This window comes from Rhinopithecus bieti, unplaced genomic scaffold, assembly GCF_001698545.2.
Source record: "Rhinopithecus bieti isolate Rb0 unplaced genomic scaffold, ASM169854v2 scaffold_5260, whole genome shotgun sequence".
NCBI classification, from domain to species: Eukaryota; Metazoa; Chordata; class Mammalia; order Primates; family Cercopithecidae; genus Rhinopithecus; species Rhinopithecus bieti.
Window position 1 is genome coordinate 1,929,797 of NW_016805896.1, and position 72,089 is coordinate 2,001,885.

General features: G+C 37.6%; 1 protein-coding gene across 1 annotated transcript; it reads left to right on the forward strand.

The window, feature by feature from the left end:
- The first annotated feature begins 18,985 nt into the window (after nt 1-18,985).
- NAF1 (nuclear assembly factor 1 ribonucleoprotein) lies at nt 18,986-59,556 on the forward strand. The gene is given in 9 exon segments (XM_017873956.1): nt 18,986-19,743; nt 21,702-21,876; nt 35,565-35,658; nt 38,094-38,176; nt 43,589-43,749; nt 46,693-46,744; nt 50,618-50,720; nt 54,813-55,092; nt 55,094-59,556. Coding segments are annotated over 9 exon segments (1,479 nt in total). The 5' UTR covers nt 18,986-19,375; the 3' UTR covers nt 55,257-59,556.
- The last annotated feature ends 12,533 nt before the right edge of the window (nt 59,557-72,089 follow it).

Sequence of the window (72,089 nt, forward strand, 5' to 3'; positions counted from 1 at the left end):
TTTTTGCCTAGAGTGTGCTGCAGCAGGGAACTTGGCAAGGTCTGACAGGAAGGTGTCTGGGAAAGCCTGGGGACTATGACTATATAATATAATATACCATATAATCTAAAAAACAGCTTTACTTTGGTCTTCTGCAGTCCTATTAAATCAGCCCAGTGGGAGTAATCCTACCCCTGTCTGTAGAAATTTAATTATTCTTACTTACTTTGGCAAGCAAAACATAATGCTGTTTTGAAAATAAAATTAAAGCCAGTGAAATATTAAAAGGAAAAGATAAATTGGTGATTTGGCCATTGGGTTTCCAATGAATCTGCCATTTTGTAAATTCACCGACTTCCACAAGACATATGCCCAAAACAGACTGACTATAAAATTTATTGTCCAACATGACATACTCTTGAGAATGAAAGGCAGAGCTATCCTTGATTGTACTGAGACCACAGACATAGTAATTGTACACCACAGAACTGTCCACAGCTGACTCTGAAGGGCACTTACCTTAATGGAAACATTTGACAGTGTTTGGATGAAACCCAGGTTTCATGACACCATCTGTCTCGTTACTCTTCTAAAAGAAAAATCTTCACATCTTTTATCTTATTTTATTTTTAAGTTTTAGCCCTTTAATTTTCTTTTCTTTTTTTCTATTTAAAAATGTGGGTCTCACAATGTTGACCAGGCTGGCCTCAAACTCCTGGGCTCACTTGATCCTCCCATCTCGGACTCTCTAAGTGTTAAGATTACAGGCATGAGCCACTGTGCCTGGGCAGTTCTCTGACCTTTTAAAGTGGCAAACAAATTCTTAAGCCAGTCATGTAATATGCCTTAGATAATAATCTCAGCTCGAAATTTGACTTCAACATAGAATCATCTCACCTCCATCAGTGGAAGCCTTCATCTAGCTGGCTACTGACGGAGGGAAGGGGAATGTGGGCTTCCTTTTCCTTTGCCCTGTTGTTTCCTGCTTTTCCAGCTTGTTATCATTCTGCGGTTTTCAGTCTTTCCTGTGTGCAGGGGAGAGGGCAGAGAAAGAGGTAAGGGAGATTGAGGGTAGGTGTGCGGGTCACCACAATCCACCAAATTGTCTCCCAAGAACTTCTTCACAAAATCCTCTGACTCTCCATTCTTCTACTTGTTCATAACCCTGATGTGAGTGTGGGAGTTTGAGGTTTTTATAAATGAGTTTTGGCTGTTTTCTATGCAATTCTGCATATGGTCTAGAACTTCCTTCACTGTAGCACCTCATGTATTCTGTTGCTTTGTTCAAAAGTTTCCATTTAATATCCTGCTACAACCATGCCCATGAGGTGTTGGTCATATATAAATTCTGGCCCCAGAGAAAGAAATAACTCTGTAATACTCCCTGGAGGATTTGTTTTCATGGACATATTCTTCAAGGATCTGGTTCATATGATGTATCTGGTTTTTGCTCTAGTAATTGTGGGGCAGTGGAAATAAATATCTGCCCTAAAAGAGCATTGAAGACTCCCTGAAAGACTGACACCAACTAGCTGACCACTTAATTCAGACTCGATGTGGCTAGAGGCTCCTTAAAATACCTGCCATAAAAACAGATTCTACCGGTAGGAACAGAGGATGATCTAAAACAATGGATAGATCTTAATGTTTAAGGGTCAGCATAACGTACATGGAGTTTTCGGGTCATTTTAAGATAAAGTCTATGACTCTACCCCTCAAGAGCCCACAGTATTAGATAACATCCCACATATTTGTTTTTTAACAAAAGCCCATAGTATTAGATAACATCCCATATATATGCATCTTAGCATACCTGAGAACAGTATGTTGAATGTAGAAATCACAATATTTCCAGCCCCAAAAAAGACAAATTAGCCCAACATTTTCCTGTCTCTATCCTTTGGCTAAAATCTTCTCTAACACAGAGATGAGAGAGAGAAGCAAATATGAGGAAGGTCTCTGAGAAGGCACAAAAAAATGAAATCCATAGCACAGCTGAAAAATTAGATTTAGACTAGAAAAGATCCCTCGGTTTTTGAGATCAAAGTGATGGTAGTAAAAATGGGTATGAATGAGGTTTATCAATCTCTAGGAAAAAAGATGAGGGAATTCTAATCTAATGTGTATTTGATGAGAGTAAAAGGATTATCAAAAGTAGTTTGAGAAATATGATGAAGGTACAAAATGGCACTGTTCAAATATAGTAGCACTGCAGCAAAATGAACTTTTGGGTCTAGACAGACTTGTTTATCCAGTCACTGTATTAGCTGGTATCTTCAGGCCCCTTCAGGAGGAACATTCACATTTAAAGTAATTAACATTGAATTGAAGTAAAAATTAGCTTCTCAATTGCCTTAACAACATTTTATGTGCTCAGTAGCTAAACGTGGCTAGTGGCTGCTGCATTAGACAGCACAGATGTAGAACATGTCTATTACTGCAGATATTTCAATGGGACATAACTGGTTTAAAATGTCCTCTTCGGAAAGTGAAACATTTCTGTGGGTCTTTTGTTTCTGGAGGGGTGAGGTGTTGCTACTCAGCACTGAAAACTCATTTTCTATGTGTGTTGCCCTTCCTGAGCTCTGGCCTCTAAATGTTTGACTTGGGTGGTCAATAAGCCTGGCTTATTGTGGCTGTGTACTTCCGAGTATAGAACAATTTAGGCATAAGTCTCAAGAGACAATTATTTGGAAAATAATAATATTGCTTTAGTGAGTGATAAAACCGATTAGACAACATATTAATAGTTTTAGATCTACAGCAAAATGGACTTTTAAAATGAGACAGACTTGACCACCCAGTCACTATGTTAGCTAGAATCTTCAGCCCTCCCCTGAAGGAGCATTTGGAAACATTTGTCAACTGTTTGACCTCAGGGAATTCACTAAATCTCTTTGAGTCTCAGTTTTCTTATCTGTAAAATGGGAATAATTATATCTACCTCAAGGTTTTGTGGAAAGAAGTAAATTTATGTATATGGTGCTTAGAACAGTCCCAGGGACACAGTAAATTCTACTTATATGTTTGGATTTATCATTATTATTGCATAATGGAAAATAGCTCAAAGTGCATCTTCTCTGCTGATAGGTAGAGCTTAAGGAGAACTCAAATAAAATGGCTTTGTTGTCTGGGAATAAATACCAAGGTTCTTGGCCTCATAGCTGAGGAAATCAAGGAAGTGGATCCACACACATGCTGAGATTGGAGTGGGAGTTTAATAGGCAAAAGGAAAGAACAGCTATCTGTCACGAAAGAGGTCCTGAATGGGTTGCCAAGTTGTAGTAAACGAATGTGCTTATTAGGGCCCACTCTTTTTACTGGGGCCCATTGTACATATGTGAATTTTGGTGATTACCCAGAAAACCCCGCTCTGTGCCCGAATTGCTTATCTGTGTTTTACAGCCTGATCGTCTAGGCTGTTCTGTGTTAGAAGAGAAGTGATTTCTTTGAACTGCTTGAGGTTAGAAAGGGAGCTATTTCTGACCTGCTTTTTGTTAGGAGGAAAGTTTTCTGCTGGGAACTCTCTCTACCCTATCTATCTGCCTAAATCATTTCTTTCTATCTCCTATAACATATTCCCTCCCCTCAGGAATGAAATCCCTAACTGCTGTTAGGGGGAATTGGGTGATGACTTCTTCTGGCTACTTCCTGCTGGAGAGGGGCATTGTATGGCAACAGCAGCCAGGGCTCCTTCTGGGTGGATCTAAGTGTTCCCTGTAGAAGGGTGGTTTCATTTTTGGCTCCATTTGCAGCACCATCTGAAACTTGATGGTTTCTAGGCAAGAAGAGATAAACTTTACAAGGAGGTTTAGAAGATAGGGTCCGAATATGAGTATTAAGACTACCATTATCAGTGGGGGCACTATAGGACATAACCTTGACAGCAGAGTTTGTCTGATACCTGTGAGCCATTTAGATGGGTTGTACTGCTGCAAATGGGTGATAATATTGGTTGCTTCTGCTAGATGTTGCTGTACTTTACCAGAAGCATTAATATAGAAGCAATACTCTTTCTTAAGAAAAATACTTTCATCCCTGACTTGCCATTAGGAGGTCCAGTCCTCTTCAATTTTGCAAGGTGACACCTGTGAGTGAGTCTATTTTCCGTTGTTGTTTCTGAGTGGCGGCCATAATTTCAACTAGCACCTTGGTTTGCTGAGAGGTTAAATGTAGAGAGATGGACCTGAGGGTGGTTCCCAGGAGTCCAGTCACAATGGTGCTAAAGGGAGTAGAATTACATGAGCTGCCCTTTTTGCTACAGCGTGGGTATGTTTTATAAGGAATGGGAAATATGTAGAGGCATTGGCATAGGATACTTTTGGAAGTATTACTGCAACACCACAGGCTCCCTCCATTGACTTAGCAAGCTCACATATCCCACGTTTCTTCATATGAAGTATAGTTCCTGTTTCGGATCTAAGGACACTTGATATCCCCAGAAGGCCAGCTCTAATTTCCGGGGAGGTTGGGGGTGTCCCATGCACTTAGGTAGTTTTCAGTGAGGTCCTCCCATATGGAGGCAAATTCTGCCCGAATGTTGGAGATGAACACATGATTGGGGTGGAATTTTAGTAACATTCTTTGTATTCCCCAGGCTAACGTTTGGGCTAAGGATAAAGGTGAGTTATCGATTAACACTAGTACCAAACCGTAGAAATGCAGGAAGTGTTGGTGTTACAGTAAACTGAGGTCACCTTGAAATTGGGTATATAAGGAGAAGGAACTAGTGTTGCTTTCTTACTTTAAGATATCATTTGCTTCTCTTTTTTGAAGAGCGGCATTACCTTTCCTGAGTTGTCCAACTAAGAAAGACTTCATATGAGCAGTTGGACAAGGTTCCCAGGTAAGTTCCTTTTGTTCTCAAGGACGTGAAACAAATGGGTAATGTGTGCCTCGGAAGTACAGTGCAAAAGACTCTTACAAGAGGTGCAGTTTCTGTGAAATTCAGGTCTGGGCCATCCTGTATAACTTGTGATATGATTGGGAGACATACATTTTTTACTTGCTCATCAGGATAAGTTGCATTGGACTGAGTGACTAGGGTAACTTCAGTGTTAACGTTGGCTAAATCTTCTAATGATAGTGGTAATACTTCAACTGATGGCGAATCTGAAGTACAGCTATAACATGAAGTTAGATTGACTGCTAAGGCTAGGCGCTAGATCTGTTGGGCTATCAGGTTCAGGAGATTAACCTGCACTATTAGGAGGAGGAAGAAAAGTTTGAGCAACTAGGCCCTCATATTTGTCTTTTTCCTGTAATTATTAGGCCTGCTATAAAGGTGATAATCAGGCACAATATTAGAGCAACTAGAATTATTTGTCTAGAATTCCATTGTGCAGGTGCCACAGTATATAGTCCCACTGCAAACCGTTGAGTGAGCATAGCAGTTCCTGCAATTGTAATACAGTAAATTATTTACAATTTTATTCACCAGGATATAGAATTTCCCCGTGAGTCTATGAAGCTACAAATGTAACCCCACAGATATTCTAAATCCCCCTGCAAGTATGCGTCAAAGAGGAGTTCTAATATCTGGTGGCAAATCTCAAAGGGAAAGGTGGATATAACTGAGAGTATCTGGTAGGATGAAGGTGGGACTAAGTAGAATGAGTAGTCGTCACTCATTTACTTATATTTCGTGATTCTCAGCTTGAGATTCTCTGTTTCTTCACAGTGATATTGAGGGTGTTCTGAGCTGTCAGGGACTTCTTCAGTTCTCCAAACCTTGACTCGATTGTGATGTATCCAGGAGTCGATTCCTGTAACTTTTACTGCCAAGGAGGTAGAGACAAGAACAGTGTGAGGTGCCTCCCAACTTGGGCTTAAAAATGGAGAGAGGAATTAGCCTTCACCAGTACTGAATCTCCTGGGTTAAATAAAGGTGGTCCTCTTTCCTGGTGCTGGGCCACCTGCACTAGTTGATTAATTCCTGTTGGAAGTGAGCTAGGGAGGTTACATGCTTAACCAATTCAGAGGTTTTATTGGTCTAAAAGGAAGTCATTTGTAAGGAAAGGCCGTCCATACAGCATTTCAAAAGGGCTCAAGCCTAACTTTGAAGGGATATTGCTTACCTGTAGTAAAGTTATGGGAAGAAGAGTGACTCAAGGAAGGGGAATTTCCTGGGACAGTTTTCTGAGTTATCTTTTGATAATTTTTTCTCTACCTTCCCTGAGGACTGGGGCATCCAAGCACTGTACTGTATGTATCAGTATACACTGATACTGTATGCCTAGAGCCTTTGGCCCCTCTGGGTGACAGCTGTTTTAAATGAGGGGTCGTTGTCAGTTTGGAGATGCTTAGGTAGGCCAAAGCAGGGAGTTATTTCATTAACTAGACCTTTTACTAACTCAGAGGTTTTTTCTGTACAGCATGGAAATGCTTCTACCCAATTAGTGAAAGAATAATTTACCCACACCAGGAGGTATCAGATGCCCTTTGCCTTTGGCATATGGGTGAAGTCTGTTTACCAGCCCTGTCCTTGATACTTTTCTATTCTTTGGGTTTCAGGAGGGAGGACCCGTTTCTTAATGGAGTTATTTTCAAGCCACACTATTTGACTGTTTTTAGTTAGTTGTTACCCTGTCCAGAATTGGTCGATTCTTGGTCTCACTGACTTCAAAAATGAAGCCGTGGACCCTCGCAGTGAGTGTTACAGTTCTGAAAGATGGTATGTCCAGAGTTTATTCTTTCAGATGTTCAGACACATCTGGAGTTTCTTCCTTCTGGTGGGTTTGTGGTCTGGCTGACTTGAGGAGTCAAGCTACAGACCTTCGCAGTGAGTGTTACAGCTCTCAAAGGCAGTATGTCAGGAGTTGCTCGTCTCTTCCAGTGGGTTTGTGGTCTCGCTGGCTTCACAAGTGAAGCTGCAGACCTTCGTGGTGAGTGTTACAGCTCTTAAAGGCAGCACACACACAGAGTGAAAAAGATTACAAAGAATGAAAGAACAAAGCTTCCACAGCATATAAGTGCGCCCAAGCTGCTTGCCACTGCTGGCTGGGGCAGCGTGCTTTTATTCCCTTATCTGACTCCACCCACATCCTGCTGGCTGGTCCATTTCACAGAGAGCTGATTGGTCCGTTTTATAGAGAGCTGATTGGTCCGTTTTGACAGAGTGCTGATTGGTGTGTTTACAATCCCTGAGCTAGACACAGAGTGCTGACTGGTGCATTAACAATCCTCTGGCTAGACATAAAAGTTCTCCAAGTCCCCGCCAGATTAGCTAGATACAGAGTGCTGATTGGTGCATCCACAAACACTGAGCTAGACACAGAGCGCTGATTGGTGCATATACAATCCTCCAGCTAGACATAAAAGTTCTCGAAGTCCCCACGGGACTCAGTAGCCCAGCTGGCTTCACCTAGTAGATCCTGCCCCAGGACTGCAGGTGGAACTGCCCATCAGTCCTGCGCTGCACCCCGGCACTTCTCAGCACTTGGAAAGTTGGTGAGACTGGGCGCTGCAGAGCAGGGCAAGGGGTGTTCGGGCATGGCGGGCTGGAGGTCCTGAGCCCTGCCTCGCGGGAGGCAGCTGAGGCCTGGGGAGAACTGGAGCACAGGACAGGCGGCTGGCAGTGCTGGGGGACCCAGCGCACCCTCTGCAGCTGCAGGCCTGGGTGCTAAGCCCCTCACTGCCTGGGGCTGGCGATGCTGGCTGGCCACTCCAAGTGCAGGGCTCCCCCACCAGCCCGCACCCACCTGGAACTCACACTGGCCCAGGAGCGCAGCAGGCAGCCCTGGTTCCCGCCCACACCTCTCCCTGCACACCTCCCGGCAAGCAGAGGGAGTCAGCTCCAGGTCTCGGCCAGCCCAGAGAGAGGCTCCCACAGTGCAGTGGCGGGCTGAAGGGCTCCTGAAGTGCATCCAGAGTGGACGCCAAGGCTGAGGAGGCACTGAGAGCCAGCGAGGGCTGCTAGCACGTTGTCACCTCTCATTATCTCCTGAAAGCAATCTCTGGGCACACTGATAAGTTTTATCCTTTACCAAGTGAAAAGTTTGGTGAAGAATTTTAAGGACTTTCCATTGTCTAGGAGGTGACAAGTGGAGTTTGCCATTCTCTCGCTGTAGCCATCCTGAAGGCTGGAAAATGTACCTCCCAGAAGTGGCCCACTCTGTCTCTTCAGAGGAGTACTGAGGCTTAATTGCTGTTATGGAGCCTTCTCAGACTAGGGGGCTTTAAGAGTGTTGATGCACTGAGGCTTTCTTGCTGCTGACTTGGCTGCCTGATCAGCTAACTTGTTTCCTTCAGCTGTTTCATCAGTTTCCTGCTAATGGCCTTTACAATGCATCACTGCTACCTCTGGAGAAAGGAAAACCGAGGATAATAACCTGTTAACTTCCTGATTGTATTTTATAGGGTACCTATTAGCAGTTAGAAAGTGCCTGTCCTTCCAGATGGCAGCATGAGCATGGAGAACTAAGAAAGGATACTTAGAATCAGTGTAAATCTTAGTTACATTTCCCTTGTTTAATTCAAGTGCTCTTGTAAGAGCTGTCAGCTCAGCTAGTTGAGCGCTTGTGCCTGGAGAGAGAGGTACACTTTCAATAACATTATTCAGAGTGACTACTGCATTTCCTGCAAGTCTCCTTGTTCCACAAAGAAACTCTCATCCATGAAGAGGGTCCAGTCTGGATTTTCTAGGGGAGTCTCCGTGAGATCCTCACTGGCTACACAGGTCTGTACCATAATTTGTTCACCATCATGTTCAGATTCCCCAGTTTCCTCGGGGAGGAAAATGGCTGGATTTAGGTGACAGCAGGTTCTTAGCTGAACTGCTGACCCTGCTAACAGCAGAGCCTGATATTTAAGGAGCCGGCTGTCCGTTACGCAAAGGTTTCCCCTAGAGGACAGCAATCCTTCTACAGTATGTGGGGTGTAAACTGTTAAGCCATTTCCCAGGGTTAATTTGGTGGCTTCTGCTACCAGTAGGGCCACTGCTGTGTCTGCTCAAAGACATGCTGGCCAGCCCTTGGCTATCAAATCAAGCTCCTTACTCAGGTAGTCCACTGGCTATTGCGCTGGTGGTCCCGGGCTGGAGTTAAATCTCCCAGGGTCATTCCCTTCCTCTCTGATACGTAAAGATTGAGGGCCCTCCTCAGGGAAGGCTGAGGGCTGGTGCCTTAAGTAGAGCTTGCTTCAATTGGTTAAAGCCCTTTGGGGCTTCCGTTTCCAAGGTCAGGAAGTGAGTTTTAGCTGCTTGAGTTTCTTTCATGAGCTGACATAGAGGTCGGGCTATCTCACCATACCCAGGTATCCATAGTCTGCAATATCATGTAATGCCTAAAAATCCCCTTAGTTGCCTGAGGGTCTTGGGGAGGGGAAAGGAAGGAATGGGTTTAACCCTTTCTTTCTCTAATGCCCTGGTTTCCTCAGACAGCACTAAACTCAGGTACTTTACTAAAGTCTGGCAAAGCTGGGCCTTAGATTTTGAAATCTTGTATCCTCTGTCAGCTAAGAAATTAAGGAGCGCTCCAGTGCCTTCCTGGGAATCTTCCTCACTTGGGGCACAGAGCAGAAGGCCATCTACATATTACAAGACCCTGGCCTGAGGACAGGAAAACTCAGAGAGGTGCTTTGACAGTGCTTGTCCAAACAAGTGAGGATTGTCTTGAAATTCCTGAGGCAGCACCAACCACGTTCACTGGGAAGTTTGGTCAGAGGGATCCTCAAAGGCAAACAGGTATTGAGAGTCAGGATGTAACAGTGTGCAGAAAAAGGCATCCTTTAAATCTAGGACTGTAAATCATTTTGTTCCCTCAGGTATTTGGGTTACCAAGGTGTAGGAATTAGGAATTACCAGATGAATCGGGACTATGGCTTCATTAATGAGGCAGAGGTTCTGAACTAGTCTCCATTCCCCATTGGGTTTTTGCACTCTTAGTATCGGGGAATTTCAAGGACTGTTATAGGCTTTGCCTTTTCATGTTATTATTATGATTTCTAGCCCTTTCCTAGTCTCTGGGGTTAGGGGATATTGTCTCTGGTTAGGAAAAGAAGTGGAATTTTTAAGGTGGATCTAAACTGGCCTAGCAGTTTTAGGTCGACCTATTCTTTCTTGAGTTGCCCACACTTCTGGATTAATATTGGCTTCCATTAGGGGAAGACAAAAAGTCTGTCCTGGGGCCATGAGGATGCTGGTCCCTATGCAGGCTAAAATGTCTCTACCTAATAAAGGAGTGTGACTTTCAGGCGTGATCAAAAAGCCATGTGTAAATAACACGCTCCCCCAACTACAACTAAGGGGTTGAGAGAAAAAATCGTGTTAGAGTCTTTCCTGTAACACCCACTATGGTTGTGCTATGGGAAGGGGGAGGCCTAGATTGGAGAGGAGAACAGAAAGACTGGCTCCAGTGTCTAGGAGGAGGTCCACCCTCCTCCCTTCAATTTCCAGAGTCACCCAGGGCTTCTGAGCAGTAATGGCAGCTTCTGTAGTTTTCTTCTAATATCAGGAGCTGCCTGGGTAATAAACTTGTGCTTTAGAATGAGTTGTCCCTCAATTGAATCAGGGGACAAAGAGGTGTGTTTTACTAGTGCCTCTCTCAGCCTTTCCATGAGGGCTGAGGGACTGTCATCTGGCTTGTGGTCTATTGTGGACAACTTAGAGTAATTCAGTGGTTTGGCCCTAGTTCTTCTAATGCCCTCTAATATGCACATTAAAAGGTGTTTCATTTTCCATTAATATATGGGGTCACAGGGATTCCAATCAGGATTGTCAAGAGGTATAGCCTCTCTTCATATTGGGAGTGGTTGTTCTGTTATTTCCTCCCCTTCTATATCTCCCCTTTTCCTTTTTGGGCTACTATAAGAGATATGCTGTTCATCTCCAAACTTCTCTGCTGCCTGCAGAGCTGCCTCTTTCTCAGCTGCAGTGAGGGTTTGTCTTAGAAACAGCATAACATCCTTCCATGTGAGGTCAAACACTTGAGTTAAATTTTGGAAGGCCTCTATATACCTATCAGGCTCATCAGAAAACTGGCCCAAGTCTCCCTTTATTTGCCTAACATCCTGTAATGAGAAGGGTGTTTTATTTTTCTAAGACCACCAGAGCGGGTACAAAAGAACCAGCGACTAGGCAAGGGTAGGAGCAAAACTGCAAGTTTATTTTGGTCACCTAGCTTCAAGGGAAGAAGGTGGGTAGGGAGAGGTCTGTTGGCCCCCAACAAAAGGGGCCCCCAGAGTCACCCGTACAGCTCTCGGACGGAGTTCCCACAGTCCTGACATCCCGACAGGAGTGGAGGACTGAGGAAGGCTGCGCCTGGCGTGCCTCCAGAGCGGCTTTTCTAGGAGTGGGAGGGCAATAGGCGGGGCATGGGCGTGTCAGGGGGCATTCCACAGGTGCGACCAGGTAAATCTTGGTCTCTTCAGATTGACATCACCTGGCGCATGCCTAGTTGGTCTGCACCTTCCCGGGTTGCTGGCTGGATTTTCGCGCGCGCGGGAAAAGTTGGGGGGATGAAGAACCCGGAAGTGCGCCATCTTGCCTCCGTTCATCCAAACAAAGGGAACTTGCACCCTACTGGTGCCCCTTCCATCTGGCACTTTTTTGTAGGTGTCAAAGTGCAGATGGGGTAGTGGAGAGCTTTGGAGATGGGGGAGCTGGAGGAGCCAGAGGAGCCAATGGCACAGTCACAGGGCACCCAGGATAAGGGGGACAGGAAGAACTGGTGGGGCACTTAGAAGTTGCCTCCAATGGATCCTTAAAAACTTGCTTTTTTAACTTAGGGGAACTACTTGCTACAGACTTGCCCAATATGGCTACCAAGAGGGCTTAGTCGATTATGCAATGCTTGCAAAGGTCTGAGTTGTCTCGCAGGGCAAAGAAAGCCTGTACATAGAGGAGCTTGGGCCACTTGCCCTCCCATCTACAAACAAGATCTAATTGTTGGATAAGATTAAAACCAAGGCTCCTTCAGCTGGCCAGGTCTGTTTATTTCCAAGATTTCCATCAAATGAGCCACTTTTTCTTCAAAGTCTCAAGGTCAAAGGAGTTCCAGTGCTTCAGAATGTACTCCAGAGAGGGCAGGCCAAAGATGGCTTGTTACCCATTTAGAAAAGAGACAAGAGAAGAGGCATCCCTTAGTCTCCTTGTTCTTTTCAGTGTGACCCAGGGTGGAGGGGAAAAGACAGTGGGAGCATCACCCCAACTGTTCTCCTTCCTTGGTTCCTGGGTCCTGGCACTGTATGTGCCACCCGTGGTTGCAGGTATGACCCTCAAACCATGGTACCAGAGGAGCTAAGCAATGGGGCTAGTCATGCTACTATCCCATGTGACCTTAGTCCTCTGCTTGGTGATTACCCTTTGACCTCCTAGACTTGTGTGGTCTGCCTGACTTCTTGATGGACGGGTCTTGAGGAGACTATGTAACAACTGCATTTGGGCAAAGCCCCTTAATGGAGGGAGTATACTGGATTGAGCTTTATAATCTGCTGTCAAGGACCAGATTAAAGAATTTGTTTTTAGGTAGTGGTTCCAGTTAACTTTGAGACACAAAATCCCCTTCCTATTTAGATGCCATTCTAATTGTAGGCAGAATAGGTGTCTTAAGAGAACATAAGCGTCAAATGGTGGCCCTCCTGCTAATGGAGAGAGTGTTGAGATTAAAATTTGGTTTTGGAGGACATTTTTCCCCTCACTACTGAAAGCAGAGTTCTTCCGCTTGCAGAGGGGGCATAAAGTTTGGTCTCCAGCAGAGGGACACAAAACGGAGAAGAACTGGAAAATCTTCCTGTCTGTAGAAAATCACGAAACCATCAATCCCTTGATCTACGTTCCTAGTTTCTAAGGTGGTTGCTAAGCCTGCCTAATTGAATTATTTTCCAGGGCTGTAAAAACTCCTGCTGCGTTGCATACAGAGAGGGAATGGGAGACATGGTGACAGCAGAAAGGAAAGGAGGAAAGTATGATTTGCAGTAGGAAAGCTTGGAGATCCTGTGGCCGACACCTGATTGGGCACTTGGGGGCTGGGGTCAGTCCAGAAGCCTTTAGATTGCACCAGGGTATAGCCCTGACCAGAAATTTTCAGTTGCTCCAGGACCTCTCCCAGCCCCACACGATGGCCAGGTTCTCCATGAAGGGAAACTGGTTTGGAACAAGGCCAACACTCCCAGCACCCAGAGGACACTGGGAGAATGACTATCTCCTCCCCAACAAGCCTCTCCTCGGAGTCTTCAAGACCAGCAACTTGCCCTGGTGGCTCCTTAATCAGCTGTCAAATGCGTGGGGTTTTGATAGTTGAGAGGATAAAAACTGAGGATGAGAAGCCTCGGAAATCAAAGTATAGAGTCCGCTCCTATATTCACCCTTCCAATAAATTTACCTTCAAATCCCGGACGGGTCCCCAAGTATAAAACGGCCTCATTGTCTGGGGTAAATACCAAGGTTCTTGGTCTCACAGCTAAGGAAATCAAGAGCATGGATGCATACACACAGAGAGTGAGACTGGAGTAGGAGTTTATTAGGCAATAGAGAAGAACAGCTCTCTGTCACAGAGAGGGATCCCAAACGGGTTGCCAAGTTGTAGTAAAAAATGTCAGTGATTTATAAATGGGCTAGTGAGGAGGGTGTGTTTTATCTTCCTAGGGTCCGAAGAACTGGTTAGGACCAGGTGTGCTATCTGCATAGAGGAGCAGGGTCTCTAACAGCCCCCACCCCATTCTTTGATCATGTAGGTACACTCTTAGTTTGTGCTGCTTTGTGCTGTTTGTCTGTGTGTGCTACAAGGGAGGGAACAGTGTCTGTTCCCCTATTCCCAGGCACCTTCTTGCAGCTGCAGGTATCTCCCCTGTGTATACTTCTAGCTTCCCTATCCTAGTATGCCTAAAGAAAGGGAAAGAGATATGAAGGCCCACTGTTTTTACTGGGGCCCATCGTATGTATGTGAAGTTTGATGATTACCCAGGAAACTCCCCACTCTGTGCCTGAGTTGCTTATATCTGTTTTACAGCCTGATCTTCCAGGCTGCTTTGTTAGAAAGGAAGTGATTTCTTTGAACTGCTTGAGGTTAAAAAGGGAGCTATTTCTGGGCTGCTTTTTGTTAGAAGGAAAGTTTTCTGCGAGGGACTCACCCTAACTCTCTACCTAAATAATTTCTATCTCCTATAACACAAAGATACTGGACCAAGTATGCTCAGTTCCTTTTCCCAAGATCACCAGTCAGATAAGACACTCTTATCTGATAAGTCACTCTCTTACAAGCTGAGTGTGAGAGGAGACTAGGTGGCAAGAGGTGCCTGGTCTCTAGTCTATAATTTCTGTCCATACTCTCAAATGAGTCCAGTACAATGTCAGTCCATTTTGGGCTAAAATAGCACTTATACCTCTCTTTTCCCTACTACATTAGTTTGCAATGCAAACATATGACCTTGACTTAAATTAGTGCTACAATATATAAATAGGAATAGCAACTCACCTAAACAGTCACATAACCTGCCTTTAATCATTTTGTGACATATATTAGAAAAATCTCATCATTTTTATCTAGCAAGTGCATTGTAGGTTTCTTGAAATGTAAATGTGTCTATTCATGTCTTTTTAAACATTGAAATAGACTAAGATCAATCAGTGACATTTATAGAAATAATGTAAGTTTTACATGCTCCCTTTGAAATGTAATATGCCATTTAAATTGTAATTTAATTCAAGGTAAATTCTCTTATACTGTTAATAGTGATGCTGTAAGCTACACAGTCTTCCAAGGAGTTTTTTTGGATTTAGTCTTAGGTTAAAGACTTCAGGCTAAGTTTAGCAGCTGTCAAAAATAATGCAGTTGAGAGGAAGGCTGTGGAAGTAGGCAAATTCAGGACATTCTGAAACAAGCACTTAGAAAAATTACCATCTGTGAAACACTGACCTACTTCGAAGCTAGGCATAGGTACCACTATCATTATGTTGAAACACAGAAATATTTCCACCACACAAACAAAAGATTTTTATTTAAAAACAGTAGCTTTTCTTAGATATCATCAGATTAATTTAAATTGAAAGAATAACAGATATTATCTGTTAAGTCATATTCCTTACTCTGATTGTCCCATTGAGCTTTATTCTTTCTTTCTTTCATTCATCCATTCAAAAATCCTTATAGGATTTATTATGTAAATCCTATTATGTAAATCTCTAAGTGCCTATTACGTATTTAGGCACTTAGAGAAACAGCTGTGAATCAGACAAAGAAGATCCTGGGCACCTGAGACTTAATTTTATGAAAAAACAGACAATAAAGTAGTAAATAAATATAATTTCATGTCAAGATAAATACTGTTTAAATAAAACCAGTAAGCAATAGGCTAGGAAGTGATTGGTATTGAGGGGTACACTTAGATTGGGTGATCTGGAAAGCTCTCTCTTAGGTGTAGTGAGTAGAAACATAAATGAGTAAAAAGGCCACCCTAATATGAAGAGAAGAGAGAACAGAAAAGTGAAAATGTCACACGTGAAGAATTAACTTGGTGAGTTGAAGGGAGATCAAGACCAGTGATCATGTGGCACAAGGGTGGGGAAGACAGTAGGAGATAGAAACTGGAGAGGTAAGTAGTGGCCAGATCAGGTAGGGTGTTGAAAGCCAAAGCAGGGAGTCTGAATTTTATTCTAAGTGTGCTTACAAATATTTAGAGTTTTAAGCAGGAAATTACAATGATCTTATTTATTATCCCCTGTGAAGGTCTCCTATTTTCTCAGATTAACAAATTCATGGTTCTCTTTTAAAAGTCCAGCTCAAGTATCACACGCATTTTAAAGCCTTCTGTTATCGTCAGTGGGGGTTGGGTGGTCGTGTTTAATCAGCTTTCCTAGAGGTGACTTCTCCCATTCAGTTCTATTCAAGTCAAAGATGGGTCTTAGAGATTGTCTCGTGCTTTTTTTTTTTTTTTTTTTTTTTTTTTTTTTTTTTGAGACGGAGTCTTGCTCTGTCGCCCAGGCTGGAGTGCAGTGGCCGGATCTCAGCTCACTGCAACCTCCGCCTCCCGGGTTCACGCCATTCTCCCGCCTCAGCCTTCTGAGTAGCTGGGACCACAGGCGCCCGCCACCTCGCCTGGCTAATTTTTTGTATTTTAGTAGAGAAGGGGTTTCACCGTGTTAGCCAGGATGGTCTCGATCTCCTGACCTCGTGATCCGCCCGTCTCGGCCTCCCAAAGTGCTGGGATTACAGGCTTGAGCCACCGCGCTCGTGCTTTTGTAGTTTATTCTGGCATCACTCTTAAAAGATAGTGGGAAGAGTCTGGGGGCATAAACCAGACAGTCAGGGCTCAGATGATCAAGAGAGACTGCAATTAGAGACTGTTCTCAGTGTTGGGGGTTTCTTCCCCCTTTATAAAACCTGTATTCAGCTGGTCAGTTATCAGATGTTTCTCTCATAAATGGAGTCGAAGCTATTCTTACAAGGGTAAGTTTTAAGGTTCATGAAAGTTGCATCTGTGCTGAAGAGGCCTTGTCTCCTGGAAATCACTGGAAATCTCCAGGGCCAGTTTGTATTACATTGATAAATACATTTAATATCAGCCCCTCAAGGCACCTGAGTGAGCCTTATGGCTATAATTAATCTTAAAGCCGTGATATATCTCTTATAATATATTTTCCGTAATTTTCCAAGTATCTTCTCTGTCTTTAGTTTTCCTATTTCATACATTCTTGCATTTACATGGTACATTTCTCTACTATAATACCTTCTGCTTGTTTTCAACTTGTCTTTTCTACTGAACTGTTAACTCCATAAGGGTAGGGACTGTGTTTAACTTCCTGAATGCATAGTTTATAATGCAGTGCACAGCATATGCTAATGTTAAGAAAATGATTACTGAATGAACAAATGAGTATTTCAGTTATCCCATAACTTATGCTTCTGGTCTTAACATTTCTGTCAAATTCCAGTTTCTTATTTTTAAATGCCTGCTGACATTTTTAATTGTCTAGTTTTCTTCAGACTCAACTTCACATACCCACATCTCTTTCCAGCTTCTCCATTTTATTTATTTGTTTATTTATTTATTTGAGAGGGAGTTTCCCTCTTGTTGCCTAGGCTGGAGTGCAACAGTGCAGTCTCGGCTCACTGCAGCGTTTGCCTCCTGAGTTTAAGCGATTCTCCTGCCTCAGCCTCCCAAGTAGCTGGGATTACAGGTGCCCGCCACCACGCCCAGCTAAGTTTTTGTATTTTTAGTAGAGATGGGGTTTCGCCATGTTGCCCAGACTGGTCTCAAACTCCTGGCCTCAGGTGATCTGCCCACCTCAGCCTCCCAAAGTGCTGGAAGTACAGGCGTGAGGCCCTGCACCTGGGCAACTTCTCCATTTTTATTGGTAATACCTACTTCTTTCTAATTTCCTTGACCAGAAATTTTAGAGTACTATTACTCTTCCCCTGACACTGGGGATTTCCTTTACTCTATTTCGTTGACTGTAACCCTAGTTCAGATTTTTATCACCTAATTCCTGGAAAAATGCAAAAAGTGGCTGGCTGGGGAAAATTCTGGCTCAAATGTCTTCCCTTCTCAAATCTGTACTGCATGTCTTTGCAAGATCATTGTTAACGAAATATTTTATTCATGAGTTCACGCATTGTTCCATTTTCCAAGTATTTTTGCACACTGAGTGTATGACATGCCATTCCCTTATACAAAACCTTACTTAATGCTCACGTGAACTAAATGAGAGAGTATTTTTATCTCCATTTTACAGATAAGGAAATTAGGATTTAGGTTAACTGCCCAAAGTCATAGTTACACCAATCACAAAATGGTAGTTCGTATTTTTATCTGTTTTACAGAAAAGGAAATTAAGATTTAAGTTACCTGCCCAAAGTCAGTTACACCAATCACACAATGGTGGAAGTGAGACCTGAACACAGGTCTTTTTAGTTGAAAACTCTGAACTCTGCTTAATCATTATGCTAGTAAGTTAGTATACCAAGTTTAAAGTCCTTCTTCACTTTGGAGGATTTCCATGATATAGCCTATCAATCCTACTTCCCATTTCCGCTACACTTGGATTTCCTATTTCATATTTCAAATATTTTTCTAGTTATCTCCTGTGCATTGCCTTTCTCTACTTCAAGTAGATTGTAAGCTTCTTAAAACCTTACTCTTATTACACTTGCCTTGCATTTCTATGAAGATCTACTGTTGTAGATGGTACACTAAATTCTCAGTGAATAATTTATAAAATCTTTAGCACAGTCCTTGGCACATATGCCTGTTTAACAAATGGTACCAATGATTATTATTATTACGGAGGGACTGATGCATCAAATTGAAGACCTAATAGGAAACCAGAAAATTCTGATCTCTTCCTCAGTCCTAAGAACTCTGCTGGCTATCTCCACAATTTAGGCTAGTGGTTTCCAATATTAAGTGAGTACATTTCAGTCTCATTGTCTCATCTCTTTACCACGAAACAGTGCCAAGTATGATATAGACATCACCGTAACATGAACAACACAGCAAAATTTTGACCATTACTGCTCTCTTTGAGGGTACCTTGGAGAAAGGAAAATGGAATAGTTGTAGTTACCTTTTCGAAAAAATGGTTAATGCCCTATCTATTGACAGATGGATCTATTGATGGATAAACTTCATTTAACTTTAATGAAGTTACTAGTGTCCTGTCAAGGCTTCCTGACTCAAGTTTCTGATGTACAGAACCTAGCACTCTTCAGGCATCTCCCCTGTTGTATAATCCCTGCTTTATTTTGGCGCTTCAAGCAGAACTGGTTCACGTGCAGCAATAGGAAAATCCGACATTCAGGCCTTGAATGGTTCACATGACGCAGTGAAAACGGTCGATTTAGAACCTCCCCAGTCCTGATTTTTTCTTTTCTTTCTTTCTTTTTTTTTTTTGAGACGGAGTCTCGCTTTGTTGCCAGGCTGGAGTGCAGTGGCGCGGTCTTGGCTCACTGCAACCTCCGCCTGCTGGGTTCAAGCGATTCTCCTGCCTCACCGTCCCAAGTAGCTGGGATTACAGGCACGCGCCACCATGCCCAGCTAATTTTTGTATTTTTAGTAGAGATGGGGTTTGACCACATTGGCCAGGTTGGTCTGTGAACTCCTGGTCTGTGATCCGCCCGCCTCGGCCTCCCAAAGTGCTGGGATTACAGGCGTCAGTCACCAAGCCCCACCTCCTAGTTCTGATTTTCAAAGGTATGACGCATGTGTCCTGCTCCTGCGGAGGGGCGTCGAGCCGTCGCGCCGTCGCGCCACATACGTCACACGCTATTCGGCAAGCGTTGCTGCGTAAACGGCGGGGGCGTGTCTTTTGGCTCCTCCGCGTGTAGTTACCTGAGAAACGCGGGAAGTTGGGCCCGGAGACTGTTGCTCTGGTTGTCCAAGTTGTTTTATTATTTCTGGAGAGAGCTGTAAGCTTGTGCGGGGTCTCAGATCCTGAGGCCGACTCGGTTTCTGGCGCGGTGTGATGGAGGTAGTGGAGGCCGCCGTCGCTCAGCTGGAAACTCTGAAATTCAATGGCACCGATTTCGGAGTTGGCGAAGGTCCGGCGGCGACGTCTCCGGGCGCTGCCCCTGCGCCAGGGACACAGCAGCGGCTACAGTCGTTTGAGGGGTCCCCGGACACTGGGCAGACCGTGGAGGTTAAGACTGCTGGTGAGCAGCCTCTGCAGCCCGTTCTGAACGCAGTCGCGGCCGGGACCGTAGCGTCGCAGCCGCAGCAGCAGCCGCCGCCAGCTGAATCGCCGGCCTGCGGAGACTGGGTCACCTCTCCAGGAGCCAGAGAGCGGGCCCCGAACTCCTTGGAGACCTCGGACTCGGATTCGGACTCGGACAGGTCGGGTGCCTAGGTGACCCGGAGCTGTGGGGAGAGGTCTTGTATGACGGGCGGGGTGGCCGGGGCCTAGGAGCCTAGAGGTTGCCCGTGTGGGCCCTGGAGGGTGGGCAGGTCGCTGGTGCTCCGGGCTCCTGTGTTGAAGTATTGGCTCCGACTGCCCTTTATTCGCTGCCTTTCACAGCAGGTCGCGTTGTGAATCTGAGCTTAGTACTCACTTCTTTCCTAAATTTGGTAGCCTGAAGAGTTCTATGTATAGATCGTATCATTTTTAGTTAGACTTTAGAAAACCCGAGGATCTTAGGTTGTTTCCGTAACTACTCAGTTCAGGCTGTACTTTTGTGGTTATAATTGAGTTTTGTGTCAGATCTGAATTTTTTTTCCCATTACATGTAGGCTTTGTTTTTTGAACCACATACATTGAGGATCAGGAAAAGGATTATTTTGTGTGTTTCAGAGCTGGCTCTTGACGATTACGTTAATTTGTAGAATCGTAGGGAACACGTGTTTGTGAAAGTAGCTAAACAGTGTTATTTAGTAGTATTTTATGCTTCTTACGTTTTGCGAGAGCTTTTCCCTCTTGCCCCCACTTCTGTCTTTTAAATACAAAACCTTTGGGCTGGAGAGGACTCCAGCATGTGGGATGTTACTAAACAACACTGAACATTGTCTACAAATAGTTGAGTGTGTTGAGTGGGGTACGGAACAGGTTAACAAGATAGACACGTGTTAAGTAGGTGAGTAGTTTAGTTTTTAGGGAAGTCGTCAGCAGAGTGGGAATGAAGAAGGCTGAAGGTAGGAGAGGGTATGAAATGGACTGGGAGGTGGAAGTAACAACTGTAGACAAGGTTGGATTTCTCGGCAGTACTAAGATTGCAGTATAATCATCTTGTGGGATTTCAGAGCTCATTGTACTAGCAAAGAAAAGTAAATGGCAGATAATTCGGGGATACGGTTTGAAAGCAGAAGGGATATGGCTTCCTAATAGGCCAACTTAGTGTGAGGATACTACTTCTGACTCTTTGTGGGTGATGGCAGAGGATACCAAATATTTGAAGAAGTCAAAAGGGATACAACTTTTTGCCAGTTAACAGCAGTGAAATCAAATGGAAACTGAAGGGGAGAAGCAGGTTCCGTTAGTATAATGCACTTTTTCTTGTTTTAACTTGCTGTGAGTGTGGGTGTATAGGCCGTTCGTACAAAGGTGGCCAATACGCTGTCAGAGATTGGACATGAAGTTTAGAGACGTCATAGCCGAAAATTTAGGCGTTAATGTCACATGGATGATGATTGAAATCATTAACATGTACGGGATTATCCATGAAAGTAGTACAGAAAGAAGAGAAAGTGAGGATGGAACCCTTAAAAATAATATATAAAAGGCTTGAAGTGAGGAGCCAACAAAACAGAATTTAAACTGAGACAGTGGTTGCTGTTAATGATAATTTCTGTGGAAGATAAGGACCAAATGAGTTTTCAGAAAGTAGAACGGTCTACATACTTTAGTAACTGAGGATTTCCCAAGTTGTCTGTAGACTGAGAAGAAACTCAAGCGATCTGGCAAGTAAGCGATCTGGTTATTGGTGTCTAAAAGAGGTGCCATGCCCAGAATTCCCTTTTTTTAGTGATTTGTCACATGCTTGCTTATACTCACGTGTATGATATGTGAGACTGTTGTAATAAGAGGATCTGGGTTATAGCAGAGGTTTGAAAATGTTACTGGTAAACTAAAGACTACTTTCCCAATACCATATCAGCTTTGAAGTGCTAGCTTTTGAATTAAAACAGCAGTAGTAAACATGTAGTAAAGTTGATATTTTTTAATTAAATAATCTTATTTTAATATTATTAGAATAAGCAATAATAAACATGTATTAAAGTTGATATTTCTTAATTGAATAATCTTAATTTAATATATAATAATACTGGACTATTTTTTTTAACTGTTTTCTTCCCTACAGTGAAACAGATTCAGATAGTTCAAGCTCATCGTCTTCTTCCTCATCCTCCTCATCGTCGTCCTCTTCCTCTTGTATATCACTTCCCCCAGTGCTGTCAGATGGAGATGATGACTTACAAGTTGAGAAGGAAAATAAGAATTTTCCTCTTAAAACAAAAGATGAATTACTTCTTAATGTAAGTACTTAGATTTATTAAGTTTAGTTGGCATGTTTTAAAACATATTCTGGTACCGATATTGATCGTATCTGCTCCATAAATTTGAAGTTCATTCTCAGCCTAACCGGCATGCTTTTGGCATGCCTTGGCTTTCTTATATAAAAGACTAGTGATCTGTATAATTTCTTAGGTAACCTCTAACTCTGCTGACATTTGATAATTTTTCCAATTGTGGCATCAACTTCAGCTTTGAACTTTACATTTTTTACATTTCCTAGAAAAAGATATTTCTTATGTCGATTTGCTTTCTGGTTGTTTTTTTTTTTTTTAGGATCTGCAAGTCAGAAAATTTTGCTCAATAGCAATTGAAATTTTCTTTTTAATTGACTGCATTTAGAGAAGTAGAAGGTGAAATTTGAAGGGTTGAGCTTGTTAGGATTCCTACTGAAGTTTTGGAGTGTTTTATTATTATAGTTGGAGAAAACTTGTTAATTGTAAAATGGTTATTTATTGGCACTTGATAGGTTTGGTTTGCAAAGTTAACTCTTGCAAGGTTATTTCCTCTTATGCTGTAAACATCCTTGTGAGGATGATGTTAGTCTGATTGAAACCTATAACCCAAGAGGAAAGTCTTCTCAGAATTTCAGAATGTAGGCTATATTACCACATTTTTTTTCCAGCTCTGCATATACTTTTAATTATTAATGCTTTAAAAATATTTAATGGTCACTAATCATTCTTATATAACATTTACATTGATAAGATAGTTTAATGCAAGATTTGAAAATATAAAGCCTACAGGCACTCAGGAACCTTTTCATGAATGGATTCTATCAGTCTTAATTATTTCTTTTTCTCTACTCATAACAAGAAATTCTCATCTCGCTTATCCTTTATACATTGAAAATCTTTGGATTTGTATGCAGCTTCATCAGTGGCTCGTATTTTCGTGCTACAGATATGTTAATATTTCTTAGTGGTCTTTGTACACAAAGGCTCCCAACATAACTATTTTCTGAAAGTAGGAGACTTGTTTCGTCTTTTTTGCTTGTCTCTTGATCACCTTTCTACATAAGTTCCTTTTAGACTATAATAACCAACAAAGAAAAGACCACAGTACTTCTGTAAATGCATATATATCGTTGTCTTATCTTACTAGATTTGGAATTCTTACCTTGGGAATTTCTTCAAATTTAGTGCAAAGTCTTAGCGTATTTGTTTAGGTATTTTTTCTGAACAGAATGTCCCTGTTTTCATCAGGAAATCACAAAGGATTTGTGGCCACAGGGAGTCTAGGAACAAATTATTTGAGGACTGAGTTCATATGTGATCCTTGTAACTCCCATAGTACCCAGTGGAGTGCTTTACAGATAATAAGTTCTCAGGCCAAAGTAATTTATGATTATAGAATGAGTGTGAGGCATTTTATATTTATTAATTCTTTAAGAAATTATTATGGCACACCTGCCATTTGCCGGGTGCTGGAAACAAGACCAATCCAATTTCTGCTCTTGTAGTGTCTAATGGAGGGACACAGACAGTAAATAAAGTGGAGACAAACAAATTTAATTGCTAAAAGTGCTATTGAATTGTGTGAATGTATGTTTGCCTCAAAAGACAAAATTCCATTTGAATGTTGTTAGATTTTCCAACTTGGAATGATGGGTTGGTCTGTTCCTTTCTGAGACCATTTCAATGGATCTTTGGGAATGATGAAAGAGGGAATTGTAGTCTTTATTTGGGAAACTTATTAGAAGTCCTTCAGACCACTGTGCTGCTAGAGATAGGTAGAGGAATTGATGCGTTTCCCAGTCTGCACTAAATCTCTGGCTTATAGGTCTGAAAGAAGGTACAAGGACTTCTTCAGGGTTTCAAATCTTAAGTTTGGGGGAAAAGAATGGCTTTGTCCTGAGTACAAAAGCTAGTGTATAGTTACAGGTATGTAGTATGTTTTAAGAGTCTGCCTCTTTCTCAGGGCTGGCATTTTGACCACTGACAGACTCTTGCATGAAAGTCATGGAGATGACTTTTGCTGGCCTATGGTCTGTTACACAGCCTTGAACAGATCATTGAGGCTAGTGGAATGGATTTTCAGATTGCTTGGCTGTGAGTCACGTAGTCACTCCTGTTTGTGTAGGCGAGTGTGTAGGAGAGAGTGAGGAGAGCATGTGTAGGAAAATGAACACTTGAAAGCACATGGGCTAGTGCGAGAGGGTGGGAATCTGTAAGAGCTAGTTGACAGAAAGAGAGTGTGAATGTGTATGTATTGTGAGGAGGGTGGGATGTTGGGTGTAATATCAGCCCCTATATAAACCACATGGAATGGTTTATCTTTCACAGGAAAGGGAGCTTATATCCATTCCAAAAGGGGATACTGGACAGACAGTAGTAATGGGTTATACTCTATGGAGGGCAATGGAAATACTTGGACGTGGTTATCATGTATGATTTATGTTGGACTCATTGTTAGGAGGAACAGAGACTCATATTACCTCAGGAGAACTGGAGGTTTATTAGAAAGCAGCTGGGAACGAAGGCAGCTATGAAGGCTAGTCACACTGTTTCTTTTACATGCCTCTGGATAGTCTCACAGTTATCTGTCATTTTATTCTTTCATTATTGACTGGCTTCCTCTGTTTATCTGTAGATTTTTTTTGTGGGGGGAGGGGATGGGAGGACAGACAGAGTTTTGCTCTTGTCGCCCAGGCTGGAGCCCAGTGGCTGATCTGGACTCACTGTAACCTTCACCTCCTGGGCTCAAGCGATTCTCCTGCCTCAGCCTCCCAAGTAACTGGAATTACAAGCGCCTACCACCACGTCCGGCTAATTTTTGTATTTTTAGTAGAAACAGGGTTTCACCATGTTGGCCAGGCTTGTCTTGAACTCCTGACCTCAGGTGATCCACCCACCTTGGCCTCCCAAAGTGCTGGGATTTCAGGCGTGAGCCACCGTGCCTGGCCAGATTTATCTTTTTAATTCTAGGTTATACATGAATTTCAGTATCTCTGGCTCTAAAAATGGCGTCTTTTGCTTTCAGTGTCCCATGAACTGGCTATTAGTGTTGTATTTCCTTGCTTACTTTTGGGACAATTCTGTTATTTAACTTAGTGTTTTTTTTTTTTTTAAATGATAATCCATTCTTTCTGGGAAGTGTCTCCTCTCCACAACTAGTACTAGCTGGTGTGGTATGTGCCATTTTGTTCAGGCCTCCTGATATGTCACTTAGACTTTTAGGCAGTGGAGGTTGTGTATCTTAGCTAGATGGAGCTTCAAGCTCTATGTGGTCTATTAATTTAACTAACAAAATTCTGAAGAAAATTAATGAACTTTTCTGCTAAAAGGTATACACAAATTAAAATGTGCCAAATAGTTAAAACCAATTTTAGAATTTGTGCTGGACCTTCAGGGATCTGGACATAGACATGCCCAATTTAGCCCAATTTAGCCTGATTTAACCCAATTTTACATCCAGCCACTTTCTAAAGTGTTTTCTAACAGTTTCCTGTTGTCACTTAGGCATGCTTAGCTTAATTTTTACCTCCATTTAGTCTGTGTCTCAAGCAGGAATGTCACCTCTCTGGATCTATCCCTTTAAATCTTTCCATTGTGGGTTGTTTGATCTCTGTGATCTAACTATGTACAATGCAGATCTTTAGGTATATGAGAACTACAGTGAAGTAACTTTATGATTGTTCTTAAACCTTAGAAAGATGTAATTTTTAAAATTAGGTCATAACCAAATCTTGCCATCCCAAGATGTGGTTATAACCCAGTTTTTTTTTTTTTTTTTTTTAATGTGAGGGTATGGTAAGGGGGAAGAGAGTAAAAGAGGAATTAGTGAGCTAGTGAGCTATAGTGGCAGTGAAAAAGAGTCTTAAGTGGCTCTCTTCATAATGTCGCAAATAATAAGTTTAGATAAAATTATTCTTTTAGACATAAATAATTCTTTAATGCTCAGAAGGTTTATATATAACCTACACAGTCACTGTAAGCAGCATACATATTACAGCTTTGGAACTACATTGAGCCGCATAGGATATATTTAGTGTTTCGATGAATTGGAAAATTGAGGTTCTTTTTAAACAATTTTCTCAGCCATTTATGCCCTGAATTCTTCATTCAAATGTATCAAGTGTAATTAAAAATGTAGGGTCATCAAAACGTTTGGGATTATAATTTTTAAAGTCTTAAACAGAAATGAGTTTTATAAATTAGTGCCCATTGTTTTCTGAAAACCTGAAAAGCTTCACGTAACATTTAAAAATTATAAGCACAATGTTTATGGAGATAAGAAATGGATAATACTTCAATAGGGATAATAATGTGTATTTAGGCGTATAATGTAGCATGACCAAGAAAAAAATTAATATTTCTTGGCAATTTTGGGGGAAATTTAGCTGTCATGCTTTGGTGACTGCTTATTTCATAAAATAAGTACATTTGGTAGTTAGGTTGAGTACACTCTACTCTCCTGATTGTGGCAGTGTGGACACATTCTAAAATGTCCTAACATGAGTGTATGGAAATATCTGGACCACCTCAAGCAGTTAGAAGTTGCAGTAGAATATTTCATGCCTGTTTGATCTCCCATCATATATGAAATTGTATTGCATCTTGGTCTACACTTAGTAATTATCAATTGAATATATTGTTTTCAAGACCTAACTTGGTTTATAAGTTTTGTCCTGAATGCAGGCCTCTTTTAACTTAGGCTTTTATTACTATATGTATATTTTGAACTATTAAATTCCATTTTGAATACACTTTGGTAGCACTTATTAACATTATTCCCAAAGTGCTTGTTATTTAAGCAATGGTTTATATACTTAAAGGAGATCATTTTTCATTAATATTCAATAGTGTTCTTCAAAAATAATTAATAGATTTTTTAAATTAAAGTTTTATATTTTACAGAATATTTCAGTAAAGCTTATGTGAGGCATGAATGATTCCATAAACATTAAATAAATACTGTCTCATTCAGTAGAGTATCCATTTATGTCCTGTGTATATACATATATAATTATCACATAAGAAGCTTTCAATTTTTTAGATTCCCCCATTCCTCAGTAGTTTCTAATAAGTGAATTCTACTGATTGCTTTAGAAGATAAAGACAAATGTCTGTTCAAGAACAATGAAACTAAAGAGTGAGCATACACACTTTAGCTGAAAGTAAAACGACACCAGGGAGTTAATGGCTGAATGTCAGATGAATGGTGTACTGCACATAAGAAGTGACAGGATTGAGTGGAAGGGGAGATAAGGATTTCTGAAAAATTTGGGCTGATACTCCGTGGCATTTTACAATTATTTGGCAGTCCTTTTATCTTAGTGATATATAAAATTAGTGTCTTAAAGTTGATGAACTATGGACTCAATTAACATAAAAGATAGGCTTAAAGTTATATTCATTGTTGGAGGTTTTTTCCTTGTTGAGATGGATTATAGTTTTATATTTAAACAAATTAAATTTTGAAGGTGTTCTTATGAATTTTGTTTCTCTTAACAGTAATTTTAGAGAAAAACAAGATAATAGTGTATTCGTTTAAAAAAGAAATATCTCAAGACACTTCAAAGAAATGTTGACCCTCATTTTTTAATTGACTTCTCTGTGTCTTAAGTTTAGTGTCATACACAATAGGGTAATTAATGAGGGGACTAATGCTTACTGGTGATAAATAGCTGAGTTTCATGGAAACTTGTAAAATTACTTCCACTGAATAAGTTAATGAATTAGACTACATGTTAAGTATGGTCATAGTTGACACAGAGTTTACAGACCTAATCCATTTTTTTTCCAATATGTTTTACCAGCTATAGAGAAAAAAAAATTCAGTCATGGCTCTCAGTACTCCAGTGATTGGATCCTACTTTCCAACCATATCTGAAAAGTGAAGGCTCACCTAATAGCATCAGGTAATTAATTGGCTGCCACGTGCATGTCCTGTGTTGGGTAATATGAGAAAAGTGGTTAGATAATTTCATTCCACCTTCGTCGCTTTTCTCGATTCTCCCCAAACTGACACCAAAAAGGTTTAGTTTTCATTTGGAATGTTTGATTCCTTCTCCCACCAACCTCTGCTGTCCTTTTCCCATATTTGTGAGTGAAAATCCTACTGAAGGTTCTTTATATAATTTTGCTTTAGAAAGTCATCAATTTACTGATACTGTTTTTTGCTCAATAAGCCTTCACAAATGCTAGAAAGGTCAATAGTGTTGTAAATTATAAATGTTACCTTCTCAGAGGGCCACTTTTGACGTATTAGCTCCTTCCATTTTTGCATTGGAAGTTCTAGGCACCCATCTTTTGACTGTTATGTCTATAACTTCATTTTTAATAGGATGGATTTTTAATGTTATGTGGTACTCTTTTGAATATTTTGCTTAACTGAGTAACCTTGTAGACCATACAGATGTTAGAAAATTGAAATATAATAATCTTACAACACAGACAATAATTGCTCTTTCATGGATATTCCAGAAGTGAGGTTAGGATCTTGAATTTCTTTAATGCCATCATTATGAATATCTGTTATCACAGAAGCACGGTAATTGTTTTGTTAGAATCTAGTCTATAATTTCTGTATTAATGTGTTACCTTTTTGATTACATGCAGTTGGATATTTAAATTGTTGTTAGCCATTTGTATAACTGTTTCAAACTTTTGTTCAGTTTCCTTACTATTTGTAGGTAAGAAAAATGAAACCAGAAAGAAAGAGATTTGTCTGAAGTCATATTAGTGGGGACGAACAGATTCTGAACTAGTAATAGATACATTCCAAACTTCTGTGTTTTTAGTATTTGTGGAGACCTGCATAGCAACATTGGAATCTGGTCATTTGGACTTTCGCATTATTTAGTTTCTGAATAATAATCATGTAGCATATTTTCTCAAAGTGAAGGATGAATGAATCATCTAATGTAAGCTTTTGAAAATTGCTTTTGCTTGGATTATATTGCCTCTCAGTAAAGCCTTTGACTTGGAACTGTGTAGTGTGTAGGAAATAAATGGTGGAGCTTCTTTAGTATGTTGAATTTTAGTAGTTCATTTGCCAAATGCTGTGATGTTTGGGAATGTTTATTTCCATGCAGGCTTTTCATTTGCTAATGATGTGAATGAAATAGTTTTCTTCCTTTCCTTTTCTACTCTTTGTTATGTATAGAAGTATTGAATAAATGGATCCAGAAAAACTTTTTCCTGTTCTTTGATTTTTTGTTAGTAAACATTTATAATAATTTTATTTGTATGATAAAGTAGTTACTTCTAATCGCAGATAATGTACATCCAGAACAGGTTTTTGTTGCATTTTAATTTTGGGAAACAATAAAATTTAAATATACATTTATCACACATCTTCATTTCCCAAGTAGAGTATTCAGGTTATCATTAAGACTTCATTAGTAATATGGTGCATGCTGTTAGAATGTGGTCTTAAAATTATACCTGTGTTAATGGCCAGAAATAAATTGATATTATTAATACCTGGGAATGTGTTTTGTAATGGAGGGCTTTTTTGATATGTGAGAATGTAAAGCAGTGCTGTGTAATAGAGCTACAGTGTTGGGGATGTCTATATTGTGCCGTCTTACTTGAAATGTGGCTAGTGTGACTGGAGACTGAATTTTAAATTTTATTTAATCTTAATTAAATTTAAATTTTTATCTAATATTGTGTAAATAAAATAAAAAGTCTTTCCTATCTACTCATCATTCTTCTAACAAGGGTTGTGGGGTATCCAGGCTGATACTTTAATCTTTCTAATCTGCAGTAAATCGCCTTCTCTTTTATTTTTAGTACCCTTGGTTGTTGCTTATGGGTGATGAAGAAGGTCTTTCTATCCCAGGCCTCTCCTATCACCTCTACCTTCAGTTTGCCTTTTACATCTGATTGTTTATACCTTTTATGCCTTTTACATCTGATTGTTTATACCTTTTGTGCACTGCCAGAATGGTCCCACAGTATGTTTTCTGGCCATATTTTCCCCTTTATTGGAGTGTGTCTGTGTTTCTCTTCTCTGTCACACATTTACACCCTTCCCTGAAATGTGGAAAAACAAAGTGATTGATTTTTATTTCCTTAAAGGAGATTTTGTATCTGAGGAGATTTATTCATTATCATAGGAGGGGCAGCAGCTGTGTTATCAGGGAGCCAAATGTTAATCTAATAATTGTAATAATGTTTGCTGCTGCAACCCAGAGGTACCTATGCATCAGTCCTAGGCAGTTAAGCTTCCTTGGAAGCCTGGCTTTTAAATTTTATTTTTGAGAAGGTTAAGTTCAAGCCTTTTTCGTTCTTTGAGGATTCTATATCGGGTTATATTTTCATTATCTGATTTCTGCTCAGACTAAGACTGACTTTTGAGATTTTTGTTAAGCTTGGGCTGAAGAGGTAGGTTAGTTCATTTAATATATATATATTAATACTAAATACCTACTATGCGCTAACCATCTTTTTGGGTGCTATAACAATGAACAAGACTGGGTCCTCGTTGTGAATGGGACTAAAAAAGTCCTTATTATGGTTGGATTTATTGTGTAGTTAGACAAATAGACATTAAGTAAATACAGAAATATTGGATGACAATGTGTTTAGAAAAAAGCAAAGCAGCAGGATAGTTTGATAAAGAATGACTAGGCTTGGTAGTGATACAGTAGATTCAATTTGCTAGTTGAGAAAGAGATGGTGACATTTGGCATTCATAGATCAAGACAAAAATCTTTGCTTTACCTTGTCTGACATGGCTGCCAAGGGAAATTGCTTTTTATACCTTGCAGGGATCTATCCCCTTCGAACCTTTTAAAGTTCTCTCTGAACCCGCCAGACATTTTCATGGAAAGCACATCTCTTGGGTGCCTTCTTGTTGGCATTTGGATTCTTTTTTCCTCTTTGTCCTCCTCTCGCTCTCTCTCTCTTTTTTTTTGAGACAGAGTCTTTCTCTCTGTCACCCAGGCTGGAGTGCAGTGGTGCGATCTCGGTGTCACCCAGGCTGGAGTGCAGTGGTGCCTCCCAGGTTCAAGTGATTCTCCTGCCTCAGCCTCCTGAGTAGCTGGTATTACAGGTGCCTACCACCATGCCCGGCTAATTTTTGTGTTTTTAGTAGAGATGGGGTTTCACCATGTTGGCCAGGCTGGTCTCTGACTCCTGACCTCAGGATCCGCCTGCCTCAGCCTCCCAAAGTGCTGGGATTACAGGCGTGAGCCACCGTGCCCAGCCTGTCCTCTTCTCTTAGCGTGCTCATTTAAAAGAAACAAATAGATCTGTTTTCCCTTAATTCAGACCTCCAAATATGTGCCTTTCTCAAAATTAATATATACTGCTTCATTTAACTGGACTTTCAAAGCAGACTCTGTAACAGGCTCTTAACCTGGAATTGTACAAGGATGGTTTCACTTATCTCTTACGTATTTTGTATATACTATTTAGTTTTTATATACCTTTTATGTTTTGTGGAGTATTTGGGGTGAGACTTCATGTGCATCACTTTTATAGGTAGATTCGTTACTATCAAGAGGCAACTTAATGCCATCATTGGCCTTTTTAGGAATGCCCATGAAACTGTACATTCCTATATTACAGAGTACTAGCATCACTGAACTGGTATTGGAAATATGGTGGTGATTTCAGATGACAGTGTCTGTGTCTGTTTTCCCCAAGTTTGGTTCTAAAATCAGAGAACCTTCACCTTTGTGGGCAAAACTTTTCATTCTTCTAGTACATAGGTTGGAAACATGGAACAGCAACAGGAACTAAGAGGGTCTGCCAGACTCTGTTTTTGACCAAAATTGTGAGTCCTTGACTGACTACAAATAATCTGACTTTATATATTTTTGCTTATCTTCCTCATACTGGATGTCTTCTGGTACTCTTTAGAGCAGAACATCAGGACTTCATCAGACCCTGTAGACTGAACTGCTCAACTTATAGAAAATTACGTTATAATAATCTCAAAATGATGAAAGAATATTTGATGAAACTCAATACTTATTTCTGATTTTAAAAATTTCATTAAAATTGGAATCGATGGATACTTTCTTAACCCATTAAAAGAAATTCCAATAAAATGCATCATTATGCTTAGGATTTGGAACATTCCTGTTAGCGATGTCCACTGTCATCACAATTGTTTCGTATTTGAGATTCTGGAATTGTCAACCAGTGTCATCTGAAAAATGAAAGCCGTGATGTACTAATATTGAAAAGAAGAACAACTTATTCTTTGAAAATATGGTTGTATAATAAATATACAAGAAAATTACTAAAAGTAAATTTCAGCATGATGCTTTCTTATTTTCGAGCAATACCCTATAAAGGGTCTATTTGTAATAGTAATAAAATATGTTAAATAGGAATTTATAATAGCGAGTAATATATAAAATAGCTTGGAATGAGCCTAAGCACTTATATAGGACCCTTTATGAAGGCAACTATAACTAAGTGTAATCTCAATCAATACCAATAACACTAATATGACAAAATAGTTCTGAAATGTAGTGAGATAAACATGTGAGAACAGTTAAAAAAATTCCAAGGGGAAAAATATTTATGGAGTGGGTAAAGGAACCAGCTCATCATCTCAAATATTGAATTGTTTTATGAAAACCACAGTTGTTAAAATATTTAGTACTGACACTGAACTAGATCAGTGAAATTGAATGGAGATTCAGTAAAAAACCCAAATATATAAGTGTACTTAGTATATGTTAAAGTTTGTTTTTCAAATCAGTGAGAGAAAAGATGGATTATTCTACAGCATGTCAGGATAACTGGCTAGTAGTTTGGATGAAGATAAAGCCAATCACTGCTGCACTTTTATACAAGAATAAAATTGTGAATGGACCAAATATGCAAATATTAAAAAAATGAAACTAGAGTAATCAAGAAAACAATAGTTAATTTTAAGTGATTTTGGGATACAGAGGACCTTTCTAAATGTGACACAAGTTTCAAAAGCCAAATATATATATACATACTTGACTACATAAAAATTAAAATGCCAAAGGTTGACTAAACAACTGAAATAGTTTAGTTTAAGTTCTTTAGCTACAAAACATGCTGTGGGGTAAGGGAGTAGATATTTGCTACATATTTGATAAAAGACAAATGTCCTTGAACATCCAAAGGTTTTTTTTTTTTTTTTTAATGAAGTAATAAAAGATAAGCCCTCAAAATATGTAAAGTTATACAAGAAGCAATTCATAACACACATAAAAATGGCCAGGATACATGCAAGGATGTTCACTCTTCCTTATGAAGAAATTCAAATTAAAGCAAGATACTATTTTATATTCATAAGACTGGCAAAGATTTAAAATTTACTTACTAGTAATGGCAAGGGTGTGGGGAAATCTCTCATACATTGTGGAAATGTGAATTGATGTCACTGTTTAAGAAGAAATTTAGCAGTAACTGTCAAAATTTTAAATATGCATGTTTTAGTCTTATCAGGACCACTCAAAATAATCTATCACAGGGGTTACACAAAGATATATGTAAAAGAATGTTGTATCACTGTGTGTAGTGGCAAAAGTTTTAAAAGGGCAGATATATGTTGTGTTAAGCGGCTAGTGTATTATAGTACCACTGATACAGTGGAATATCCTAAGTGTTTAAATAAAATTAGATATGTGTTTTTGTTTGGTATAGAAAGATGTGTAGGGTATGATCGGTAAAAAGGATACCTTGTATTAAAATATGGACATTTTATTTAAGTAAAAAATATTTTGAAGTTAGAATTCAAGTTTATATCTGCATTGTAAATGTATTTGAAAGATACATGTTAACATTCGCTATCTATGGGGCTTGGCATTGGGTGGTTGAAAGGAATAAAGTAGGGGGATTTTTGCTTTTTTACTTTGTATCCTTCCATACTGCTTGAGTTTTCCTTTTGTAAAATAGGAACATGTTTTACTTTTATACTTTAAACAAACAACAAAAGCAAAACAGTATCAGTTTAGATTTATATCAAAGCATAAATATTATATTACATGGACCTTTATTCCTCATAATAGAAAATATAAAACCAGGGGCCTTTCATGCTGGTTAAATAGCACTTATTTATTTGAGAATATTCAACCAGTAGGCTTTATCCCAATCCAAAAGTAATGAAATTTTTGTTTTAAATCTTATAATATGGCCAGGCAATGGGACAGATTTTATCACTGTACTTCTGAATTAGCAAATGACATTTGCCACTTACAAGAGGAGCAACTCCCAGAACCAGAGTCAATGTGAAACTCCTCTCACAGTTGTCCTCTGAAATATCATTAAAGTCCTCTTCTCTGCAATCCCCCAAAATTATTGTGAGATTTCTTTAGCTAAGAACTTCTGTAAAAAGGCTATTTAATGTCACAATTTGTTCTAACAACTAAGCTCCCTTCTCCATTCTGATACACACATGAACCACTTTCAAACCATGGTCTTCCATAAGGCTTTCCATGTTTAATATGATGAAAGGGTAAGTGGTTATTCTCTCTTTAAAAGTACTCATAAGAATTCTGATGGATAAAACAAATAATTTCCTCTAACACCAGGCAGACTAACCATACAAAGGCACGTTGCTGACTTCCTTCTGCATCAGTTGGTTGAGACCCGTAGTGTTGCTATCCATAAGTAATCCTTTATCAGAAAATAGCATATCCCAGAAACAAAATGTATTTTACATGTCTGCTTATCAACTCTGGTTGAATGATTTTAACGACCTAGTTTAAGTTTCCATAGGGTAATATGATTACTCAAGATGCATTCATCTGCAGTATACTTCGTGTTATGTAGGTTTTCACATCTTTTCCAACATTTCTTGAAAAGTTATCCTTCTCCCAGTTGAACTCCTAAAATGCCGTTGGTAGGGTCTTTGCACTTCAAGCCATCTTGAGGAAAAGCTTCCTTCTGAGAGTTATATCATTTGGCAAGGGTCAAGAACAGAAAGCTGTGTTTTTAATCTAAAGGCTAAGGTCAGATTTATTCTTAGATTTCTCTTCAGATTCATCTGTACTTCAATATCTAGTTTCCATAGCAACTGAGATGCACTTTGCAGCTGGGTAAGAAAAGAGAAATCTTTAGGTGTAAAGAAACTTACTTTTTAAACCTGGATAGAGAAGGTATCAGGCAACACCTTCATAGTTTTTATAGGCTAAAGCCTGCGTTCTTTTTTCAGGACTTCAATATTTCACTGATAGGTGTCATTTCCTTTTTCATGAAGGCCATTCAACTCTTTTTGACACAGTCCCAGAAAAGATTGCTGCTTCTGTGTTCTATTTAATCACAGTCAAACTAATTAATTAACCAATTTAACAAGACAGCTAAAAGAACTTCTGTGGAAAAATTATAGTTACCAGTAGAATTATTTCTTTTCAAATGGAATGTGTCTGGCTGATAATAGCCTTTTTTACAGGAAGTAGGTAGTCTCTTGTTCAAGTGTGACTGAAAGAATCTAGAATAGTACTTACGTCTATTCTTAGTCTAACTGAATTTGGGGTGTATACTTGAGACCTGTTGAGTCACTTAGGTGGAAAAATGTTGGAGGGAGAGAAGTACTATCACAAGTCTTTGCAACCACTAAAAGGATAACATTAAAGAGATGCTCTAAGCACTTAATGTTACATTTTCAGAGATGTGTAGCACTTTAAATGGAAATTTTATTTTTTTTAAGTTGTTGAAGCTGGAGGAAGTTTAATGTTTTGTTTTGTTTTGTTTTTTAATTATAGGAACTGCCTTCTGTTGAAGAACTCACTGTTATTCTGCCTGAAGATATTGAGTTAAAGCCTCTTGGGATGGTTTCAAGTATTATCGAACAACTAGGTATGTTAAGAATTTTATTAATAAAAATTATATCCAAACACACATTAATAATTGAATCAGTGACTTTTGACTAGCAAATTTTCTTAGACATACGTAATTAACACTTTATAGTCATTAAGTTTGAAGAGATAAAATTCTGTTTTCATATACTAAAATTATATATAAATACAGTTTCTTTATAAAAATTTAAATGTCTGCTTTTACTGACATACTTCCTCCGAAATTTCCTTTGATTTGGTTTATTAGTTTTCTAATGTTGCTATACCAAATGACTGCAGACCTAGTGACTTACGACAGCACAATTTTGTTATACAGTTCTCATGTGGGTCTCAGTGGGCTTAAAATCAAAGATGTTAACAGGGCTGAGTTATTTTCTGTAGGTACTAGGGGAGAATCTTATTTCCTCACTCTTTCTGGGTTCTAGAGCCTGCCCACATTCCTTGACTTTTGGCTCTCTTTCTTCATCCTGAAGGCCAGTAATGTAACGTCTGTCTCTGAGCCTTCTTCCATTATCTCACCTCACTCTAACCATACATGGAAAGGTTCTCTGCTTTTAAAGACTTTTTAGATTGAGTTTACCTGCATAATCCAGGATAATCTCCCCTATCTCATGGTCCTTAACTTTAATCACATCTGCAAAGGTTCTTAAACATGTAATGTATTTACAGATTAGGGTATTAGAGTGTGGATGTCTCTGGGGGAGCACCTTTGATTTTGTCTTAAAAACACATAAGAAAGTTTTGTGATTTAATACTGTTATTGGCATGAAATATGAAGCTGCTGAGTTATAAGAGAACTTAATATTTTAGATTTCTTTAGCCCCAACATGTGAGGTTGTTATGTGAGATTTTTGTTAATGCAGGTACTGTTAACTCATAGTAGGATATGCCGGAGAATAGAACTCAGGACTGACAAAGTAATAGGATTTTGGAACTGTGAAGAGGACCTAGATTGCCCACCAGCCTCCACAGGACCTAAGGAAACAGAAAAATTCAAGTCAGTTGCTCTTAGGACCAGTTGTATAGTTAGTCAGTGATAGAAATAGGACTTTTTCTTTTGACTTTTTTCTAACAGTGTCTATATTGATATTTTAAAAAATTAATACTTACCTGATTTTGTACTTTTTTAGTTTATTAATAAAATGTAGATTAAAATGAATCTTCTTTTCAAAATAATAATTAAAATTCTTTCCATGATTCTGGAATCATTACATTTACTAGTTTTAGAGTTATCTTATGGTATTTAATAATATGTATAGATAAACAGGCTAGTAATTTCTTGATTATTTAGTATGATTTAAACAAGTATTAGACTTGATGTATACAGAAAAATTTTAGGTCATAATGTTGATTCTCAAAAAAAAAAATGTAAACTATGACATACATGGAATAATGCATGTCATTTTTGCATTTTTAACAATACTATTTTGACTAACATAGACTAAAAAAATTCTCAACCTAATGGGAATAAAGAGTAAATGGATCAAAATCAGTACATGCTACTATTGCAGATTTAACTCAAAACATGTTGCCTCTTGATCTGTTGCTTATGTGTATATTTGGAATTCGGAAGTACTGTTTTTTTTAATAGAGATTAGGTCTTGCTATGTTGCCCAGGCTGGTCTCAAACTCCTGGGCTCAAGCCATCCTTCCTTGTCAACTTCCCAAAGTACCTTCAGTACTTCATATCTGTCTGTAAATTGGTTTACTACTGATTATTCCCTTAGTGTACATGGTGTTATCTGTGTAACGTAACAAAGTGTTCTTACTTGTGGCTCTGATTTTCTGAAAATTTATTGAGAGTGTGTTTGTGTGTGTGTGTGTGTGTTCTCTTTGTTATGGTAGATCAGTTCTTTAACATTTGTGTCATTTAAAAGAACTGGAGATTTGGAGATTATGCTTTTGCTTTTGAGGAGGGAATTTTCATGTAATGATAAAATTACTGTGAGCTCTAGCACTTTTACTTCTTCTTTTCATAGGAAGATGCTTTTGTGAAGCCTTTTATTTAACATTTTGTATACCATTAACTAAACAGTGCTTCGTAGAAAATAATTTTAAGAGTGAGAAAGAAGACTAATTTCTTTTAAAACAGTTTTACAACTAAACGTGATTACACTATTTTGGTAAAATTACTTGAGAATATGTGCATAGCTTGAATTTGTTGACTCTTTAATGGATGATTCAGATTTTCTGTAGGATTTGTATTTTAATTTTTTTCCCTTAGAGTTGTAGCTTTTATGTTAAAATAAGTATAAAACATTTCCCAGTGCTATTTGGTAATAAGTAGACTTTGTTTACTGAAGAGAATTGGTTAATGAGGTAATAATCCCACCTTCAATTTTATTTTAAATTATATTGGAATTAAAGCTTAGATTTTCATTGAAATTCTACATTCTCTTATAAGTAAATCTTGAAGTAATCTATTTTATTTTTCAGTAATAATTGAATCTATGACTAACCTACCTCCAGTTAATGAGGAGACTGTAATTTTTAAAAGTGATCGACAAGCAGCAGGAAAGGTTTGTAAAACATTTCAAATCTTACAAATTATTCTATTTATTGTTTTTTTCTGACTTTCCCCATCAGTTCTCAGAAGAGTTTATTTAGTTTAATTGATGGACAATCTAGAGCTCTCTAGTTTGAATACATTCTTGATTTCCTTCAGTACTTCATATCTGTCTGTAAATTGGTTTACTACTGATTATTACTCTTTGCCGCATGAGTTATTAAATACACATGTATAGAATTCTTTCCTAGTGTTTGTCAGATAACTTGCTAGGCAGTGAGTCTACGTAATGCATAGCACATCGTTTCCTACCCTCCATATACCCAGCTGAGTGAAGAAGACTTCCCATAGTATAATAGCTCTTAAGCATTTTTGTCTTGTGAGCTTCTTTGAATAGTGGCTCTCAGCCTTTTCAGACTTTGACTTCCTCAGGTGGAAGCTCAGTGTGGAATCTTTTCCAAATAGAAAAATATTTCACTGACAGCAGTGAATTGTCACTGTAAGAACATCTTGGGGAATTACAAATATGTGCACTTGAGTAATTACTGTAAGATTTGGTCCCTTTTAACATCTTTCTGATATAACAACCCTGCACATCCACCTTAATATAGAAAACTGCGCACTTTACCCAGCAAGTAGGCAATTCTGACTGGTCGGCAGAAGACATAATAACTTTCTAAAATCAAGAATATAAATACTAAGTAAGTATTTCCCGGCAATAGGGACAGTTTTATTCACCTTGATATTCCCCATTGTACCTAGTACAGTTCTTTGGAAATTATTTTTGCCAAGTAAATGTGTATTGAGTTGAATACAAACAAGAAAGGAGCTATTTGTGATTTTAATGACTGTTGTCTTTTTTTCTTAGTACCTAACTTAAGACAATTTTAATCTGAAAATACTCAACACTTTGCTAAATTAAAACCTCTAAACAGGCATTTTTTTGTATTTTCCACTACATTTGAATTTCTAGACCTGTAAATGTGACTAATAATATTAATATTCAGCTGTCATTTAACTTTGAAAGGAGTCAGTTAAAATATAACATTTACACCTCTAACTTTAGTTATATGGCATAAGCCTGTTGACAAAAATTAAATCTATTTCTAATTTTACACAGAATGCCTTATAAATGCTTTTGAAAGAGTATGTGACAAGTCTTTGAAAAATACTTGATTATAAATCTAAGTGCCTTGAAATGATTCCCCAAAATAGTAGTGGAAGTAGAGATTAGAAAGTATTTGTTAAACAAACCAGTAAGCACAATATGAAACTGAGTACCTTTTAGATTGTTAGCATGTCTTATCTAAATACTAAATTAGTTTTACCTTCAGTAGCAAGCCATTGAACATCTTTTCCCTCTTCAGTAACACAATAGTAATCAGCTACAGTGATATTTATGTTATCTTTTTAAATTCACTGAAACCCTGCAAGGAAGTAGAATTACCTGTATTTTAAAACTTGAGAAACCTTGCTAAAAAGTCACAAAGCTGAAATGGATGAGATTACAACCCAGGTTCATTTCCCTTCCACCTCCCTTTACCTTCCCCACTGATTAAGGGAGGACAGTCTCAGATTTGTATTCTTACCTTTGCCCTTTAATCCTAATAATTGCTAGGTCTCTTGATAACTAGTGAAATCTGTTTCCTTCTCATATATCAGTGGGTAGGAAATTTTTACTGATTCCTTTTTAAAAGATTGTATTACTGTCTTGTTTGGTAGGATATGATGATTTTCTAGAGGACTATTATATTGATGGAGTGTTGTTCCCCACCCCATCAGTTCTCATGACATATTTCAAGGTAACTTGTGATACAGTAATACACACAGTGATTGAAATGATCAGTTTACCTAATAGATTAGAATACTCTATCTGTATTTTCTTCATTTTTGTTAATGGGAATTGAAAAAAGCACAAAGTGATTGATAAAAGACAATGTTGAGTAAAGGTTCATTTCCTCATTTCCTTTCTCCTTTGGCAGTTTAGCCCAAAGCTGGCTTACCTGGAGAGACATTCTTTAAAGGCTGTTCCCAGGTGGCAGCATGCAAATCTTGGCCCTTCACAGGCACAGCCTGCCAGCATTGTTCCTAGTCCTGGAGATTCCTTGATGTAGTTACTGTTACTTAGAGAAACTGGGATTTACCTAGTCCCCTCCTAGGTAATAGAAAAACTGGGAGTTACCTAGCCCCCTCTAGATAACTTACAAGTTTGTGACATGGTGTGTGTGTGTGTGGAGAGGGGGAGGAGAGTACAGCTCATTCTCCCTTTTGCAGTATTGTCTGTGCATGTCCAGCCTGCTGGCTCAAACAGGCCTTCTACGCCACTGAAACTTTTGCCATGGTGCACACAGAACATTTAAGCCCATCCTATGCTGGGATGGAATTTGGGGAACTGCATGCACTCTATATCTTCTCTGCTTGTCAGTTACTTTTCCCAGCAGACCCTACATTATAGCTGTACCACGTTGTTGTTATGGTGTATATTAACCTCTGTGTGTGATAGGAATCGTTGGAGATCTTGTAGCAAAAATATGATGCCTTTGAGTAAAAAATGGCGAGTATTATCAGCTAGAGCCAAGTGAAAGGATACCTAAGAAACCACTTCTCAATGACAGGGCAAGTATAAAGCATCAATTGGATTAAATTTGTATATGAACACCTACAGAATATATACCATTTTTAAAGATATAAAGAAAGCTGCTTACCCACCTCATAGTAAAGGTCTCAGCTGCTACTTTTCCAAATTCAATTTCTTATACTCTCCTTACAATCTTTTACTTCCTTTGCTTTTGTCTTAAATCAGGTAGTATGGAAGTTACAAAATCCCCTCAGTTGGGTGGAATGACCGAGAAGGAATATGGAGCTGTATGAGGAGAAGTGGGCTAGCCTGAGCTTTGCTGTGTCCCAAGTTACTCTTTACAGTTTAGCTCTTAGGTATTAGTCAATCTAAGCTCTACACTCAGAAGCTAATGGTGATTTAAAATATTGTTAAATTCCTATTTTCTACTCTGGATTAGCTAAATTGCTTATGTGAACTTGGTCAAATTTTCCTGTAACATACCTATTAGTATTGGGTCATGTCACATACTGTCTATTGTATGGCTTCCTGTTATCTACTGCCTGTGATGTTATGTTACTTAAAACTTTATAATGATTTCATTATAGTTGTGGCTCGTAAACACTTCAGAACCTAGGAACAGTCAACTAAAATATTATGCTTTGCTTTTGTCCAAGAATTTTGAATGTCACTTATATTTTAGTTCAAACCATACTGCACAGACCTGAAGTTTGCAAGGAATTTTTCCATTGAAATCGTTTTTCACACTTAGGAAATGGATTCGTGCTATCTAGGAAACAAATCCCTGGGAAACAGTCTATGTACCAGGTTGCACACTGATTATTTTACCTTATATTAATGGATACACAGGAAACTTAAAAGGTATTTTTTAATCTCTGCCCAAACGAAGAATTGGGTTTGCCTATATTTGAGGGAATTAAACTTGTGAATTGTTTTTAAGACAATTTTAAGTGAAAGTAAGACTACAATAATTATGTCAGTAGACTACAATAAGACTACAATAAGACTACAATAGACTACAATAAGACAATAGACTACAGTAAGACTACAATAATTATGTCAGGCCAGTAAGAGTGGTGCTGAGTACACCTCTTCCGTCCTTCACAGTTCTTACTGGAGGAGGTCTACTGGATTTATCTAAACCTTTTCAAAGCAAATGTCTTGCTATTTTCTTAAAGTTTTTTGCTTTTACACTTTTTTAAAGCTTTAAATTTGTGATGCTGTTAGTGTTATTTCATAATACATTGGCATTTTAATAGTTTTTAATGTCACTACTTCTTTTTAGAGTACACATATCTTCAGAATGGTGGTGCCCTGATAGGTGAGCTGTTTTATGCCTTAGTGAAAAGGAATAAAAGATTCAGTGCTGTACTAAAGATCATAAAATGTGCAGAGGATGTGATAAAACAACCATGTTCAAGACAGTTGGTATAAATTGATCCAAGCTATTTAGAAAGCTATTTAGTAATTTCCATTAAAACTTTTATGCCTTAGTGTTAATTATCGTACTTTCAGCTTCAATACTTCCCCTCCTTACAAATCAATTTTTAGGAAATCTGAAGTATAGAGATTTATGTATACGATGTTTCTCATGGCATCATGTATTATGTTGAACAAATTGTAAGCTGCCTAAATGTCCTACAGAAAGAAAGAAGTTAAATAAGTTGTTCTGAATCTGTAAAGAGGTGTTTTATAATTGCTAAAATTATACTTACAAAGAATATAACATAGAACAACTTTAGGTTTTTAAAAAGGGACAGAATGCAAAACTACAGTATGGTCTTAAAGAAAAAACATATTAGAAAAAAGACTGGAAAAATCTGTACTGGCATTGGTCATGATCTTGTCTCTATAATATACATATATTATCTCGCTCTTGTCCCCCAGGCTGTAGTGTGATGGCACAATCTCAGTTCACTGCAGCCTCTGCCTCCTGGGGTGAAGCAATTCTCTTCCCTCAGCTCCCTGAGCAGCTGGGATTACAGGTGCCTGCTACCACACCCAGCTAATTTTTGTATTTTTAGTAGAGACGGGGTTTCACTATGTTGGCCAGGCTGGTCTTGAACCCCTGACCCCAGGTAATCCACCCACCTCCCCTCCTAAAGTTCTGGGATTACAGGCGTTAGCCACACCACACCCAGCCAGAAAATGTATTTTTTAATTCACGTATTTTGAGAAGAAAATACAGTTTGAAATCAAGAGGTTTCCTTTCATTATTCTTAAAGAGTTTTCAGAAGTAAAATATGTGGTTCTGCTAAAAGCAGTTCTTTTAGTTAAATGTTAAAGGCTGCACCATCTTTGTGTTTTTTAAACGTAAATAACTTCTACTTTATTATTGTTAAATTAGAAAAAGTCTTTAATTTTACAAAATTCCTGACACTATGGAAACAGCAAAAGTGATTTAACACCTATTGAAGTCAGAAGCTTGCTTTTATATTTCCCATCTGATGATTCCAAATGTATACATATGTCATTTCTCAAAAGTTACCAGTTATAATCCTTTTCTTTGTACCTTACAACTTAAATGAACAATAATTTAAAAAAACATAATTTGCGTCTAGTTGGTACCACCAAAAAGATTTGAATTTGGTGAGGAACAAATTTGTTACTGTTGTTTTTACATTCATAGAAGGGAAATCTGGAATGAGCGAGTGCATTTTAATCAATACATGAAGACTGAGTATGTAAAAATGACATAAATATAAATAAAAAATTATTTTATTGCCCTAACATTGACAAAATTACCTTGTTCTAGCAATTATCAGTGGGATTTTTAAAAGAAAACACTGCTAACTTTTCAAATAGTTATTTTACATGTTAAAAGAGGACTTGGTGTTTCTATTACAGATATTTGAGATATTTGGACCTGTTGCACATCCATTTTATGTGTTACGGTTTAATTCTTCAGATCACATTGAAAGTAAAGGTATTAAAATAAAGGAGACTATGTATTTTGCTCCATCAATGAAAGATTTCACCCAATATATATTCACAGAAAAACTTAAACAGTAAGTACTTTACTGCCATGTTGTTCTTCACTTACGTAACTTATATTTTAAGAATAATTCTCAGTGATGTAATTTCTTATAGTTATATTGTGTCTCTCTTGCAAAGAGTTCATTTATCTTCCTAAGAATATCTTCGAAGCCTACAATTTATTTTCAGATTTTGTACGTAGAACTCATATCTTTTGCAAAAACTGAAATGATCAGCCATTAAGAGCACATTTGAGCCTTGTATGCTGATTCTAGTTCAGTGTTTTTTCCGTTATATACTTTTTTTAATGTACTTGCTATTTTAGTATTAGTACTAATATTATTATCATTTCTTAATAACTTTTTTTTCAGTTAAGTAAAATTCTCTTTGGATTCTATTTAGAGACCTTGCTCTTCAATAAAACTTAATTTTCAAGAGGAAAAAAACATGAGTATATCTCTTTATTTTGCTTATAAATCGTAAGTTTGTAGAGAGACAACTAACACATGTCCCTGAAGAATTGTGTAGAAAGCCATGGTGTATGGAGTTGACCTAACCAACAAACCAGCGCTCTCCATTTTCTCTACAAATAATGCTAAGTGATTTCTGTGGCATGTGACCAGCAATTTTTGTATATTTTTGCTCCCATTGGTTGAATATTTTTCAAATGTTAGCTGGTGCCAGCTGTTAGTCATAGATCTGTTTGTATCAGTTGAACTTGTTATAATTATGTTATTTAATTTTTTATATCATCAAATAGCATATGAATTTAAGTAGAATAGATTTTTTTTAATAAAAATAACTTGAATGCTTTCGAATGATGTAATGAATATGAGCCACTAAAAATATTTTCAGATTGGGAGTGGAAGAAAAGACTGCCAAAGATTGGGGGAAGGTTAAATCCAGAAAGACTTTGCACTCAGTTTGACACAGAAGTTCCTTTTAGTTCTAGCACTTCTTTTATTGGAAACTTAAAACCTAGGCGATAGATTTTATAGATGCTGTTTTGCAGGAAAACAAAGGAGCTTTGGTCACTGAGTAACTTTGGTATTATGTCAAAGGTACCAGCCCCAGTTGCATGGCATAAGATTACTTATGCCACTTACATATTAAATAAAGTCTCAGGTCACCAAATTTCATTTATTTCAGAGATGAAAATTTTGGTCCTGGTAATTGATTTAACTCATGTTTAAGAATCTACATAAAGATCTGGAGGAATATTTTGCCTACGTTATTCTTCAGATTGCATAAGGTTATTTTCCTAAGTAACACAAGAAAGATGAATTAAATAGACACAAAGCCTTCAAGATATTAATATGTTCTAAAATGCTTTAAATATTTAGCATTTCATCCTGTTTTGAATATAAAGATACTGCTGTGGATATGCCATATATGCAGCTTTTTAACGAATAGAGTATTTTAGCTTAAAACAGATGAAGAGGTTTTCTGAAGATGGTTTTTAAATAGATTTTAAATAATAGATTCGGTCTTTGGTTTTGATTTGCAGTTCTTCTATTAAGAAGTAGTAGTAAATCAATGAATTGGGAAATTAGGCCTATATTTCAGAAACCTCCCTCCCCCAGGAAAACTGTTGTATTCTAGACTGCATTTTGGCATCTGTCATGGGAACTCGGTGCAGTACTTTGTCTTTGAGGTAGAGAAGTTCAGTTCCTTTCAAGCTTACTGTTCTCTGATGAGGTTATTTTGATCTTAGTTTCTCATGTACTTACTGTCTTGTTAAAAGTGCCTTTTGAAATGTTGCTTGATCTTTCCTTTAGTAGATTTTGATTTTTTGTAAGAGACGCAGTAGTTGGGGAATTTTTCCCATTTATGTCTGTGATTCCAGGCTAACAGCAGTCCAGATCATGAGATGTCATGCATGCAGAAAGGAATACCAGAGCTGTATTTAAGGCTCATGTGTGAAATGACAATTGAGGAAATGCTTTTTTTCTTTTAAGTGATGGAAAAGTCATTGATAATGGCTCATATATAATGTCAAAGTTCTGAATCAAAAATTTAAAGCAACTTAACAACTTTCATGTTGTACCAGCAAACTGACATCTGTACGTTGATTTTAATGGCCTTAATTCCTGGGAATCTTATTTTTGAGATCTAGTTTAAAACAATAAGGACATCTAGTCCTAATACTTTGTAATATTTTACTTTGTGATATTTTAACATAATGGAATAACAAAATAGTACCCGAAACTATGAAATTAACAAAATTAAAAAGATTAAAAATGAGCTTTCTCAAATTATACTGCTCATAATAGATGTCTGTACTTCTGTTGGTTGTAAAGTCTAAAACTCTCCACCAAAAATTGTTGATTTTCAGCTGCAATTACACATTTCACACATGCCAGTTGTTACATTGTCCTTCAGAATCTTTAAAGCAACTCCTCTTCCTCTTCCTCAAACTATTCATAGTTAGCCTTTATTTGACCCTCTCTGCTTTGAGAATCAGTGTTGGAATAAGCCTTGGTTACTCATAGAGGATTACTGACATTCCTCAGGTAAACTGAGGAGAAAATAATTCATATTGATATTTCTGCCATTAAACCTGTAAAATCTTTGAAAAGGGAATGTCTCATAGTCATTTTTGTATACTTCGCACATGGAACAACTTCCGATCTATGGTTGGCGTGAAATAAGCCTTTTTTAAAAAACTGAGTTTTGTGAAAACTGCAAATATCATGAAAACAAAAATCAAAAGCACTGTCCATCTGCTTTCCACTGCACACCGTAGCCTTGGCTTCTCATTCCAATTCCCTAATCCTAATATTTATATTTGCCCAACTTTTGTGTTTTTCTTAGGAGCTTCCCACATCTTTTGAAATAAGGTAAAAGACATATAAGTGTATTGCAAAATTAAAGGTTGAACTCATGTCCTTCATTATTTTCTGTACTTTTAAGTTATAAGCACTTAACAGAATTGTGATAAATACTTTTTTGACTCCCATCCCCACCCCACCCAGGGATAAGGGATCAGATGCATCGTGGAAGAATGATCAGGAACCACCACCAGAGGTAAGTATAAGTCTTTTTATGCAACATTTTATAAAGTAGGGCAGGACTTAGTCTTATACATTTTATCATTCTTGCTGTTAGGGAAGTCATTAATACTGGCTAGCAGCCATACTGCCTTCTCCTGTCCTAGCCCATGTATTCTCTCACCCTCCTAGATGACTATTTTATACCTTTCAATGAAAGGTTTTGATTGATCGTTTAGGAAAAAAACTTTTTTCAGTTACATTTAGTTGTATTTTAAAAATTATCACCTTATCATTTACAATGTAATTTGCTATTTTTGTTAACTTTGTTGATGTGTGATAAAGGCAGGCTGTCATTATTTTTAAAAAATTTAATTCAGTTTAGTAAATACACCCACTGTATGGGACATGAAGACATGGTGCTTTTAGTAGTAGTAAGCGGCCCTTCTTTTAGAAGTACAAGATCATTGGAAGCACAAGATCATTGGAAGGTACCTAACTCTCTACTTTTTAACGATATAACTACCTTTCTAAAAAGGGACCTTGATTTTCTTTTTGTGTCCACATCAGCAAAACAATAGTTTTATGCCCCAAGGTGACTTGATAATCTAGTCTTCCTAGAAATGTGTAGTAAATTTAGGAATAATATGTAAATGAGTTAATGATTTAATAGGATTACTTGGTTAACATTCCATGAAAGTGTTTAAGCAGATTATCTTGAGGGTTTTTTTTTTTGAATTACAACAATGAATATATTCATTTCTTAAAATAGCATGTATTTATACAGTATAAAATAAAATGTATATCATTATTTTATAAGTAAAATTATACAGGAGAGTTTTAAAAACTTTCTTGGCAGTTCTTATGAAGTTTTCTCAGTATTACAGTTTGGTTTTTTTTTTAACGAATATAGACATGGGGGTCTCACTATACCCAGGCTGGTCTCAAGCTCTTGGCCTCAAGTGATCCTCCTGCCCTCAAGCGATCTTCCTGCCTCCGCCCCCCAAAGTGCTGGGATTACAGGCATGAGCCACCTTGCCCAGCCAGTATTACAGATTTTTGATAGTTAGAGATTTAACCTTGGTCATTTTAGATGTTTAAAGCAATGCTAAATCATGATCTGTGTTAGTTTCTAATTTTACTGAGGTATGAATCAGGTTTATGCCCACTTAGAGGGTTTTGTACAGGTATTAATCACTTAACCAGTGAATGAGCCTTGCTTAGTATCTGAATTAAAATGGAATTATGTTTTCTAAGTCTGTGTATTTATGTGATTTCAGTTAAGGCTCTGAATATTCACTTAATGTTCTGAATTAAGTTTAGAGCATCTAGAGCATCTTATTACTGGAATTACATGTTTTAAAATGTTTAGAGATTCATAAACATCTCAAAACATATTTCTTGTAAAATCCAGATATTCTTTTTTTCTTTTTTTGGGTGGGGGTTGGAGTTTTGCTCTTTTTGCCCAGGCTGGAGTGCAGTGGCACAATCTCGGCTCACTCCAACCTCCGCCTCCGGGTTTAAGCTATTCTCCTGCCTCAGCCTCCCGTGTAGCTGGGATTACAGGCACATGCCACCACGCCCAGCTAATTTTGTATTTTTATTAGAGACGAGGTTTCACAATGTTGGTCCAGGCTAGTCTTGAACTCCTGACCTCCAGTAATCCACCCCCCTCTGCCTCCCAAAGTGCTGAGATTATAGGCATGAGCCACCGCACCCAACCAAAATCCAGATATTCTAATGAATCCCTGTTGTTTCTGACCTAACCATTGAAGTTACCAATTACAGCAATGTGAGTTATTCGTAAAATTGGTTTGACTAGGTTAATTGCCAAATTACATCTCACCTAGTTCATGGTGTTCGTTTTTTCCAAGTAGCTAGAACTGGATCATTAAGTATATTGGGATTTAATTATGTGATATTTGTTGGTGAAACTTTGTAGTATAGAATTATTGCCTGGTGTTGATCATAGATTGAAATTAGAAATTTGTGAGGTTTAAACTTAAAAAGAGAAAAAAGAGAAACATCATGTGATGTGAAAATAGAAAGCTTACATAAAGGAAAATAAGAGAAATTATGTGCTATGAAATATTGGACTGTGTAAATAAACTAAAAATTACCTAGGGTTGTATCATATTCATCTTCATAGCCATTTTTAATATGCCACCATATACTTTATGATTGAATAAATGTATTTAACGAATGGAAATATGAATTAATTTGCATTTAAGAGACGTGAATTTTTCTCTGATTTTAGGAGTGATAGCAAAATACTACCAAAGTAATCTCTGAAATAAACTATTCCCAATTAAAATCCTTAGTTCCTCCCTCCTGCTCTTAAGATGATGTTCAATTATTTAAAATGGCACAATAAGGTTCCTTATTAGCTTCTCCAATTTTATCTTTTCTGGTTTTGCTGTGTAAGAAGAAGCAGCTTTCACTTTACCTTTCAGAACCATTTTTCTTTTTTGTGTATACTATGTTCTGTCATGCCTCTGTGTGTATTGTTTCCATTCCCTGAAAATTCTCTTTATTTTCATAGCTAACTCATTCAGGTGTTTCTATTGGGTTATCCATATCAAGAAGCCTTCCTTTTCCTTTTTTCTCTTTTTCCAGCACTATAATAACATAGCATTAAGTCGTAGCACTCGTTCATTGTACATTTAATCTGTTTTCTCAGAAAAAGGAGTCTTCTATCTCATCTCCATACTTTCTAGTGTCTGTCAGATACCAGATTTAACCTGAGTTTTTAAATCTTATCCCATTAAGCTCAGTAATAAGAAATAGTGCATTAGAAGGCATACAATTATTTCATGTTTTCAAATTAGATTTCAGAATCTGAAGTGTATGGATTCCTGTTGATGGAGGATTTGATCTAGAATGTATTCCAGTGAAGCCATACTGAAAATTACATACAAAGACTTTCATATACATTTTATTTCTTCTTTTTAAATGTGTATCCATCCATACATAGTGGGCCTGCTTTCATATATTTTTTGTATGGAATATAATAAAAGTTTTCTGGCGTTAATAGAATAATAAAATGCCTGAACTGTAGATACCATAGCAGTCAAAGGTAAATAGCTCATAAATCTTGGTTTCCTTGGTGGATTATAAGAATGAATCCTAATTCTTAGTTGCATGTGAGTTTTACCACCTTTAATTTTTAAATAATTTCCTCTTAGGAGTTGGATCATTCATGTATCTGCTTATAAAAGCCTTTGCCATGTTGGTCAGGTTGGCGTGCATCTGTAACCCCAGCTACTCAGGAGACTGAGGCAGGAGAATCGCTTGAACTTGGGAGGCAGAGGTTGCAGTGAGCTGAGATCGTGCCACTGTACCAAAAAAACAGCGTCTTTGCCTATGGTCCTGTCTAAATAGCTTCCTCATGATTTGTATACCCTTATTTTCCCCTCATTTATTTATAGCTCTTGCTATATACTTAAAATTATATTTAAAAAATAAGATGGTAAACCTGTAAAGAATGAACCTGTGAAATGTTTAGAACAGTGCTTGGATGTGTATTTTGAATGAATGAATTATGGAACATTGTCTTCCATTTTTTATTGGCTCTGATAATGTATATAATTTGCTTAGTCCTTGATACTGTTACCTTTGGCACTCTTTTGCATCTGATACTATGATGAATCTTAAGTCTAAACTGGAAGTCAGACTCATATCTGAAGGTTGATTACTGACCTGTGTTAATTAAAGTGTCATTAAGCATTTATCAAAAAATACTTTATTTTTCTACCATGTCTACTTCAGATATAGAAAATATTAAGGATCAAAAAGGCAACTTTTTTTAGTCAGTGATTAATAATAGGCTTATTTTCTTCACCTCCAAGTATGTACTATTGAATTGGCAAATCCATGTAATATAAACCTATTATATACTTTTCTCTGCAAGGCCTTAGATTTCAGTGATGATGAAAAAGAAAAAGAAGCCAAACAGAGGAAAAAATCTCAGATTCAAGGCCGGAAAAAACTCAAATCTGAATTTAATGAGCCAGGTGAGTGAATACGATATATATAGTCATTTTTTATCTTCATTTACATCTATATAAGTTTATCAATAATAAAGCCAAGGGAAACATCTGGGTTTTCTCTGTTTACCTCCTAGCATCCTGCTAACATTTAGAGCCGTTACATAGCAGGAGGTGTGGTAGTTTTATGAACTTAAGCAGTAAAAATGGCTTCCTGGGGTAACAGACAGACTAAACATTGTTACTTGTGCTTGTCAGCACTTTTTTCTTAAGATACCTATTTGCTTCCGTGATCAAGTACTTGATGAACCCCTAAATCACAGTATCTTATTTATAAACATGCATTCCCTTTACCTTTTTTAAAAAGTTAAACTTTCTGAGATAACCGTAGATTCACATACAGTTGTAAAAATAATAGGAGAGGTGCTGTATGCCCTTTATTCAATTTCCCCCAGTTGCAACATCTTGCATAACTATATATGGAACACTGTCCCAGCCAGGATATTGACAGGATACAATGAAGCTATACAACATTTCCATCACCAGAGAGCTACCCAGTTGCCTTTTTATAGTCACAGCCATGTCCTTACCTCTCCGCCCCTCCTTCACTCATGGCAACCGTTAATCTGTTCTCCATTTTCATATATTTTGTCATATCCAGAAAATTATATAAGTGAAGTTATACAATATAGTATGATTAGGGAATGGCTTTTGCCACTGAGCATAATATCTGTGCGTCTGCTGGAAACCATCATTCTCAGCAAACTATCACAAGAACAGAAAACCAAATACCGCATGTTCTCACTCATAGTGAGAACAATGAGTAGGAATGGAACAATGAGATCACTTGGACACAGGAAGGGGAACATCACACACCAGGGCCTATTGTGGGGAGGGGACCAGGAGAGGGATAGCATTAGGAGACGTACCTAATGTAAATGAGGAGTTAATGGGTGTGCAGCACACCAACATGGCACATGTATACATATGTAACAAACCTGCACGTTATGCACATGTACCCTAGAACTTAAAGTATAATAATAAAAAAAATTTAAAAAAAATCTGTGCATCCACCCACATTACTGCATGTATCAATAGGTTTGTTCATCTTCATTACAGAGTAACGTTTCATGGCATGAATTTACCAGATTACCTAACCATTCATCCACTGAAGGACATCTAGGTTGTTTCCGTTTTGGGGTTATTAGGAATAAAGCAGCTATAAATATTTATGTACATTTTTTGTGTGTGTGAAAACAGATTTTTATTTTTCTGGAATAAATGCCCAAGAGTACAATAGCTTGGTTGTATAATGGTTGCATTGTATGTTTAGTTTCCTAAGAAATTGCCGTACTGTTTTTCAGCATGGCTGTGCCATTTTACATTTTTATCAGCAATGGATGAGTGACACTTTCTTTGCATTTTCTCCAGCATTTGGTGTTATCACTCTTTTTAATTTTGGGCATTCTGCTAGGTTTGTAGTGCAAATATAATTGTGGTTTTAATTTTCATTTTCCTAATGGCTCATGGCATTGAACATCTTTCCATGTGCTCATTTACTGTCTCTATCTTCAGTGATATGTCAGTTCATTATCTTTTGCCACTTTTAAATTGTATTTCTGAATTTTTACTGTTGAGTTACGAGAATTTAAAAATGTGTATTTTAGATGCTCGCTTTCTGTCAGATATGTGGTTTGTTCATGATTTGTCTAGTCTGTAGTCTTTTCCCTCTTTTAAGAGGGCCTTTTGCAAGACCAAAGTTTTTAGTTTTGAGGAAAACTATCAATTTTGTTTATGGAATCTGATAACTTCTTGCTTAGCTTTAGATCCTAATGATTTTCTTCTGTTTTTTTCCCTGAAAGTTTTGTAGTCTTCTGTTTTAAATTGTACACTTGTGATTCATTTTGAATTAAATTTTGTATGGAATGTGAGGTTAGTCTTGAAATTGCGTAGAGTGATAACTCCTACTTTATTTTTCTTTTTCAAAATTATAATCGGTATTCTAGGTCCTTTACCTTTCAGTGTAAATTTTGGAATCTTATCTACATCAACAAATGTCTTTCTGAGGGTTTTCTTTTTCTTTTTCTTTTTTTTGGTCTGTTTTTTGATCTTGCTCTGTTGCACAGGCTAGAATGCAGTGGTACAATCATAGCTCACTGTAACCTTGAACTTCTGAGCTTTTTTTCTTTCATTCTCCTGACAGTATCTTTCATGGAGCAGAAATGTTTAAGTTAATGAAATTCAGCATATTGATCATTTCTTTCATGGATCATGCCTTTGATGTCCTATCTAAAAAGTCATTATCTAAAAAGTCATTATTGGCCGAGCACAGTGGCTCATACTTGTAATCCCAGCACGTGGGGAGGCCCAGGTGGGCAGATCAGGAAGTCAGGAGTTCAAGACCAGCCTGGCCAACATGATGAAACCCCGTCTCTACTAAAAATACAAAAATTAGCTGGGCATGGTGGCGCATTCCTACTTGGGAGGCTGAGTCTGGATAATTGCTTGAGCCGGGACCCGGGCAGTGGAGGTTGCAGTGAGCTGAGAGCATGCCACTGCACTCCAACTGGGCCTACCGAGCGAGACTCCATCTCTAAAGAAAAGTCATTATCAACCCAAGGTCATCTAAATTTTCTTCTATGTTATCTTTTAGGAATTTTACAATTCCGCATTTTACATTGAGGTCTGTGATCCATTTTGAATTAATTCTTGTGAACGGTGTAAGATTATTGTCTATATTTATTTATTTCTTTTTCCTATGGATGTCCAGGTTTTCCAGCCCCATTTGTTAAAAATGCTACTTTTACTCTGTTGTATTGCCTTTGCTCCTTTGTTAAATATCAGTTTATTATGTTTATGGGGGTCTATTTTGTACCTTCTGTTTTGTCCCATTGATTTATTTGTCTGTTGTTTCACCAGTACCACACTGCTGTGATTACTTAAACTTTTTAATATGTCTTGAAGTTGGGTAGTTTCCGTCCTTTGTTCTTCTCCTTCAATATTGTTCCATTGAGTTTTTTATTTTGGTTATTGTAATGTTCAGTTCTAAAATTTCAATGTATTCTTTATTTTATATCCTTTTTTTGCTAAAACTTTGTAATTTTGATTTTTTAGAGTGTTCATAATATCTTGTTGAAGCATTTTTATGACTGCTTTAATACCTTTCATAATTCTAACATCTTTGTGACACCCTTGGTTAATTTTTTTTTTTCATTGAATTTTAAATCTTCCTGGTTCTTTTTGTGATGAGCAGTTTTCTTTTATTGAAACTTGGGATATTGAGTATTATATTACAAGACCATGGATCTTATGTAAATCTTCTGATTTAGCTGGGTTTGTTGTAATTGTTTCTTTGTCTTTTTAAAAATGCTTCTCTGGCAGCAAAAAGAATGGGGTAGATTGAAGTCTAGGTATTCCTCTTAGCCTCTGTTGACACCTTTGGCCAAGGGGTGCCTTGTTACTGCTGGATGAGGGTAGAAGTTCTGACACCCCACGAGGTATTTTCTTATGCCTGGTAGGGACAGGAGTACTTTGTCACTCCTCCCCATATGGCATGCACTGACATCAGTGGAGGATGGCCTTGTTATCACTGGATGGGGACAAAAATCCTAACTCTACTCAGTCTTCTCTGACATTGTCACAGTGTAAAAGAAGGAAGAACACTGTGTTGCTGCCAGTGGAGGTGGAAGTTCCGGTTCCCCATGTGATGTTCATTGTCACTGTGGGGAGGCTTGTTACTGGCACCCTGTTCAGCCTGTTCCTGATGCTACTGCAGTGGAAGGGTTGGAGTACCTCATTACTGCCTGTCAAGGATAGAAGTCTAGGATCCATACTCAGCCTTTGAGAGTGTGTAGAGATGGTGCCACGTTTTCTTCTCTGGTTTTTGGCTGGAGTAGAATGGTTATCGTCTAAGTGTTTTCTGACTTGCTCGATTATCTTTCTTTGGCATTAAGTTTTGTCTTTTCAGTTCATTTAAAATTTACCATTTTATGTTTTACACTTTTTTTAACTGCCATAAGATATACTGGATGATAAAGAAAATTCATAATTGAAATTTCAAACAGTGCTTTTTGATATATTAAACTTACTTTTGTTGTTTTGTTTACCCTCCCCTCAAAGGTGAAGATTTTGCTGAAGTACATCAGAATTGGAATGCTCACTCTACTTCAGAGCATGCAAAAGGATATCGTAACAGAGAATTCACACGAGGATTTTCCAGGGGCAGATACCCTCGATCTTGCCATGGCAGGCCTCCACCTCAGCATTTCTATAATTCAGAACATATGGTATCTCAGGAGACTTCAGGATTTCCTTCTCAGAGACAAGATAATCCCATTATGCCACAATACCCCTTTCCTCTTCCAATGTTTGATGTGCATAATTTTCCACTCCGCTCTCCACCCCACCACCACCCCACCTGTAAACATGAGTTGGGCTACACCAAACATGGCAGCTCATCCATTACTTAACTTACCATACTCCCTACCCCACCCCTCCCCTCCACCGCTACCTCCTCCACCCTCCTCTGGAGATAGTAATTCTCATTTTGGACCTTACTATTAGGTGACTATGCATTTCCAGAGAAATGTGGACTTTTCATATTATGTGGTAAGGATTTTTTTGTTTTTTTAAAGAGTGATTATGGAGCTAGATTTTTAGAAACACTGTAAAATACTAAATGATTCCTTCTGTTGTAAGTTGATATGTATATTTGTAACCTTTGTGAAATTGTATTCATATGAAAATGTCAGCTCAGATTCTTGGGGGAACATTAAATTATGTAATATTTAATTAAAATTTTGAATTCCTGCCTCTCCCTCCCAACCCCACCCAGTTAAACTATGTATATAGTAATGGATATGGGACAAGTTTCATCATGGGTAAAATATATGGAGCACATTGATTTTCTTGCTGTAATATGAATATAAGATGTTGAAGTCCTTTTGAGAGTCTTTAAACTATTTTTATAAATTTATACTTTGGAAATCAATTTTAATTACAAATGTAATTTCTGAGTAAATTTAAATGACCATAATTTTTCTTTTTAAAACAGTTGAAGGGTATAGAGGAGAAAATTCTTATATATTGGTAGAAGCTCTGATTATAGCTAAAGTAAAAAAATATTTATTATGCATAGGCAAGCTTCCATTATCTGTGCAAAATATTTCCTTTATTTGGGCACTATTCAGAAGACTTTACTATTTAACCTCCTAAAAGGGATGTAAGGATTATTCACAATAAGATCTATTTAGGGATTTTGTCTTCCGTATTTGTTTTCCAGATCCTCACATGCAGACTAGGTTCAGTAAATAACAAATATTTATTGAATATCTGAATTTAGAGTTTTTAATTAAATGAGTAATGACTGCTGCTTTATATTATGAAGTGTCAACGTAAGGGAAATTACAGGTTTTAGAACTAGAAGAGACCATTGAAATACTCTAGTTTTCATTTAGTAAATAAGGAGTCTAAGTGTCCCAAAGAGGTTAAAGTAATTTAAGATCACTCAGCTAGTGAGCTGATATGGAGTTGAACCTAGTTCTTCTGGTTTTCTGATTAGCAATTTCCGCTAATTAGATGTTTTCCAATCTTACATTCCTTTACACACTTAGGAGTGTTTGTATGGCACATTGGAGTAATCTGGAGACCACTTAACACAAGCCCATGCAATCTGGTTGCACTGAGGCCCCACTTTTCTTTCTCATGAGCTGAGGGGACTCTTTCAGCATTCCTTGTACACAAGTTGAGAGGCTCTGCCTTGGTATACATTAACTTTATCATGTGAATAATTTCTTCATTATTTTTTTAAATATTTTTGCAACTTCTCTTCAGGAGTTACCTTCACAGGTTATAGCACAGTCTTTTTATAATTGTTAGAATATTATTAAGAGTTTATGAGATTATATCTAAAAGCACTAAAAGAAAAACCCAAATCCTTTTCCACAAGAATGGGAACAGTAACATGTTATTTTTAGTCATCAAGCTGTTCTGATCATCATGGCATTTAAAAACCTGTCCATATCGGCTGGGTGCAGTGGCTCATGCCTGTAATCCCAGCACTTTGGGAGTCCGAGGTGGGCGGATCACCTGAGGTCAGGAGTTCAAGACCAGCCTGGCCAACATGGTAAAACCGCGCCTCTACTAAAAATACAAAAATCAGCCAGGCATGGTGGCATGTGCCTGTAATCCCAGTACTCGGGAGGCTGAGACAGAAGAATTGTTTGAACCTGGGAGGCAGAGGTTGCAGTGAGCCGAGATCACACCATTGCACTCCAGGCTGGGTGGCAGAGCAAGACTCCATCTCAAAGTAAAAATCTGTCCATTTCTTTACCTCAAGTACAGGTATATCTCACAGATACTGTGGCCTCAGATCCAGACCACTGCGGTCAAATAAGTCACACAAAGTTTTTGGTTTCCAAATGCATGTAAAAGTTATGTTTACACGCTACTGTAGTTTATTAAGTATGCAATAGCATTGTGCCTAAAAAAACCAATGTGCATATCTCAATTTAAGAATACTTTACTGCTCAAAAAATAATAATGACCCTCTGAGCCTGCAGCGAGTCATAATCTTTTAGCTGGTGGAGGGTCTGGCCTCAAGTGTTGTTGGCCGCTGACCGATCAGGGTAGTGGTTGCTAAAGGTGGCAGTTTCTCCTAATAGACAGCAGTGAAGTTTGCTATGTTAATTAGCTCTTCCTTTCACCAAAGATTTCTGTGTAGCATGTGATGCTACTTGATAGCATTTTATTCTCTGTAAAACTTTCAAATTTGGGATCAAGTCCTCTCAAACTCTGCTACTGCCTTATCAACTAAGAAGGTTACATAGCATTCTAAGTCCTTTGTTATCATTTCAACAGTGTTCATAGCATCTTCACCATGAGTAGCTTTTACTTGAGAAACCTCATTTTTACTCATGCATAAGAAGTAACACCTCATCGGTTCAAGTTTTTTCATGAGATTGCAGCAATTCAGTCACGTCTTTAGGTTCCACTTCTCATTCTAGTTCTCTTCCTATTTCTACCACATCTTCAGTTACTTCCTCCCATGAAGTCTTAAACACCTCAAAATTATTCATGAGGGTTGGAATCAACTTCTCCCACACTCCTGTTAATATTGGTATTTTGACCCCCTCTCATGAATCATCAGTGTAGTTAATGACATCTTAAATGGTGAATCCTTTCCAGAAGATTTCCAGTTTACTTTGCCCAAATCCATCAGAGGAATCACTATGACAGCTATAGCCTTACAAAAAATATGCTTATATAATAAGACTTGAAAGTCAAAACTATTCCTTGATCCATGGGCTATGGAATGGATGTGTTAGCAGGCATTAAAAAAATTCAACTCCTTGTACATCTCCATTGGAGTTCTTGGGTGACCAGGTGCATTGTTAATGATCAGCAACATTTCGAAAGTAATCTTTTACTGAATGGTGGACTTAAAATCTTTAGTAAACCATGATATTAAAAGATGTGCTGTCATCCAGGCATAGTTTTTCTATCTGTAGAGCACAGGCAGAGTAGATGTAGCAAAATTCTTAAGGACCCTAGGATTTTTGGAATTGTAAATGAGCACTGGCTTCAACTTAAAGTCACCAGCTGCAGTACCCCTAACAAGATAGCCTGTCCTTTGAAGTTTGGAAGCCAGGCATTGATTCCCGCTCTGCAGCTATGAAAATCCTAGATGGCATCTTCTTTGAATATAAGGCTATTTTATGTACACTGAAAATCTGTTGTTTGGTGTTTAGTGTATCCACCTTATCTAGATCTTCTGGATAACTTGCAGCTTCATTTTGCACTTTTATGTTATGGAGATGGCTTATTTCCTTAAACCTCATGAGCCAACCCCTGCTAGCTTCCCAGTGGGAGAGAAACTGCAGTTTTTCTCAGCTTTCATAGAACTGAAGAGAGTTAGGGCCCGCTCTGGATTAGGCTTTGGCTTAAGGGAATGTTGTAACTGATTTGATCTTTTATCCAGACCACTTAAACTTATTCCATATTTGCTGTAAAGCTGTTTTGCTTTTTTCTTCCTGTGTTCACTGGAGTAGTACTTTTAGTTTCTTTTAAGAACTTTTTCTTCGCATTCACAATTTGGCTGTTTGGCACAAGAGGCCTAGCTTTTAGTCTGCCTCAGCTTTCAACATGCTGTCCTCAGTAAGCTTAATCATTTCTAACTTTTGTTTTAAAGTGAGAGACATACAACTCTTCCTTTCACTTGAACACTTAGAGGTCATTATATGGCCAATAATTGGTTTTATTCCGGTGTTGTTTCACAGAATAGGAAGGCCTGAGGAGAGAGAAAAGGAAACAGCAGATGTGTGGAGCAGTCAGAACATACACATGTATCCATTAAGTTCGCTATATTATATGGGCATAGTTTGTGGTGCCTCCAAAACAATAGTAACATCAAAGATCACTGATTGAGATCACTATAACACAAATAACAATTATGAAAAAGTTCAGAATATTGGGAGAATTACCAGAATGCGACAGTATACATGAAGTGAGCATATGCTGTTGGGAAAATGGAGTTGATTTACTTGCTAGTTATGGGATTGCTACAAACCTTCGATTTGTAAAAAATGCAATGTATATGAAGTATAGTACAATGAAGTACAATAAAACAGTATATGCCTATAGTATTACCTGACAGTGGATATTTACTATCTACAGAAACATCTGAATTGTACCATTTGATCTTTGCTTTAAATTAGGTTGATATCTTAACCACTTAGGTCCAATTGCCTTTCTCTCTATACAAATCGGCCCTCTATGTCTGTGAGTTCTGCATCTGTGGGTTCAACCAATTGTGAATCAAAAATATATAGAAAAAAATAAAATGTATGGTTGCAACTGTACTGAACATGGTAGATTTTTTTTTCTTGTGATTATTCCCTAAACAATAGAGTATAACTATTTATATAAAGTTTTTACATTGTATGAGGCATTATAAAATAATCTAGAGAAATTGTTTAAAGTATTGGGAAATGATTAAGTCATGAGGGCTTTGCACTTATGTATGGATTAGTGCCTTATAAAAGGCACTTATGCACTAAGGTATGGATTCGTGCCTTATAAAAAGGGCTGGAAGGAACTGGCTTAGATCCGTTTTGCTCTCCAGTCTCATCCACCATGTGAAGAAGATTCAGTATTCCTCCTTCCGGAGAATGTGGCAACAGGGTGCCCATCTTGTAAGCAGAGAGCAACCCTCACCAGACACCAAACCTACTAATGCCTTCATCTTTACTTCCCCAGCATCCAGAACTGTAAGGCATACTTATTTATTTATTTTAGAGACAGGGTCTTGCTATGTTGTCTTAGCTGGTCTCGAACACCTGGCCTCAAGCAATCCCTTTGTCTCAACCTTTTGAGTAGCTGAGATTACAGGTGCAAGCCACCATGCCCAGCGTAAATTTCTGTTGTTTTTATAAGTTACTCAGCCTGTGGTATTTTGTTACAGCAGCACAAAAGGACTAAGTCACCAACTGTCTCTTATTTGGAAGAGAGAAATAATGCAGTTGTCATTATCCTCACCTTAATCTTACAGCGCATCTCTAAAATTGTGTCCCTAGATCTTTAAACTGATGTATATGCAAAGACTTAAGATGTTCTACTCACAGTTTCTCACTTTCTATGGAGAATTCTTTGTATTAACTTTTTACTATGTAATAAGGTAGGCTGACATTCACATGATTGTGTATGGATAACCCCTTTGCATGTCTACAGTTGCAAATATAGAATGAAATTAAAATCATTGCCTAAGCTAATATATTTGTTTTATTAAGGTGAGTAGCTGTAGGCTGGGTAGGGTGGCTCACACTTGTAATCCCAACACTTTGGGATGCTGAGGCAGGAAGACTGCTAGAGCCCAGGAGTTCAAGACCACCAACCTGGGCAACATGGTGAAACCTCATCTACAAAAAATACAAAAATTAGCTGGGCATGGTTCTGCATGCCTGTAGTTTCAACTACTCAAGTGGCTGAGGCAGAAAGATCACTTGAACCCAGGAGGTTGAGGCTCCGATGAGCTGTGATCACACCATGGAAATTGGATGACTTGTTTACTTATTAGAAATAGACAATTGAAATAACTGAGTTGAGACTATGATATAGTTTGGACCTTTGTCCCCTCCAAATCTTGTGTTGAAATGTGGTCCTGGTGGAGGTGTTTCGGTCATGGGATGGAACCCTCATGAATGGTTTGGTGCTGTCTCCATGGTAATATGTGAGTTCTCTATTAGTTCACACAAGAGCTGGTGTTTAAAAGAGCATGGCACCTCTCTTGCTCACACTCACCATGTGACATAAGTGCTGCCAGTTCAACTTCCCTGTGATTGAAAGCTTCCTGAGGCTCTAATCAGAAACAGATGTTGGTGTCTTGTTTCTTTTACAATCTGTAGAACTGTGAGCTAAATAAACCTCTTTTCTTAATAAAGTACTCAGCTTCAGGCATTTCTTTATAGCAATACAAAACAGACTGTTCCAGACTGGCTAGGGGAAACCTGGAATAGAGTGCAGTTTCATAACTTACCAAAGGACATGTTCTGTTTTGTGCTGGTATAACAGAAGATCACAAACTGGGTAATGTTTAATGAACAGAAATTTATTGGCTCACAGTTCTGGAGTCTGGGAAGTCCAATATCAAGGCATGGCATCTTGTGAGGGCCTTCTTGCTGTGTCATCACATGGTAAAGGTAAGAGGGTAAGAGAGGACAAGAGTGACTGAACTCACCCTTATAATACAAGTCCCCAGTGAGGGTGGAGCCCTCATAGTCTACTCACCTGTTAAAGGTCCCTTCCCTTAATACTATTACAGTGACAGCTAAATTGCAACATGAGTTTTGGAGGGGACTGTCAAACCATAGTAGGATACTTCTTAAAAGCCATGTAGCTAAGTCATATAAATTCCTAAATGTATCAATTTCTTCGTGTAGGTAAGTGACTAGTAATAGAAACTAAATTATTAGTATGTACTAGTGGGACACAGGGAAGATGTAAGTAATTACCATGGTGCCTGTGTACAGTTCTCCATTGTTTTGGGGCAATGAATATTGAATGCTTTCTCATTCTCTTCCTCTTTTCCCACTGAATTGTGATTTGTCAGTCCCTTCCACCTCTTTTTGTTCTACATTTTTTGTTGATTGTTTAGAGCTGGTGAACAGCAACTATATTTTAAAAAAATTGAGGCCAATTTGATAAAGAAAAAATGAGAATCTGAATTCCAGTTTGCTATAATTTTAAGCTATTTATTAAATATAAAGCAGTGGTATTTAAAATTCTCAAGTATTGAAACTCTTACTGTATGTTTTAAGGAACAGTTTCCTAAGGTACCAGTCATTGAACTGGGGACACATAGAGTCTCAAATATAATGTGTCATTTGTATGTATTTTCTTTCACCGATAATGTTTGGCATTTGGATGTGATTTTATTAACTTATAAATGTTTAGGCAGTATGTTAAACTGGTTCAATGCTTCGTACTAGTTCTTTTACACAACTTGCCATTACTGAGTTATTTTCTGTTGCAGAAAAGGCAGTCTCTTTCACCCCGGGATGACTCAAATCAGGAAAGATAAGCAAAAGAAGATAATTTTTTCTGTGTATTTACTTCTCAGTCTTTCCGAATCTGGCTGAGGCACATAAAGAAGACTTGAGGAAAGTCTTTACTTAGGACACTATCTTAAGCTGCTCAGGGTATTTAGAATTTTTTGAAATAAGTAATCATGTACTTCTATAATTAAGTGCTAAGGAAAGTAAATTAGTGTATTATTAAATATTAGATCTTTAAAAAAATTAAAAACTAATTTGTAGAGTGAATTCATGTTCACACAATATGCATTCATAAGATATTCAGTCTGACGTTTCATGTTTAACACCAATAATCTGAGGTCTAAATGTTTAAAAAATAAATAATTTTAGTAATGCAAACTGGAAAATATAAAAAATAACAGTATCATTCACAAGGATTCATTTTCAGGTAATGTTGCAGCTACACTGTTTATGATTTAGTGCATTCAGGATACAAAAGAAAAAAACGCATGTATTTGTGTCCTTTTCTGCAGATAAATTGCCAATATTTCAAAAGTTTTTTTTTTTTTTTTACTTCTCATTTTGTGACCCAGTCCAATCCTAAATTTATATGGATATAAATTAGGATATGGATAATATCCTCTATGGAAATGGATTACATGCAATTCTGTTCCAGAAAACCAAGGCACTATTTTCTATAGTGTAGCTGAAATTAAACTTGAGAAATATTCCCTTAATATTATCTATCAGGCTGGGCAGGCTGGCTCTCGCCTGTAATCCCAACACTTTGGGAGGCTGAGGCGGGCAGATCACTTGAGGTCAGTAGTTCGAGACTAGCCTGGCCAACATAGTGAAACTCCGTCTCTACTAAAACACAAAAATTACCTGGGTGTGGTGGTGCATCCCTGTAATTCCAGCTCCTCGGGAGTCTGATGCAGGAGAATTGCTTGAACCCAAGAGGCGGAGGTTGCAGTGAGCCTAGATCACTCCACTACACTTCAGCCGGTTGACAAAGTGAGACTCCGTCTCAAAAATAAATAAATAAATAAATTAGACCAAAGTACTTGTTTTGAGCTACTAGCAGCAATAAAATTACATCTCAATTTTGACTCTGTGCAATGATGAATTGCTGTCATTGGCAGACTAGATATATGCAATTACCTGAAAACAAAGTACAAATTCATGTATCAAATGGTAAAATACTTAATAATGAAAATAAGCCATGAAGAAAAACATCAAATATTTTCTTCTGTGCATTCTATAGAAAGCATACATTTACACTATTATCTGTATAAATACATACGTATTTATTTGAAGGCTAGTACAGAAAGCCTAATTGTTATGCATATTTTGTTTGAATATCTTTCATTTCTACTCATATAAAGGTGAAATGGGAATAAATTTTACATTGCATATCTTACAGTTAGTTCCATTACTCCATCTTTCTAACAGAACAAATTGACCTTGTTTATGTGGTAAAAGCTTTTTATTTATATTGAGGATAGATGGGTCAAACATTGTTTCTAACAAGAGATATGACTCAAATAGTAAAACACAGCAGATGCAAAGGGATAAAATGTTAGCATAGAATTCCTATTAAAACGTAATAAATCGATTATGGTGGTGTGTAGTGTTTAGATGATAGAGATGAACTTCTAAAATGTTCTCAGTATCAGTAGCCACTACAGTGTGCAAAACCTATTATTGCAGCTCTTTAAACCTTTTATTATTGCAGTTCTTCAAGTGTTTTATTGTGTGCTCCTGTGACATACAGGAGTGCTGGGAAACATTTGCACTCTCCTCCAACCCACAGCTCTTGCAAATATCTGTTTGATTATGTATCTTGCAGCGTTTCATCTCAGACATGATTTGGCACTGTCAGACTCAATTATGTAAGCTTTCTTAATAGCTGATTTATTCAAAGCAAATGATTAATTTTCTTGAACATCAGTTTGGTTTTTGTTTTTGATTAGGTATAATTGTTCGTATATTTGTTGGCAACAACATAAGTTCAGATGAATTCTGTTTAGCAAGATTATGGGCAGAAAAATATTTGCCGGCAGAAGAAAATAGCTGTGAGCATTAATTTTATTCATTCAAATCCTATTAAACTACAGCACATTGCTGTTGTGTAGGCAATCTAATATATGGACTGTGGAATGTATTACTTTCCATACATATTTTCCTTCATAGAACATCACCCTGTACCATTATTCCACAGAACGCACTGGGAAATGCTGTCATAGAAGATAGCTGGAAGACATTCATGGTAGTGCACATTTCTTGGAGCTGTGTCTAGTCTTGCTAAGAAGACAATTATTAGAAGATCATGGGACCCAGAAGAAGTCTTAAGTCTCTCGCATTAGGTTAGGAAACTGCTGTTCATTAGTGTGGACTCTAGGTTCCTGGTGTTCCAGAACTCCCTGAAAGTCTGTAAGATGTACATTTTTCTCGGAGATTCCATGGCTTTCATCTTGTTTTCAAAGTAGTATCTGAAGACAGAAAAAGAGTCTGGAGACAGAAAGTCTGTCATTTAGGACATAAATAGAAAATCATTCTTACATTAAAAGAAGGGGCACTATATTCAGCTGAACACCTGTCGTGGTTGGTCTCTATTTTATAAAGCTCATTCCAGGTATATTGTGATCAGCAGTGAAATCTGAGCAAGTCCACACAAATTCTAAGGACATTCTATAAACACTTTAAAAATGCCCATATGCAACAACAGAAAAGGAAAAGATCCAAATGGAACATAGAAAACCATTCAGAAAAGTTTCTAGAAGGAGAGAAATTAAGACCAGAATGAGACCATTCTCATAGGCCTAATAGGCTAAGGTGTCTCTCCATTTACTTAGAGGACCTGAAAGTTTGTATGTAAGTCTTAGAGTTGCATAATTTATTTTTTGTTATAGAAAAGCAAGATGTATAAATTGCCCTTACAAAAAAGTAGATTCAATCATGCTAATTAATATTTTGTTAGTTCTCATAGAGTTCTAGTCAAAGGACCCATCCAGGTACTTTTTCACATAGCTGGCTGGACTGGATAGATATGTCATGACAGTTCCTAATGTGATCAAGTAGCAATGACCCTTACAAATGCTCATTTAAAATAAGTTGTATTTACTTATTTATTTTATTATTATTATTATTATTATTATTATTATTATTATTATTATTTGAGACAGCGTCTCTCTCTGTCGCCCAGCCTGGAGTGCAGTGGCGCGATACTGGCTCGCTGTAGCCTCTACCTCCTGGGTTTAAGTGATTCTTGTGCCTCAGTCTCCCAAGTAGCTGGGACTACAGGCATGTGCCACCACACCCGACTAATTTTTGTGTTTTTAGTAGAGACAGGGTTTCGCCATGTTGGCTAGGCTAGTCGCAAACTCCTGACCTCAGGTGATCTACCTGCCTTGGCCTCCCAAAGTGCTGGGATTACAGGCATGAGCCACCGCTCCTGGCCAAAAATGTTTTATTTCTGTCTGTGAATGTAACATGAGATGTGAGAATAGACTTCAGTTCTCATACAGTGCTCTACTTCCATTGTCATATCCTCATGACTTTTTATTGTAATTGATTGCTCAAATCATCTTTTCTGTTAGAGTATTATCTGAGGACCAGCGCTGTTTTATCACACCTATCCCTACTCTAGTACAGAGAAGCTACTTGAGAGACAGTAACTGAAACCTTGTTTCTAGATGCCACTTTCTGATTCATCACCCCTGGAATTCTTTGTGTTTCTAGAGTATAGTGGTTTATGTGTGTGGATTCAAGATTATCGCGACAAGCGTTAGTGAGGATTATTTTTATTTAATGACTTGAAAGTATTTCACAAGGTATCATAAACCTATTTTAGCACAGATTTCCAGGTCAGTTGTTCATCAAAAATGGCTCCAAAAGATAAATGGAACATGAATTCTCTTTTTCTTGGAACTGGTTTTGAGAGGACCCTATCATCTCTAATTTGGAAATCACAGTATTTTAGAAAAATTATTTTTTTCCCTAGGATAATAAAATTTGCTTAAAAAAATTGAACTTTAGATGATACTAAAATTTGGCTACCAAATGATTAAAGATAATCAATCTGCTGCAAGGTTTTTGGGTTGATCTCTATGATCATTCAGTAAGAGTGTATCCATGCTGTTCTATCCATAAATATACCAGAGTGCTGACCTTTACAGATAGCAACGAATAATGCATGATGTGTGCGTGTGTGTGTATATATATATACACACACATATAATATATATACATATACACATATAAAATATATATCATATACACATATAAAATATATATCATATACACATATAATATATATCATATATATAATATATATCATATATACATATATAATATATATCATATATACATATATAATATATCACATATATACATATATTATATATCATATATACGTATATAATATATACATATATACATATATAATATATAATATATACACATATATACATATATTATATATATCCAAACACACACATATATATAATGCTTCTAGGGAGTTTAAAAATAATAAAGAGAAGACTCAGTATCCTAGGAGACATTTGCTTTCCCTTTCTAGTTTTCTCTACTTTGTAAAATAGCTTCAGGATGAGAAAGCCATCTGAGGTCATTAGATTTACTTGAAAACATGAAAAAAAAAATAGAAGCACAAACCTGTAAATCTCTTGGAGCAACAAGTGGGGAAGTACATATAAGTTGCTGTTAATTTTTCCGTTGATGAACCAACCTAGTGAAATTAGGTTTAGAAAGCCATTGAAATTTAATATATTTGTTCATTCAATGAACATTTGTGCTTATTATTGGTCAGTCATTTGATGCTGGGAATGCAATCCTGAGTGCAATAGTAGAAAATTGATAAATAAGGACACTAGGTGCTCTAATACCAGTATATGTTTTACAGGGTATAGTGGGAACACAGAAGTGAGAAAACTCTGTTCCACCTTGGGTACAGATGGGAAGAGGAGGAAGGTAGGGAATAATTCACAGAGAACATGATCTTAGGGCTGAATCTTATAAAATAAAAGATAAACCTGAGAAAAGCCGTAGAACCGTGAAACAGCTCAGCATGTTTTGAAACCAGCAGATAGATAGGTATGACGGTATGAAGACTGTACAAGGATGGAACAGAAGAAAACAATTCCTAGAGCTAGAAAGTAATTGGAAGTCAGGTGACAGGAGACCTTTGGGGCCTTTCTAAGGAGTTTGGATTTTATCCTGGAAGTAATGGGACATGAATTGACAGGACTTGTAATGTTAGGGATTGTGCTGCAAAAGGTGTCTGGAATGACTCTCGGCTTTATTTATGGTTTGAGTGGCTAGGTAGGGTGGTAGTCCCTGAAAAAAGGAATATATTTTGCATCTTTTGGGTGTTTACATCTTCACAACAATTTTATGAGGTAGTAAACATTATCATTTTATAAGGAAGAAAAGTGAAGACTTGTATAGGTTAAAGATTTTGTTTGATTTCTTGCAGCTAGTACTTGATGAAATCATATGGAACACAAGAGTTGTCTGATCCCAGGATCTGAGCTTGTAGCCACCATTATAGGCTTCCTCAAAGGCACTAGTAAACCACAGGATTTTCAAAAGTTGGAACTGACGAAGAGAAGAAGAAATATTATAACAAAGACTAAGGAAAAAATCCTGTTATACTTAAGGAGACATTAGTGCTAAGAAATTCTGCTAGAAACTAATCAGCACATATTTAATACCCACATACGCCGTAATACAGATCTCTCTCTCACACACACACACATACACACACATGCACGAACAAAAATAATTCAGTGTTAACTCAGTGATATACTTTTCTATTCATCCAATTATAATTTTCTCAAAATTCCATAATAAGGACACTTGTGATAGCAGTTACATAATTAAACTACACATTTTCAAGGGTTTCACTTACGTATACAGCACTGGGTTAAAACTTCATAACATGTTTGAACCTATTAATTAGTTGGAAACTGGATTGTTGTTTATTAACATTAACTCAATATCAATCAAAAACTGATGATGCATCATTAGATTGCCATATTGTGTCAATTTTAGGAATTTATTTAGAATAAGTTTAGCAAGAACTTAGACTTTATTGGTTTACTAAATAAATCAATTTTGCTTCACAAGGCAATTTAGTGTCATACTGATGTTATTAGTATACATGATAATTTGGCAAACATGTAGTTTTTTGTTTTACTTTGAAAATTATGCATAGAAATAGATCTCTACAAATAAAGCTGATAGGGAAGAATTATGCAAAATAGCTGCAAGATTTTGTTGCATTTGCACACATTATAAAGGGTACAACTTGTATTTTCAGTAGTGATTTCCTATTAGTAACACTCGTCAGTGGTCATATTGAAAGAACTTGACTTTTTTTCTGTTTGTAGATTTTGCCTGTTTAATCATTTAAATCAAAATGTAACCCACAGGATGTGTCAGCCAAGTCACACAAAAAAAATACCAATAAAAATTTGCAAAATATTGCCCAACCTTCCAAATAAACTTAAAGAAATAAAAATAAAATTAAGAATAGTATTTTGAGTGTATCAAATTGACAAAAAGTAAATAGAAACATGATTATCATACTGAGTATGGCAAAGACTTCAAAAAAATTATTGTCCTATACCACCGATAGTAACAAACTTTATTGACAGTAACTTAGAAAAAGATGTACAGAGTCTTTCATGCCCATAGTCCTAATGATCCTACCTTTTGAATTTATTTATGATGACATTATGAGGAAAGTCTAGTTGACTGTTACATTTTTATAGTTAAGATAACCGTCATAGGAAATAGGACAATATTATGAATAACTTTATGCCAATTACATGTAAAAATGTAAGTGATACAGACAAATTTCTAGAAAACAAACTTACAAAATGGATTCAAAAGGAATAAATTATCAGAGTAGTCCTCTATTAAGTAGAAGCCATATGGAAAAAAAAAAAAAAACTTCCCACAGCAAATACCCCAGGTCCAGATATCTTTACCAGTGAATTTTACTTTGCATCATTTGATTTCTACTAAGTGTACTGCAGGATGTGGAGGAAGGAAAAGATGAGTTCATGGCTTTAAATCCTAATCCACAACATGAGTAGGGATCCAGGAAACTTCTGCAATTGTCCTGGAAAACACAGACACACACAGAAATATCTCCTGTAGCTGCAGGGTTAAAATTTCTGAAAACCAAGCTTCAAGTCTGATCCTGTGGGCAGCTGAACTTACAAACGCAACGATGTGGATGCATCTCAAAAACACGATAGAGAGCAAAACTGCCAGACACAAAAAGGATATACGGTCTAATTGCATTTCTGAAAAGATGAAAAAATAAAACTAACAAACCTTTCAAGTTTTGCTGGCATATTAAAAACAAACAAACAAACAAGAAAGGGATTACCATAAATGTTAGGAGAGGAATTATCAAAATGGAGAAAGGAATAATAATTGGGAGAGGACCAGAGGGGACCGTCTCTGTGCTGGCCATACTCTCTTCCTTGGCTTGACTAAGGTAACAAGGGTGATCGCTTTGTGATAGTTTTTTGAGCTATACATTTATGTTCTGTGGAACTATCTATATATATGTTTTACTTCTCAAAACCAAAAGGATTAAAAGGAACCCTGACGTGTTTGCCATCTAACTGGGAAACAAAAGACAAGATCCTTAAATGACTGACAAGTCTCTAAATAATCTGGCCTCCTACTAATGGTTTGATGTCTCAGTTTTTCTTCCTCTCTCTCCCTCTGCTCCTGAATCTACACATATAGAGTTGAACGTGATCAGAGAAAACCCAACACTCATGCTGTCTGGTATCACTTGAGATTCATAGCTACCAAACCTAAAAGGGAGCTTTAAAGCTGCAGTATTTTTTTCCTAGTCCATTCACTTGTCACTCACCAAGGTGACAATTTCATAACTCCTGTACAACCTTCAAGCCCTCCATTTCCTGATTTCACTGTCCCTCCTCACTCCGCAGTAGCAGTTTTGTTTCCTCTTTGTACTGAGAAAATGGAAACAATTCCACTGGGTGGACACAGAGCTGTATTATCCACATCCCTTTTCACAAAAACAGCCTTATACCGTAGCTGCTGGGATCAGCAGATGTCTTCCAGCATTCAGCAACTATAAAGTCCATCTCACTTTTGGAAAGCCCAGAGTGTACCCTTCTAGGGGAAGCCCAAATCCAGTGTCCATTTCCAGGAGTGGTTGAGGGCAGCATAAAGGCTGGAACAGATCCAGAGCTGTCTTTGGGTTGGTTAAGCTTTGCCGGGCATGTACTGTAGTTTGAATTTCTCCTCCATCCATTTGTTTCCTCTCTCTCCCTTCCCTAGGTGTTGATCCCTAACACATATTCAGTATTCCAAACTCCATCTCAGTATTTGCTTCCAGTGAATCCAACCTGTGATACCTCAAACACATTCAGATTTCCATCCATGTTCACCTACCAACTTGCTTTTTTCCTCAATATCTTATGATTGCCTTCTTTACAGAGTGTTTTTACTTAAAGCTAATCACTTCATTTGTGCACTGCCTTTGCTTACTGAGAGAGATAACTCTAGCAATTCTTTCTCCCCCCGCCATCATTTTTTCCTTTTTGTAAAATTGCTATTATCTCTCCTTTATTATTATTTTTTTAATCTTTGCCTTGGTCCATTTCACCGGCTACTGAGCTGTTCTGCTTTCTTTTGCAAAATTATTAATAATCTCAGACTCCCAATTCCTCTTCTCTCATTTCCTCTGTAGCTTATTCTAATCAGGCTTCCCCCTCCATTAGTAGAAACTGCCCTTTTCAAAGTCATCAATGGCTTTTGCAATGCAAACTATGATGGTCTGATCTCAGTCTTCATCATACTTAACTGCGTGATTGATAAAATTTTCTGCTCCTTAAAATGTTTCCCACTTGGCTTCCAGGACATCGAACTCTTTTACTTTTTTCTCCTCCTAGTTCACGGCTCACTCTCAGATGAGCCACCTAGTGCACAATTCCAAGAAATGCCATTTACCTAGAACAAAACACCAGCAGTGGCTCTACTTCTCAGTCCTCTTTTCTAATTGATTCTCTTTTCCCTGTCTCTTAAGGTAGGAGGGTCACATTTATGTTTTCTATGTACACATCTCTCTTCCAGACACTCAGACTCAGAAATGCACAAACTCCTTGACATCTTTATTTAAATGACTAATAGATACATTAACATGTCCAAAATGAATTCTAAACTCATCCCAAACTTGCACCACTGGACATTTCTGCTCCCTCAGTTTATGACAACTCCGTCCTTCCAGTTGCTCAAGCTCGTTCGATTTCATCTTATTTTGTGTTTCAAAACAAAACAAAATAGAACAATAAGGATTGTATATTACTTTTACTTTATGCTCAGAGATGGGGAGGGAATAGTGGTGGTTAAAGAATGAACCTACTTTCCAATTTTCTAGGGATAGCACTCTGAATTTAAATGTTTCAAATGGGTTGACAACCATCAAAGACGTTTTCCCACTACTTCCTCCCTCTGGTGTTCAATTCCTTTCTAACTTGACTCATATTCACCTATTTCTTTAACACCAAATCAGTCCTTCAGCTTTATATCTAGAAGTATATATACAACACTTGTCACTTCTGAAAAAAACAAAAGGTAGTTATGCAATAGATGAAGTTATGTCCAGAAACTACAAAAAAAGATTTTTTTTTTGCCAGATATAAACTAATAAGGAGTTTTCTGAGGAACTTTCAAAAGGAATTTTGGGGTTTACCTTTTAAAATGTTTCCGGTGTTTAATATGTGAAGAGGAATACAATTTCTAGTTATTATAGAGGGAGAAACAAAACTCAAGCAGCTCTATCCATTTTTACGTA